Below are 71714 nucleotides of genomic sequence, written 5' to 3' on the forward strand. Positions count from 1 at the left end.
TATTCATTTAAGTAAGAGAATAAATTTTTGTTCTGTTTACATGAATAAAACCTTCTATGGTCATACACCCAATGAAAATGGTTTGTTGGATCTCGATCGTGGTGATACACATTCTCATAATATTGAAGCCAAAAGATGCAAAGTTAATAATGATAGTGCAACTTATTTGTGGCACTGCCGTTTAGGTCATATTGGTGTAAAGCGCATGAAGAAAATCCATGCTGATGGGCTTTTGGTATCACTTGATTATGAATCAGTTGATGCTTGCGAACCGTGCCTCATGGGCAAGATGACTAAGACTCCGTTCTCCGGAACAATGGAGCAAGCAACTGACTTATTGGAAATAATACATACTGATGTATGCAGTCCAATGAATGTTGAGGCTCGCGGCGGGTATCGTTATTTTCTGACCTTCACAGATGATTTGAGCAGATATGGGTATATCTACTTGATGAAACATAAGTCTGAAACATTTGAAAAGTTCAAAAAACTTTAGAGTGATGTGGAAAATCATCGTGACAAGAAAATAAAGTTTCTACAATCTGATCGCAGAGACAAATATTTGAGTTACGAGTTTGGTCTTCAATTAAAACAATGTGGAATAGTTTCACAAAATCGTGCCACCTGGAACACCACAACATAATGGTGTGTCCGAACGTCATAACCGTACTATTATTGGATATAGTGCAATCTATGATGTTTCTTACCGATTAACCACTATAGTTTTGAGGTTATGCATTAGAGACAACTACATTCACGTTAAATAGGGCACATCTAAATCCGTTGAGACGACACCATATGAACTATGGTTTGGCAAGAAACCTAAGCTGTCGTTTTTTAAAGTTTTAGGTTGCAATGCTTATGTGAAAAAGTTTCAACCTGATAAGCTCAAACCCAAATCGGAGAAGTGCGTCTTCATAGGATAGCCAAAAGAAAATGTTGGGTACACCTTCCATCACAGATCTGAAGGCTAGATATTCATTGCTGAGAATGGGTCCTTTCTAGAGAAGGAGTTTCTCTCGAAAGAAGTGAGTGGGAGGAAAGTAGAACTTGATGAGGTAACTGTACCTGCTCCCTAATTGGAAAGTAGTTCATCACAGAAATCTGTTCCTGTGAGCTAATGATGATGATCATGTAACTTCAGATCAAGTTACTACCGAACCTCGTAGGTAAACCAGAGTGAGATCCACACCAGAGTGGTACGGTAATCCTGTTCTGGAGGTCATGTTACTTGACCATGACGAGCCTACGAACTATGAGGAAGCGATGATGAGCCCAGATTCCGCGAAATGGCTTGAGGCCATGAAATCTGAGATGAGATCCATGTATAAGAACAAAGTATGGACTTTGATTGACTTGCCCAAAGATCGGCGAGCCATTGAGATTAAATGGATCTTCAAGAGGAAGACGGACGCTGATAGTAGTGTTACTATCTACAAAGCTAGAATTGTCGCAAAAGGTTTTTGACAAGTTCAAGGTGTTGACTACGATGAGAGTTTCTCACTTGTATTTATGCTTAACTTTGTCCGAATCATGTTAGCAATTGCCACATTTTATGAAATCTCGCAAATGGATAAACAAAACTACATTCCTTAATGGTATTATTAAAGAAGAGTTTTATATGATGCAACAAGAAAGTTTTGTCAATCCTAAAGGTGCTAACAAAATATGCAAGCTCCAGCGATCCATCTATGGACTGGTGCAAGCATCTTGGAGTTGGAATATACGCTTTGATAAGTTGATCAAAGCATATAGTTTTATACAGACTTGCGGTGAAGCCTGTATTTACAAGAAAGTGAGTGGGAGCACTACAGCATTTCTTATAAGTATATGTATGACATATTGTTGATCGGAGATAATGTAGAATTATTCTGCGAAGCATAAAGGAATGTTCGGAAGGAGTTTTTTCAAAGAAAGACCTCGGCGAAGCTGCTTACATATTGAGCATCAAGATCTATAGAGATAGATCAAGACGCTTGATAAGTTTTTCAATGAGTACATACCTTGACAAGATTTTGAAGTAGTTCAAAATGGAACAGTCAAAAAGGAGTTCTTGCCTGTGTTACAAGGTGTGAAGTTGAGTAAGACTCAAAACCCGATCACGACAGAAGATAGAGAGATAATGAAAGTCATTCCCTATGCCTCATCCATAGGCTCTATAAAGTATGCCATGTTGTGTACCAGACCTATTGTATACCCTACCATGTGTTTGGCAAGGGAGTACAATAGTGATCTAGGAGTAGATCACTGGACATTGGTCAAAATTATCCTTAGTGGAATAAGGATATGTTTCTCAATTATGGAGGTGACAAAAGGTTCATCGTAAAGGGTTACGTCGATGCAAGTTTTGACACTGATCCAGATGACTCAAAGTCTCAATCTGGATACATATTGAAAGTGGGAGCAATTAGCTAGAGTAGTTCCGTGCAGAGCATTGTTGACATAGAAATTTGCAAAATACATACGGATCTGAATGTGGCAGACCCGTTGACTAAACTTCCCTCACAAGCAAAACATGATCACACCTTAGTACTCTTTGGGTATTAATCACATAGCGATGTGAACTAGATTATTGACTCTAGTAAACCCTTTGGGTGTTGGTCACATGATGATGTGAACTATGGGTGTTAATCACATGGTGATGTGAACTATTGATGTTAAATCACATGGAGATGTGAACTAGATTATTGACTCTAGTGCAAGTGGGATACTGAAGGAAATATGCCCTAAAGGAAATAATAAAGTTATTATTTATTTCCTTATATCATGATAAATGTTTATTATTCATGCTAGAATTGTATTAACCGGAAACATAATACATGTGTGAATACATAGATAAACAGAGTGTCACTAGTATGCCTCTACTTGACTAGCTCATTGATCAAAGATGGTTATGTTTCCTAACCATAGACATGAGTTGTCATTTGATTAACGGGATCACATCATTAGGAGAATGATGTGATTGACTTGACCCATTCCGTTAGCTTAGCACTTGATCGTTTAGTTTGTTGCTATTGCTTTCTTCATGACTTATACATGTTCCTATGACTATGAGATTATGCAACTCCCATTTACCAGAGGAACACTTTGTGTTCTACCAAACGTCACAACGTAACTGGGTGATTATAAAGGTGCTCTACAGGTGTCTCCAAAGGTACTTGTTGGGTTGGCGTATTTCGAGATTAGGATTTGTCACTCCGATTGTCGGAGAGGTATCTCTGGGCCCTCTCGGTAATGCACATCACTTAAGCCTTGCAAGCATTGCAACTAATGAGTTAGTTGCGGGATGATGTGTTACGGAACGAGTAAAGAAACTTGCTGGTAACGAGATTGAACTAGGTATTGAGATACCGACGATCGAATCTCGGGCAAGTAACATACCGATGACAAAGGGAACAACGTATGTTGTTATGCGGTTTGACCGATAAAGATCTTCGTAGAATATGTAGGAGCCAATATGAGCATCCAGGTTCCGCTATTGGTTATTGACCGGAGACGTGTCTCGGTCATGTCTACATAGTTCTCGAACCTGTAGGGTCCGCACGCTTAAAGTTCGATGACGGTTATATTATGAGTTTATGTGTTTTGATGGACCGAAGGAGTTCGGAGTCCCGGATGAGATCGGGGACATGACGAGGAGTCTCAAAATGGTCGAGACGTAAAGATCGATATATTGGACGACTATATTCGGACATCGGAAAGGTTCCGAGTGATTCGGGTATTTTCGGGAGTACCGGGGAGTTACAAGAGTTCGTATTGGGCCTTAATGGGCCATACGGGAAAGGCGAGAAAGGCCTCAAAGGGTGTTCGCACCCCTCCCCATGGGCTGGTCCGAATTGGACTAGGGAGGGGGCGCCCCCTTCTTTCCTTCTCATTTTCCCTTCCCTTTCCTTCCCTCCTACTCCTACTACATGGAAGGGCTACTAGTTCTACTAGGAAAAGGGGAATCCTACTCCCGGTGGGAGTAGGACTCCCCTAGGGCACGCCATAGAGAGGGACGACCCTTCCTCTCCTCCACTCCTTTATATACGGGGGCAGGGGGCACCCCAAAGACACAACAATTGATCTCTTGATCTCTTAGCCGTGTGCGGTGCCCCTCTCCACCATAATCTACCTCGGTCATATCGTAGCGGTGCTTAGGCGAAGCCCTGCGTCGGTAGAACATCATCATCATCACCACGCTGTCGTGCTGACGGAACTCTCCCTCAAAGCTCGGCTGGATCGGAGTTCGAGGGACGTCATCGAGTTGAACGCGTGCAGAACTCGGAGGTGCCGTGCGTTCGGTACTTGATCGGTCGGATCGTGAAGACGTACGACTGCATCAACCGCATTGTGCTAACGCTTTCGCTTTCAGTCTACGAGGATACGTGGACAACACTCTCCCCTCTCGTTGCTATGCATCACCATGATCTTGCGTGTGCGTAGGAAAATTTTGAAATTACTACGTTCCCCAACAGACATTTCCATAACCATTCCGAGATATATTGCCATGCAACTTTCCATCATTCCGTTCATCATGACACATTCATCATTGTCATATTGCTTAGCATGATCATGTTGTTGACATAGTATTTGTGGCAAAGCCACCGTTCATAATTCTTTCATACATGTCACTCTTGATTCATTGCATATCCCGGTATACCGCTAGAGGCATTCATATAGAGTCATCTTTGTTCTAGTATCGAGTTGTAATCATTGAGTTGTAAATAAATAGAAGTGTGATGATCATCATTATTAGAGCATTGTCCCAAGTGAGGTATAAAAAAAGAAAGGCCATAAAAAAGAGAAGGCCCAAAAAATGAGAGAAAAAGAGAGAAGGGACAATGTTACTATCCTTTTACCACACTTGTGCTTCAAAGTAGCACCATGATCTTCATAGTAGGGAGTCTCTCATATTATCACTTTCATATACTAGTGGGAATTTTTCATTATAGAACTTGGCTTGTATATTCCAACAATGGGCCTCCTCAAGTGCCCTAGGTCTTCGTGAGCAAGCAAGTTGGATGCACACCCACTAGTTTCTTTTGTTGAGCTTTCATACATTTATAGCTCTAGTGCATCCGTTGCATGGCAGTCCCTACTCCTTGCATTAACATCAATCGGTGGGCATCTCCATAGCCCATTGATTAGCCTCGTTGATGTGAGACTTTCTCCTTTTTTGTCTTCTCCACATAACCCCCCTCATTATATTCTATTCCACCCATAGTGTTATGTCCATGGCGCGCGCTCATATATTGCGTGAAAGTTTATAGGTTTGAGATTACTAAATTATGAAACAATTGCTTGGCTTGTCATCGGGTTTGTGCATGATGAGAGCATTCTTGTGTGACGAAAATGAAACATGACTAAACTATATGATTTTGTAGGGATGAACTTTCTTTGGTCATGTTATTTTGAGAAGACATAATTGCTTAGTTAGTATGCTTGAAGTATTATCATTTTTATGTCAATATGAACTTTTGTCTTGAATCTTACGGATCTGAATATTCATACCACAATTAAGAAGAATTACATTAAAATTATGCCAAGTAGCACTCCGCATCAAAAATTCTGTTTTTATCATTTTCCTACTCGAGGACGAGCAGGAATTAAGCTTGGGGATGCTTGATACGTCTCCAATGTATCTATAATTTTTGAGTGCTCCATGCTATATTATCTACTGTTTTAGACATTATTGGGCTTTATTATCCACTTTTATATTATTTTTGGGACTAACCTATTAACCGGAGGCCCAACCCAGAATTGATGTTTTTTGCCTGTTTTAGGGTTTTGAAGAAAAGGAATATCAAACGGAGTCCAAACGGAATAAAACCTTCGAAAATGTGATTTTCTCATCAGATAAGATCCAGGAGACTTGGACCCTCCGTCAAGAAAGCCACGAGGCGGTCACGAGGGTGGAGGGCGCCCCCCCCCCTAGGGCGCGCCCCCTGCCTCATGGGCCCCTCGAAGCTCCACCAACATACTTCTTCCTCCTATATATATCCACGTACCCCCAAACGATCGGGGACAGAGCCAAAAACCTAATTCCACCGCCGCAACTTTCTGTATCCACGAGATCCCATCTTGGGGCCTGTTCCGGAGCTCCGCCGGAGGGGGCATCGATCATGGAGGGCTTCTACATCATCATCCAAGCCCCTCCGATGAAGTGTGAGTAGTTTACTTCAGACCTACAGGTCCATAGCTAGTAGCTAGATGGCTTCTTCTCTCTTTTTGGATCTCAATACAATGTTCTCCCCCTCTCTCGTGGAGATCTATTCGATGTAATCTTCTTTTTGCGGTGTGTTTGTTGAGGCCGATGAATTGTGGGTTTATGATCAAGTATATCTATGAATAATATTTGAATCTTCTCTGAATTCTTTTATGTATGATTGGTTATCTTTGCAAGTCTCTTCGAATTATCAGTTTGGTTTGGCCTACTAGATTGGTTTTTCTTGCCATGGGAGAAGTGCTTAGCTTTGGGTTCGATCTTGCGGTGTCCTTTCCCAGTGACAGAAGGGGCAGCAAGGCACGTATTGTATTGTTGCCATCGAGGATAACAAGATGGGGTTTTTATCATATTGCATGAAACTATCCCTCTACATCATGTCATCTTGCTTAAGGTGTTACTCTGTTTTTAACTTAATACTCTAGATGCATGCTGGATAGCGGTCGATGAGTGGAGTAATAGTAGTAGATGCATAATCGTTTCGGTCTACTTGTCTCGGACGTGATGCCTATATACATGATCATACCTAGATATTCTCATAACTATGCTCAATTCTGTCAATTGCTCAACAGTAATTTGTTCACCCATCGTAGAATACTTATGCTCTTGAGAGAAGCCACTAAGCGCGTTGGTTGCGTTGAGCTATTGTTTTTGTGTAGGTACGAGGGACTCGCGCGTAGCCTCCTACTGGATTGATACCTTGGTTCTCAAAAACTAAGGGAAATACTTACGCTACTTTGCTGCATCATCCCTTCCTCTTCGGGGAAATCCAACGCAATGCTCAAGAGGTAGCACCCGGCCTGTCAATCATTATTCCCAATTCACTACTTAGGCCTTCCGCTTGCGATTTGACGGCTCAAAAGGATCCACTTACAGCACATTGAAGACAATGCAGCAGGGAAGCTTGCACCTTGGAGACGGAGACATGTGGCTATTGCGGGCGAATGGCCTTGGTCAGGGCGGTCCTCACGGCGGTGGCCATCTACCATATCACCCCATTGGACATCCCGGAGGAGGTACTACAGAAATTGGACAGCCTGGAGAGCCTACCTTTGGGCTGGAACCAACACTGCGTCTGGCAGCAAATGCAAAATTAACTAGGAGCACGTTTGCAGGCCCAAGCAATTTGGGGCCTGGGAATCCTCAATCTGAAAAACTTCGCCACCACGCTTCGCCTCAGATGGCTATGGCTGGAGTGGGATGACCCGCCAAGGGCATGGTGTGGTACTGAGCTCCCTTGTAGATAGGAAGATCGAGGCATCTTTGCAGCTGTCACTAAGGTCATAATTGGTGATGGATCCAAGGCCAATTTCTGGGAGTCTTCTTGGTTAGATGGCATCCGTCCCAAAGACATCGCCCCAAAAATCTTCGAGCTTTCTAGGAAGAAGTGTGGCACCGTTGCTTTAGCCCTCAGGGATGATAATTGGGTAAATTGGATTGACACAAGCGCAGGATTGTCCCCAGTCCATCTTGAACAGTTCATTGCTCTGTGGAACATGCTCTTGCCTATCAACCTCCAACCTGGTGTCCCGGACACCATCCTTTGGAAGCTCTTCAGTAATGGGTCTTACTCTGCCAAGACAGCCTACTTGGCCCAATTTGCTGGACTTGTTCAATCCAACTTGCAAACCATTGTCTGGAAGGCTTGTCCCCCCCCCCCCAAAATGTTAATTCTTTGCGTGGTTGGTGACACAAAATCGGGTCTGGATGGCAGACAGGTTGCAGCGTTGTAGGTGGCCAAATTGTGATCGTTGTCCGCTTTGCAATCATGTAGCGATCCGACCTCAAACGGTCAAGTCTCTGTGCTTCAGTGTCATCCCTGGATCGGTAATGCTGACACACACAGTACTCGAAGGATTTATAGCAGAGTAGCAATCACACATTTATTACATCGAATGTCTCAAAAGGGAACTTCTTACAATAAATATGGCTTAAGGCCATCTAATACGATAACATCGGAAGGCTTGGAAGATAAAGTGAGTCCATCAACTCCAACGGCATAGCTGAGCTGCACGGCAACGACCTAACGAACCTTACTCCTCGTCTGAAAAGTCTGCAGCATAATACGTTGCCGCCCGAAAACGGGTCAGCACATGGAATATGCTGGCAATATAACACAATAGAGCAAGAACAGAATAATGCTATCACTACATGCATATTTGGCTGGTGGAAAGCTCTATGGTTATAGTTTTTGCGAAAAGCCAATTTTCCCTACAACAAAGGAATAGATTTTATTTAACTATCATGGTAGTTGAAACATCATTGAGAAGGTTCCACCAACTCAATTCCAATTAAAAGTAATTATCAACCCAACAATATTAATTTAGAGTGATGAGATACATATGATAATCCAAGTACTAGATACTCAAGAATTGTCCATAACCGGGGACACAGCTAACCATGATTAGATTGTACACTCTGCACAGGTTTGTGCACTTTTCCCCACAAGACCTGATCTTCCTCCGTTGGATTTCTTGCACTACAAGGTGTTTGAGAAACGGATGACCGAGACACAGTCTTTCAGAAACATTTACTCTTTACTCCGGGCAGACCATACCAACCTACATCCCTCTACCTGCTGATCCACCTCTTCGAGAGCTCATGTAACTTACTCAGCTATGCTAAAGCCCATAATAGCATGTGGCTGCACACGGAAGTTTCTAGCATGAAATATCTCAGTTCCCTTTGAGCCTGGGTGGCGGACTTTAGGATTATCACACGGGTACTCCGGGATATCCTAGGACAACACTGGATTCTCCAGGTGCCCGACAAACAATCCACCCAGACGTGTATTCAAGTTGCCACCTTAAGTTGAACCATTAATTAACAATCTCATATCTGTCATGGATTTCACTCACCCAAACCACGTCTACGAGCATAGCATAGCAATATAAGCAATACGTAGAAGTAACTCCCAAGGGTTTGATAATAACAGGGCAATAGGTTCTACCTCATTAACAACTTCCCAACCCACATGTTAATCACATCCTAATCATGCAATGTTTGAGGATTGGAGCTAATGCAATAAAAACTGGGTGATAAACGGGTATGATCAAAGTGTTACTTGCCTTGCTGATGATCCACAAAACCTAAAGATTCGAAGTAGCATGCTTCGCACTCCGGGTGTTCTATCGCAAACAAGCAATAGCACACATAAGAAATCAAGCAAAGAAGCATGGATAAAACTCAAATAAGAAGATCTAACCAGAAAGTTCAACTTAAGAACTCCGGTTTGCAAAAAGAATCAAATCAAGCGGGGCCACGAAACTCAAACTGCGAAAGAAACAAGGTCCATTTACTATTCTGGACTAAAGTAAAATTTTACAGTATCAAAACCTTCTTCAAGTTGATTAAACAGAAACAGGGTTTCGAGACGAAGATCTAGGCGCTTGAATCGCCTGATTCTGACAAACGAGCGAAAAGATAAACTAAAACGAAAATCAGATCAGAAATCGCGATCGAAAATAATCGCAGAAAATCCGAGAAAAAGAAAAACTGACGAACAGGCTAACGAACGAACGTTCGCTGTCTGCGGCTAACGAGTGAACACCATTCGTTAAACGAATGTACGGACGAACGTCCGCTAAATAACTAAACCGAGAAAAACCGGCGAACCGTTCTATTCAAAAAAACTTAGGGTTTCCTAAAAAAACTGGATCGGTGCTTTTAAAAAAATGAACGGCGACTTTACCTCCGGCGAGGTCCAGCGAGGCGGGCGGCGACTCCGGCGAGGCGGGGCTGCGGCGGTGGGCGGCGCGGGTGGCAGGGGCGGTGTGGCAGCGGCGCTCGGCGGCGGCGACGCGACAACGGGCGGTGGTGGCGCGGCAAAGGCGGGGCGGTGCGGGGCGGCTCCGGTTGCGGTGGGGTGCGGCGATGGTGGCAGAAATCGGGGGTGGGAGCCGGATACTTATAGGAGGGGGTGCTTTCTTGGGCGAGGGGGCAAGCGGCGCGGGGAGGGAGAGTCCCGGCCGGACTCGGCCTCGCGGGCGGCGGCGCGCTCCCGTTCTCCTGAAAGGAGACGACGCGGGGAGGTGCGCCGGCTGACTTGGCTTCGGCCCAGTCGGTGGAGGGAAACTTTTTTTTAATAATTTCGCCGAAACTAAAAAAATCCTATAAAATAAAATTAAAAACTAAAAAATGCCAAAACAAATTTTCACTGTCTAAATAAAATATTTAGAACGAGATGAACATTTTATTGGCCCTAAAATGCAACTTTGAAAAACGTGCAATTTTTTAATTCAAATAAAATAGCAATAAACTCCGAATAAAATGAAATATTTGATTTTAATATTTTTCCTCCAATATTTCATTTATTTTGGAGAAGTCATATTATCTCCTCTCATATATTTTAATATGAAATATTTTCGGAGAGAAAAATAATTAAAACCAAAAATCCTCGTTTCAATATTTGATAAAACCCAAATATGAAAACAGAGAAATCATCAACTCTCTCCGAGGGTCCTTGAGTTGCTTAGGATTTCGAGGATCGCGAAACGAAATGCAATAAAATATGATATGCATGAATGATCTATGTCTAACATTCCAAATTGAAAATTTGAGATGTTACAAACCTACCCCCCTTAAGATGAATCTTGCCCTCAAGATTCGGGTTGGCTAGAAAATAGGTGTGGGTGGTCTTTGTGAAGATCACCCTCCCGTTCCTAGGTGGCTTCATCCTCGGTATGGTGACTCCACTGAACTTTGCAAAACTTGATAACCTTGATGCGGGTGACTCGGCTGGCAAATTCAAGAATCCTGACTAGCTTCTCCTCGTAGGTCAGATCATTGTCCAACTGAATCGCCTCCAAGGGCACCGTATCTCTTAGTGGTATATCGGCCATCTCAGCATGACACTTCTTCAACTGGGAAACATGAAACACATCATGAACTCCTAATAGTCCTTCAGGTAACTCCAACTTGTAGGCAAATTCTCCCATACGTTCCAAAATTCGGTACGGTCCTACAAATCTCGGGGCTAATTTTCGCTTAACTCCAAAACGTTTCACTCCTCGCAGGGGTGACACTCGTAGATATGCTCTATCTCCAATTTCATAGGTTATTTCCTTGCGTTTCGAGTCTGCATAACTCTTCTGCCTGGACTGAGCTATCTTCAGTCTATCTCTAATCAACTTAACCTTTTCTTCAGACTCCTTGATCAAATCTGGTCCAAACAATGGACGGTCTCCAACTTCATCCCATAACAACGGTGTTCTGCACCTTCGTCCATACAGGGCTTCGAACGGTGCCATCTTCAAACTGGCTTGATAGCTATTGTTGTATGAGAACTCCGCGTAGGGCAAATTGTCATCCCAACTAGATCCATAATCTAGCGCACAGGCTCGCAACATATCCTCCAGAATCTAGTTGACTCTCTTGGTCTGTCCATACGTCTGCGGGTGGAATGCTGTACTGAACTCCAACCTTGTTCCCAAAGCCTGGTGTAGTTGATGCCAAAACTTTGAGGTAAATTGTGTTCCTCTATCTGATACTATGGTCCTTGGAACTCCATGCAGACATACGATCCTGGTCATGTATATCTTGGCCAACTTCGCACTTGTATAGGTGGTTTTCACTGGGATAAAGTGAGCCACTTTGGTCAAGCGATCAACTACTACCCATATAGAATCTTATCCTGATTTGGTCCTGGGTAATCCGGTGATAAAATCCATGCCAAGTTTATCCCACTTCTCGTCATAGGTTGTAACAATCCTGCTGGCTTTTGATGTTCAGCCTTCACTCTCTGACATACATCACATACGGCTACATACTCGGTAATATCTTTCTTCATACCAGTCCACCAGAAACGCTCCTTCAGATCCAAATACATCTTGGTGTTTCCGGGGTGTATCGAGTATGGTGAGTCATGAGCCTCCTGAAGTATTAACTTCCTGATCTCTGTGTTATTGGGCACATAAATACGGTCCTCAAACCATAAGGTGTCGTGCTCGTCCTCACGAAAACCTTTGGCCTTTCCTTTGCCCATTCTCTCCTTTATCTCAGTAATCTCTTTGTCATCCTTCTGAGCTTATCGAATCTTTCCTAACAATGTAGATTGAACCTCCATTGTTGCAACAAAACCTCTAGGAACAATCTCCAATCGAAGTTCCCTGAGATCCTCTGCTAACTCCTTTGGCAATCCCGTACTTATTAGGGTATTAGCATAGCTCTTCCGGCTCAAAGCGTCGGCTACGACATTGGCCTTGCCTGGATGATAATGAAGCTTCATATCATAATCCTTTGTAAGCTCCAACCATCTCCTCTGCCTAAGGTTCAACTCCTTCTGTGTGAAAATGTACTTCAAACTCTTATGATCCGTGTACACATCACAACGATTTCCAATAAGGTAATGTCTCCAAGTCTTGAGCGCATGCACTACAGCTGCTAACTCCAAATCATGTGTGGCGTAATTCAATTCGTGCGGTTTTAGTTGTCGTGAGGCATACGAAACAACTCTTCCGTCCTGCATAAGCACACTCCCAAGTCCTAGGCGAGAGGCATCGCAATACACTTGAAACTCTTTACGTATATCCGGCAGAATCAGTACTGGGGTTGTCGTCAAACGTTTCTTTAACTCCTGAAAACTTGCCTCACATTCTTCCGTCCATTTAAATTTGGTATCCTTCTTTAATAACTCTGTCATTGGCTTCGCAATCTTGGAAAAATTCTCAATGAATCTCCGATAGTATCCTGTGAGTCCAAGAAAACTACGGATCTCGCTAACTGAAGTGGGTGCCAACCATTCAGTAACTGACTGAACCTTGGTAGGCTCTATTGCTACACCTTCTCCTGATATAACATGTCCAAGGAATCCGACCTCCTTCAACCAAAACTCACATTTGCTGAACTTGGCATACAATTGGTGTTCCCTGAGTTTATCGAGAACTAAACGCAAATGCTCCTTGTGCTCCTCCTCATTCTTCGAGTATACCATTATATCATCTATGAACACCACAACAAACTTATCCAAATATTCCATGAACACCTTGTTCATCATGCTCATGAAATAGGCAGGGGCGTTAGTCAGTCCGAAGGACATGACCGTATACTCATACAACCCGTACCGTGTGGTGAAGGCTGTCTTTGGTATATCCTTCTCTCGAATCTTCAGCTGGTGATATCCTGATCGCAAATCGATCTTTCAAAACACCTTTGCTCCTTGCAGCTGGTCAAACAAATCATTGATCATCGGCAGTGGGTATTTGTTCTTGATCGTCACCTCATTCAATGCACGCTAATCAACAACCATCCTTAAAGACTTATCCTTCTTCTCAACCAAAAGCACTGGGGCTCCCCATGATGATGAACTCCGTCGAATGTAACCTTTCCCAGTAACTCCTTGATCTGCTTCTTAATCTCTTCCAGATCATTCGCGGGCATCCGGTATGGTTGCTTCGATATAGGCCCGGTGCCTGGCAACAGTTCTATCAAAAACTCGATGTCTCGATCCGGTGGCATGCCTGGTAATTCCTCTGGAAAAACATCTGGGTAATCCTTCACTATAGGCACTTCCTCCTGAACAATTCCCGTGAGGGTATTTACTTGGCTACTCCTAGGCGCATGCCTAGATACATACTTAATCCTTTTTCCCTCTGGGGTGGTGAGATAAATCGACTTACTAGCACAGTCAATGCTTCCTCCATACTTTGACATCCGTTCCATGCCTAATATCACATCCAATCCTTGTGACTCCAAGATTATTAGGTCAGACGGGAAAACATGGCTACCAATGGTTAAGGGTATCTGGTCGCACCATCAACTAGCCATATACTCTGATCCAGGTGAACTTACTAACAGAGGGGTCCTAAGGGTTTGGGTTGGTAATTTAAACTTATGCACGAATCCCCTTGATATGTATGAATGCAATGCACCAGTATCAAAAAGAACAAGGGCGGTAAAAGACTTAACCAAAAACTTACCAATAACCGCGTCTGGCTGCTCTTCAACCTCCTCCACATTAACGTGGTTCACTTGTCCTTTGTTGAATGGATTGGTCTTCTTCCCAGCGCTCCCATTACCGTTTCCATTCTTCGCTTCAGGGCACTCCGTGGCATAGTGTCCAGTCTTCCCGCACTTGAAACATGTAACGTGGCTTAGGTCTCTCTTGGCGGGTGTGGCTGGATTGGAACGGTTCTGATTGTTGCTTGCTCCATTCCCATTCCCATTCCTTGGGCCGGTATGATTATGGGTACTTCATCCATTGTGGTTGTGGCCTCCATGGTTATGAACAAGTCCTCCCGAGTTCGGGGTTAGGCGAGGCTTCTGCTGAGTTCCTGAATTATACCTTCCTTGTCCATACTTCCTCTTACGGCTCTCAATCTGCTGCTGCTTCCCTTCAATCATAAGAGCCTTATCTACCAACTCCTGGTAGTTGTTGAATGTTGCCACCATCAACTGCATGCTCATCTCATCATTCAGCCCTTCCATAAACTTCTCCTGCTTTGCGGCATCTGTGGCCACATCGTCAGGGGCATAGCCAGATAACTTGCTAAACTCATCCGTGTACTAAGCCACAGTACGGTTCCCCTGGCGTAAGTTGCGAAACTCACGCTTCTTCATACTCATAGCTCCAGCTGAGACATGGGCTGTGCGGAAAGCTTGCTGAAACTGGTCCCATGTAACAGTGGCTATAGGGTAGGTGACGGTGTAATTCTCCCACCATGAGGCTGCTGGTCCATCCAACTGATGTGCGGCAAAACGCACCTTCTCAGCATCGGTACATCCTGCAGTGGTTAACTCCCTTCCAATCCTGTGGAGCCAATCATCTGCTACTATGGGCTCGGTGCTACTGGAAAACACCGGCGGTTGCAACCTCAGAAAACGGGCTAAGTTATCAACTGGTGGTGGTGGTGGGTTGTTGTTGTTGTTGCCTTGGTTCTGAACTAACAACTGCATCAGGGTATTCTGCTGCTGGATCAACTGAGTGAGCTCCGGTGGGAAGGTAAATTCGGGGTCACGTCTCGGAGGCATCTGATGGGTTTTAGAGGGAAGAGATTAGAATAGAATGAGGTATAATGAGAGAAACACTACCCATATGCACATGAGACAAACACAATCATTTCACTCAATCAATCAAGCAAGGGCATACAATCGTTCTAACTATCGTTACAAAAGTGCTCGGACTATACTATATATATGGTGGAATACTACTACTGATGTGGTGGTCTACTAAAAATATTGATCACTTGAAGACTCCATGATGTCTGCTCCAGCTTCGTCTTCATAGTCATCATCGCTATCGTCGGGGTCCGAGTCGGTGTCATCGATGATGTTGTAGTCCTCCGGATGAATCTCCTTGGGTTCTTCATCTTCTCCTCCTGGTGCGGGGTCTCCCATGAATATTCCTAGCTTCCTTTCCAGATCATCATTCTCCTCCACTAGTACGACGATTTCTTCCTCATAATCTTCGCGTGTAGCCTTGAGTTCTTCCTCTAGTTCTGTGATCCTTGTCATCGCCTTCTTCAGATCTATTATGCCTGCGCACATCTGGTTCTCCTAGCGACGAATCTGCTGGTTTAACTCCTGGATAAAAACTGCAATTGATCAATCTTTCCTGGTGCTGGTCATCTCCCATTGCTCATCTCGGCGCCCACAAATCTGGTAGATAGTATCCTTAAGCTCCTTTATGTAAACTTCTCCAATGCGTCCCATGGTGATGTGAGCTGTCATACTCTTTCCTAGACTCTTGGTCGGTGCATCAAAGGAAAACTCTATGGGCTTAGTGACTGGCGTGAATGTCCTTCCTGGAACTTGAACTTGAATCATCCATCGCTCCGCTTCTGGTAAAGTGGCGTTGTAAGTCCCGGTGAAGCTTGGTATTCCTATGTTCAGGTACCTAGTGACTTCCTTCAAGTGTCGTCCAAAAGGTGCGTCTTCATCCGGTTGTGCAAACTTGTTCCTTGCGTCTGCCATCCTAAAGAGTGGAAAATGGAGAGGAGTCAGAAATGAGAAGAGAATAGTGATCTAGGGCTTTTAGCTTAGTGGTCATGTCCTACACTTAGCGTGTGCTCTGATACCATCTTGTAGTGACCCGACCTCAAACGGTCAAGTCTCTGTGCTTCAGTGTCATCCCTGGATCGGTAATGCTGACACACACAGTACTCGAAGGATTTATAACAGAGTAGCAATCACACACTTATTACATCGAATGTCTCAAAAGAGAACTTATTACAATAAATATGGCTTACGGCCATCTAATACGATAACAACGAAAGGCTTGGAAGATAAAGTGAGTCCATCAACTCCAACGGCATAGCGGAGCTGCACGGCAACGACCTAACGAACCTTACTCCTCGTCTGAAAAGTCTGCAACATAATATGTTGCCGCCCGAAAACGGGTCAGCACATGGAATATGTTGGCAATATAACATAGTAGAGCAAGAACAGAATAATGCTATCACTACATGCATATTTGGCTGGTGGAAAGCTCTATGGTTATAGTTTTTGCGAAAAGCCAATTTTTCCCTACAACAAAGGAATAGATTTTATTTAACTATCATGGTAGTTGAAACATCATTGAGAAGGTTCCTCCAACTCAATCCCAATTAAAAGTAATTATCAACCCAACAATATTAATTTAGAGTGATGAGATACATATGATAATCCAAGTACTAGATACTCAAGAATTGTCCATAACCGGGGACATGGCTAACCATGATTAGATTGTACACTCTGCAGAGGTTTGTGCACTTTTCCCCGCAAGACCCGATCTCCTCCGTTGGATTTCTCGCACTACAGGGTGTTTGAGAAACGGGTGACCGAGACATAGTCTTTCAGAAACATTTACTCTTTACTCCGGGCAGACCATACCAACCTACATCCCTCTACCTGCTGATCCACCTCTTCGAGAGCTCATGTAACTTACTCAGCTATGCTAGAGCCCATAATAGCATGTGGCTGCACACGGAAGTTTCTAGCATGAAATATCTCAGTTCCATTTGAGCCTGGGTGGCGGACCTTAGGATTATCACACGGGTACTCCGGGATATCCTAGGACAACACTGGATTCTCCAGGTGCCCGACAAACAATCCACCCAGATGTGTATTCAAGTTGCCACCTTAAGTTGAACCATTAATTAACAATCTCACATCTGTCATGGATTTCACTCACCCAAACCACGTCTACGAGCGTAGCATTGCATAGCAATATAAGCAATACGTAGAAGTAACTCCCAAGGGTTTGATAATAACAGGGCAATAGGTTCTACCTCATTAACAACTTCCCAACCCACATGTTAATCACATCCTAATCATGCAATGTTTGAGGATTGGAGCTAATGCAATAAAAACTGGGTGATAAACGAGTATGATCAAAGTGTTACTTGCCTTGCTGATGATCCACAAAACCTAAAGATTCGAAGTAGCACGCTTCACACTCCGGGTGTTCTATCGCAAACAAGCAATAGCATACATAAGCAATCAAGCAAAGAAGTATGGATAAAACTCAAATAAGAAGATCTAACCAGAAAGTTCAACTTAAGAACTCCGGTTTGCAAAAAGAATCAAATCAAACAGGGCAACGAAACTCAAACCGCGAAAGAAACAAGGTCCATTTACTATTATGGACTAAAGTCAAATTTTACAGTATCAAAACCTTGTTCAAATTGATTAAACAGAAAGAGGGTTTCGAGACGAAGATCTAGGCCCTTGAATCGCCTGATTCTGACAAACAAGCGAAAAGATAAACTAAAACTAAATTGGATCAAAAATCGCGATCGAAAATAATCACAGAAAATCCGAGAAAAAGAAAAACTGACGAACAGGCTAATGAACGAACATTCGTTGTCTGCGGCTAATGAGTGAACACCGTTCGTTAAAACGAACCTACGGACAAACGTCCGCTAAATAACTAAACCGAGAAAAAATGGCGAACCGTTCTATTAAAAAAAACTTAGGGTTTCCTAAAAAACGGACCGATTCTTTAAAAAAACGAACGGCGGCTTTACCTCCTACGAGGTCCGGCGAGGCGGGGCGGCGACTCCGGTGAGGCGGGGCTGCGGCATTGGGCGGCGCGGGTGGCAGCGACGCTCGATGGCGGCGACGCGGCAACAGGCGGCGGCGGCGCGGCAAAGGCGGGGCGGCGCGGGGCGGCTCCGGTTGCGGCGGGGTGCGGCGATGGTGGCGGAAATCGGGGGTGGGGCGGGGTACTTATAGGAGGGGGTGCTTGCTTGGGCGAGGGGGCAAGCGGCGCGCGGAGGGAGAGTCCCGGCCGGACTCGGCCTCGCGGGCGGCGGCGCGCTTCGGTTTTCCTGGAAGAAGACGGCGCGGGGAGGTGGGCCGGCTGACTTGGGCTTCGGCCCAGTCGGCGTAGGGAAACTTTTTTTTAAATAATTTCGCCGAAACTAAAAAATCCTATAAAATAAAATTAAAAACTAAAAAATGCCAAAACAAATATTCACCGTCTAAAATATTTAGAACGAGATGAACATTTTCTTTGCCCTAAAATGCAACTTTGAAAAACGTGCAATTTTTTAATTCAAATAAAATAGCAATAAACTCTGAATAAAATCAAATATTTGATTTTAATATTTTTCCTCCAATATTTCACTGTCTAAATAAAATATTTAGAACAAGATGAACATTTTATTGGCCCTAAAATGCAACTTTGAAAAACGTGCAATTTTTTAATTCAAATAAAATAGCAATAAACTCCGAATAAAATCAAATATTTGATTTTAATATTTTTCCTCCAATATTTCATTTATTTTGGAGAAGTCATATTATCTCCTCTCATATATTTTAATATGAAATATTTTCGGAGAGAAAAATAATTAAAACCAAAAATCCTCATTTCAATATTTGATAAAACCCAAATATGAAAACAGAGAAATCATCAACTCTCTCCGAGGGTCCTTGAGTTGCTTAGAATTTCGAGGATCGTGAAACGAAATGCAATAAAATATGATATGCATGAATGATTTATGTATAACATTCCAAATTGAAAATTTGGGATGTTACAAATCAAGTGTGAGAGTCCGCGGCACATCTCCTGTTCAAGTGCCGCTTCTCCATTCGGGTCTGGAAGGAGGTCCTTGCATGTCTGCACCTTGAAGTAGATACCGCCCATTGGTTGAACTTTGGCACGGTAAGGTTTTGGTGGGATGGAGTCCTCGCCAACACTACGCACCTGAGGAGAGCCTTGGCCTCTGTACTCCACCTTGTAAGATGGGAGCTTTGGAAAGAGTGAAATGCATGTGTGTTCAGAGCCAAGGCGGCGCCTGTGGCGGTGATAGTGCGAACTATTAAGGAGGAACCGCCTATCTAGGCTATGGCGGGCGCTAAACATTTATGTAATTTAATGCCGCGGAAGTAGGCATTTGCCCTTCTTCCGCTTTGGCGGGGATATGATGTACTAAACCATACTCTTCTTCTTATTCAATGAAAATGGCAAATCGTTTGCCTCATTTCAAAAAAAAAGAGCCAGGCCTGCAGTGGCTTTTTTTAGAAAAGGAGGTTAAACCTCCGACCTTTGCATCAAACAATGCATGTAGCCATCTTTATTAATTATTTCACAAAGGTCTGATAAGAATATACATCAATCCATCTGAAGCCACCACTCACACTTACAAACTCGATAATGTGGAGTGCTCTCACTTCCCATATCTAAAACCGGTGTTGTCGCTGATTCATCCATATAACGTATCGGGACCAACAGCCGGTGCAGCCTACCTAAAGCGTACATTACACACACACACGTTTTAGAAGCCGTCATCATCATCGGACCACTGACCCATCTTCAGGAGAGATATCCGCATCGTCCTTGCCAGTCCGGACATCCGTCGACGCCACCACGGCGCCCAACGGCGCCACTGCCCTGCGCTCATCCGCCCAGACACGAAGACTCTGGAAGATCTGTCGTGCGTAACACCTGCCAACCAGGCATGACTCAGCGTAGCACCTGTCAGACAAGTATGACTTGACAGCTCCATCGAAGCTCCGTGCAAGGCGAAGCCGCTCCACCTCTCGCCTCTGTCTTCCAGTGCTGCTCCACAAACGATGCTCCCAAGAGAGAGGCGACACCGTGGTACCGCCATCGTCCGATTTGGAAGACCAGATCCTAGGGTTTCCCCCGAAACAGCACGAGTGGGTCGACAACAGTCACACGACGATGCCTTCATCAAGGTAACAACGCAAAACGCCGCCATCGCCCGCCAACGGCTCGGTTTTCACCGGCAACTATGTCTCCCCTACTCGTAGCCGGGACTAGATGACGAATCTCGAGATCCGGCCACCCAGCCGCAGGCCGATCACCTCTGACGGAAGAGATGATCACCACCACTGACTGCCTCGGCCAGAACAGATCTGACAAGAGGTGCCGATGACGCTACCGTCACCGATCCAAAGGTAGATGGCGCGCTGCCGACCGCGGCGCCGCCGCTGCCCGAACAGGGCTAGCCGCCAGGCCCGCAGCCCGCGCCGCCTCCGACGCCGCCGTGTCACAGCCATCGCCGTTGCCAATCGAATCTGACGCGACTCCACATGATTCGGGGCTCCGCACAACCCCAGATCCACAGGAGAGAGGTGATGTCCTCCGCCACCGCCGTCGGCCCCTGGGCTTAGACCGGCGGCGTCCTCCGGTGGCGACGGAGGGTGGAGAGGAAGGAGTATGCGCCCCCGGCGGCTGGGTAAGGAGCCGCCGGAGTCGCCCTAGCGGGGACGATTCGGGGGCTGCGGCGAGGAGTTCTTATCCCTTCATATGCGCCCCCGGCAGCTCTCAGGCCTGCGGTGGCTTGATGACATAATTATAACTAAACACCAAGGACAGAGGAGCTAGGGAATCATTTGACTTTGAAGTACACCGAGGCATGCTTTCAGCTGTTACAGTGAAAATGGCCTAAACCAGCTTTAGATTGTGATTTTACAGCTGCTCTAAAATAGCTCTTTGTTTCAGCTTCAGTCTTTCCCGGTCCACAGCTGCCTTCCAAAGCTGAAACAAAGGGGGCCGATATATGCTAGCTGGAGTAGCTGCCCGTCACATGCATGGGTCGTGTAGCTAGCCCGTTCCTTTGTACGTACATTCCACAAGCCAGATCCGCCTAATCAACAATCACGAGGTTTGATTAATAGCCGGTCGTTCGTTACACGCTACGCTCGAGAAGCAGCATGCGCCCTGGTCGATGTGCCTATTGCTTGTGCATGCGCCAATGCATGCATGGTAAAGCGTGTCACACAGGTCAATTCGGGGACCCATCTAGGCCATCGCACGTAAACATTTCTCTCAATGCTGTCCCAACACTAATTTTTTTTATCAAATCAGGGTACAGAAGTTAGGAGTACTGCGCACGCGTACATTACACCGACTTGCATTATTGCAGAAAATCCCAAACTCGTGTCCATGCAGCTAATATAACATTTTGTTGTTGTTGCATTTTCATTTATTCGCCTTGAGTAGCAAAATAGACAAGAAATTAAAAAATAAATAGCGTCTTCCTACTATTTTCCCCCTTCTTTCACTAAAATAAAGTTACCCACAAAACGAACAGTTGTGAGGAATTATATAAGCACAAAGTAGCAAAACGTAACGTATAGTGGAGAAGGAAAGATGGAAGTGTCAGGTCAACGATTACAATCACGTACTTGAAAGTACATTTGCATAACTTGGCTGCAAAAAAGCGTTTTGCATGACTTTCTTCCTACAACGGCAAAATTCGGCCATTTGTTTTTGTTTTGCATTGCTGATGTGTGTGGTGTGTTTAGGCCACTCAAGTGTGCGATGATCCACTAGGTTGATAGTGGTCTCCTTTCTGGTTTTTAATGCTCATGTGTATATCTAGAACGATAATTATTCAACCAATATAATACAAGTTGGAATTATATCATTGAAAAATATAGTATTTGAAGTTTCTAATGGTTTTTTTGTGTGATATATAACTCGTGTTACGTTGGTAAAATTGTCGATGTAGAGATAACCATGGGCCTTTTAAACTTGAAAAGAAGACAATATGGACAAGCTGAAATTAGATTGGATGGATTATTGAAACATCTTTATAACAAACCAATGCATGTAAGTATTCAGTAATCACTAGCCCAAATTTGCATGGATAATGATAGCGGAAGTGATCTTTCATGTGCTAAGTCTACCGACTTTTCAGTGTAGCAGCAAAAGTGAGATAAGGTTGTACTGTCCATTTTGTAAATTTCTGTCCACAATATTGAAAAATAGAAGGTTTCGAGCGGGAGACAAAGATTGGAGGCAAATAAGGACCTCAAAATGAACAAACAAACAAAACCATTCGGTAAATCTAATAAATAGAAGAAGTGTATATTTGTTGTTGTTAAATGCTAGTCAAAATATTGCGGGTGCATGTTTCTTAAATTAAAATTCGGGATACACCTATGCTAAAGCCCTGATATTTTGCTCTGGCCAAGATGATAAACCCTACAGTTTCTTAAAAAAAAATCCTCAAAAAAAATTGGAAATCATGTGATGATAGTATATACTGTACTTAGGAAATTACTAGTATCAGATTTGGCTGTTGTGGACACTGGACAGACACGTCACGTACTAATGCAAATGCCACATGCAAATGAGTTGATTAAGTTGACCATGGGAGGCATCTACGTTAAGTACTTTCCCGTTTGTACGCGTCCTAGGTCCTAACTAAGACCAGTTCTATGAATTGGCAGTTTGTAAGCAGTCGTACAAATAATGCGAATGGCATGTACATGCCTACTAGTCTATACAGAAAAAAAAGAATATTCAAGCTAGGTAAAATACACAGAATCGATTGTTAAATCAAATAAACATTCATTGGAAATGTTTCCACTATTCGGTATACATAAAAAGAATCCATATATACATATGTATTGATCGAGCTACGGGTACCCAAAAAATCATATATGTATAACACATTACAACATTATTCACTTTATTAATACCACGTGACCACTTTGTATTTATAGTATGTAGTCCAACAAATAAAACACGTAAATCATGAGACGAACATAGGGACGTATAAATCATCTGTACCCTTTTTTTTGTATACATATGATCGAGGAGATCAACAATCGAAATACCTTAAACAATTTGGACTTCTTAAGATGCACTCACGTAGTATATACGCACTGCCGAATTTATTTCTTGGTCATGCATGATGGGTGCAGAACTGTATATGCGTGGCCGCCGATCACACCGCACGCACGCATGGCGGGCATGGCCGGCGTCGCCGGATCGGCATCACCCCGCGTAGTCGCACATGCCGAACTCGCACTTGACGGAGTTGGCGCACTGGTTGGAGCACTCGCCGCAGTTCTTCTGGTCCTTGAGGAGGTCGACGCACTTGCCGCCGCAGCAGGTGTCCCCGTACTTGCACTTCCTGTTGCAGTTGCCGCAGTGCTCAGCGCTGGACTCCGTGTCGGTGCAGGTGCCCTTGCAGCACGTCTTCCCGGGGCTCAAGGGCTCCAGGCACACCGACGGGGGCTTCCTGACGCAGTCGAAGTAGGACAGTGGCGGCGGGAGCTTGTCCGCAAGGAAGCGGCTCCGCCGGAGCGCGGGAGGCGCGGCGTGGGCGACGGTGATCGTGGCGAGGGCCAGCGCCATGAGAAGCATGGTGGCTCTCCCCATGGTGGTGGGGTGGCGGTGGAGGGGGAAAGCTTAGGGTCGTGGCAGTGCGCTGCTGATGGCTTGTGGCTCGGCAGGTGGCTCTATGAGGAAGGAAATGGGGGTTGTAGGGAGGGAGGGGCAGTGCTTATAGTATGGGCTAGACGGCAATGGCGAAAGTCAAAGGCGTCTCGGCGCATGCATATGCCTGCCCATGGTTGATTTGCACGGCAAAAGCCTGGAGTGCAGGGAGGGAGTGTGCGCAGCAAGGCTGTGGGCTGCAAGCTAGCTCGCTAGCCGGCTCCTGGTTGATTTCTTCTCTGCCTCTCGTCCAACTTTAGCATGATCCATGCTTGCGATGGCGATCTTGTGCGTGCGTACGTACGCGTTGCCGCCTTTGCAGGCAGAGGCGGAATATTCTTGGCAATTGGCTGCCTGGTCATTCACACTCCTGAAGATTTGACACGTCTGCCAGATTTGCGCAGGGGTTGACTATCTGCAGTAATAAAATCGTGGCGCCTGCCTAGCATGCAGCTCCCTCCAGGGGCACTTTGTCGGCGTTGCGAGCACAAGGAAACTCTTTCTAATGTCTGCAGGCATGTTACTTCGGTATGCAGTGCACGGCAAATGGGTCCAGAAGCACGAAATTTGTTTTGAAGCATTGTTGATCCGGTTAGAAAGATACGGTAAGTAATTGTTAGTTTTCCATCTCATCTATGGTTCAGCATGACATTTGTACTGATTGATCATGTAGTCCACATTCGACAGGTTTAGAACTCCCCTGGCTTCGGATTCCCTTCAGGTTTGATCTAAGAAACCCAACTTGACATGTTATTAATTAGAGAAAGGAATTAGCTGAAGCCTTAAACGGCTTGTACTGCAGGTTGACTCACTTTGTCAGCAGGAGAAGTTGATGCTACTGTCCGTGTGATGATTGCGGTATAATCCCTGTAAAAGAAGCATCATTGCCTTTCCGGAGAAAGGGGAGATAACGGGCAGTACAGATTAAAAAAGGCATGTTGCAGAATAAGCTTCAAAATGTTGTTTTCGTACTTCAAAATATACCCAACAGTAGCCTGAGCCTCAGCAGTAGGAAAAACAGAGCATGATGTGCTCCATGACATTATGAACTGAACTGGGAAAATTTCTTCAACGAGCGTGCAATCCAAAGTTACAGTATGTAGCTTGTTTTTTCTTCTTTCGAAAATAAAGCTAAGGTTGAATTTCTTTTTGAAACAGAGGCAAAAACTTTGCCTTTTTCATTATGAAGAAGATAGTTGCCCAGTTAATTGCTGAAAAAAGGGGCAAAAATCAATACAATCAGGGTCAAGCGCACACTATACTCAAGTAGTCAACAAGGACACCGTGGATGGCACCTCACAACAAGCCAACCCACAAAACCTCACACGAACTGCTCCCAAAATAAAAAAACACCAAGAAAGAAATATATATAGTGGCGACTAACATCTTATAGACTTGTCCCTCATGGCGGCACTTATTTAACTTGTTGACATTCTTGATCTTCTTTGCCTTGACAAGGCGATTCAATCCCTGGGTGATCGAAGGCACGACAATGAGGCCTTTGATCAACTCGGTGAAGTCATGCAAAGTGTCACCGTCTCTTGTCGCAAAAAACACATCCCTTGCAACATCCCGTACTTCAGAGGAGGTAGAACTAGCTAGGCCGAACTCTGTGGCCACCATCGGTGCATCTAACTCCAAAGTCGTCAGCCTCTTAGTGTCGCCAAGTCCTCAACACCTTGGTCTCCATGATTTGCCACCAGCATCCCATGCACACTATCAGATGCCTCCGTCCTCTCCAATAAGCTGGTCGCACGAGCTAACCACAACACAAAGAGTCCTCAAGCTTGCGCAAAGGGCAGAGCGCCAACTGTATCATGATTTGAAGTTCAAAACTAGTCGAAACAAGCATAGAGTCGTTAGAATTTGCCACAACCTCATGTTAAGCACAACCTCCACCAGAAGCTTCAACAAACATCACAGGCTCGAGGACTTCAACATGCATTCTAGGAGCAACAACGAAAGTCCAAGAGTGCCCACCAGAGGATGGACATGGTGGAGTTGGAGAGGCACACGCATGGCGATGAGGATCTTTGACGAAGGAGAGGTGAAGATAACAGTCCCTCTCACGGCGCCCACAACGGAGACATGTTAGGAATTGAATCGGGTCAGCAGGAGGAAGCCTTGTGGCCTGGAGCCAAATAGCAGAAGCATCTACCATGAGTTCTTCGTCTGAAGCCGCCGGCTTGCTCCAGCCTCGCAACCTTAAAAGCAAAGGATTGGGGAGTTTGGCTGCAAGTCTCATGGACACGAGGATGACACTTTCGACCCACAAAAAAAATCCAAGGACCTTCCCCAAGCAGAGCATCCACAACCACTGCTAGATCACTAGTAGGCAACCCAGAGCAACATGAAGTGGATAACACACAATCCATAGCAGCAATCATCGTCATCGGCGCCAACTTCCCCATGACTGCAGCGCCAGAAGTGTGGCCTTCGGCGACGGTCAGTGGAGTACTCGACATGAACTCGACATCTTCACCCATCGACAACTACAGAACCAAGATAGCAATGCCATCCCCATAACCGACATTGGAGCAAGGCAGAAGTTGCACGTCATAGGGGACGAGACCAAGAGTGGCTGCCGGCAGCGACAATGGGGTCCACCCCACTTCATCCTCTCCGTCAACGATGGTGCACCAGGAGTTGGGCCTGGCCCCGAGCAACACCTCCATCACATCATCAGGAGCAGGGCACTTGCTAGCCAGAGTCAATGCGAAGATGGGATCCAGATTCAAGTGATCTGGATCGGGTGGGGGGAGTCCAATGGGGCTTGATTATGTACATCACTAAAACCTCACTCTTTGGAAATTAATCGCTAGCCCCCAAATTTTTTTTCAAAGCACGGCAACCGTAATTTCAGGTTGATTATGTCCAGTTGTGTTGCCTCGAACATGAGAATCGTATTGTTCGCATATTGACATGCGAGATCCCACCTCCACCGATCAAGTGCGATACAACCACTCGCAAGCGACCCCTGTGCTTAACCGAGTCAAGGATTGTGGCCAATGCATTGACTACAAGCTTGAAGAAAAACAAAGATAAGGGACCCCCTTGCCTCAATCCCCTTGGCTTAAGAAGGGCTCTATCTCTCCAATGATGTTTCACAACCGTGTGCCCAATCCCTACCAACTGCATAATCCAGGTGATCCAACGATTGTCAAATCCTTTGCGCTACAAAGCTCCCCCAAGCAAGTTCCGGTTAAGCATATCATATGCCTTTTCGAAGTCAATTTTGAAGAAGATCGCCTTTCAAAGTTTAATATTACCTTATGAATGACTTCATGTAGGGCCAGACCGCCATCCATAATTAGTCTACCTTGGATAAAGGCACACTGATTCGGATGGATAACTCTAGCTACTACTCCCTCCGTCCCAAAATTCTTGTCTTAGATTTGTCTAAATACGGATGTATCTAAATGTAACTAGATACATCCGTATTTAGACAAATCTAAGACAAGAATTTTGGGACGAAGGGAGTATAAGTATCATACTAATGGCGTGCGCCTTGGAAAGAATCTGAAAGATCACGTTAATTACTATGACCAGACGGTTGCAGATGTCTGTATCCCCCACCACCTTGGGATTAAAGTTAAGCCGAGAAGCATTGAGTGTTGGGGAAAACGTAGCAATAATTCAAAATTTTCCTACGTGTCACCAAGATCAATCTAGGAGATGCTAGCAACGAGAGAGAAGGAGTGCATCTTCATACCCTTGAAGATCGCTAAGCGGAAGCGTTACAAGAACACGGTTGATGGAGTCGTACTCGCGGCGATTCAATCGCGGAAGATCTGATCTAGCGCCGAACGGACGGCGCCTCCGCGTTCAACACACGTATAGCCCGGGGACGTCTCCTCCTTTTTGATCCAGCAAGGGGAGAGGAGAAGTTGAGGAAGGACTCCAGCAGCACGACGGCGTGGTGGTGGAGCTTGTGGTATTCCAGCAGGGCTTCGCCAAGCTCTACGGAGGAGAAGGAAGAGTTGGAGGAGGGAGGGGCTGCTCCAGGGAAGGGGTGTCACTGCCCTCTATCTCCCTCACTATATATAGGGTGAAGGGGGGTGGAGGAGGCGCCCTAGGGTTCCCTAGGGGAGGGGCGGCGGCCACAGGGAAAACCCTAGATGGGTTTGGGCGCCCCCACCCCTAGGAAACTTGCCCCCAAGCCGGGAGGGGTGGCTGCCCTAGGGGAGGCGCCCCCACCTCTCCAAGTTACATGAGATGGGGAGGGAGGGGCGCACAGCCCCTTAGTGGGCTGGTGTGCCCCTTTCCCCTTGGCCTATAAGGCCCCCCAACGCTTGCTGGGGCCTCCGAAACCACTTTCGAACACGCTGGTCGTCACCCGGTACCCCCGGAACAATTCTGGACTCCAATACCCTTCGTCCAATATATCGATCTTCACCTCCGGACCATTCCGGAATTCCTCGTCGCGTCCGGGATCTCATCCAGGACTCCGAACAACCTTCGGTAACCACATACTATTTCCCATAACAACTCTAGCGTCATCAAACCTTAAGTGTGTAGACCCTACGGGTTCGGGAACCATGCAGACATGACCGAGACATCTCTCCGGCCAATAACCAATAGCGGGATCTGGATACCCATATTGGCTCCCACATGTTCCACGATGATCTCATCGGATGAACCACGATGTCGGGGATTCAATCAATCCCGTATACAATTCCCTTTGTCTATCGGTATGTTACTTGCACGAGATTCGATCGTCGGTATCCCCATACCTCGTTCAATCTCGTTACTGGCAAGTCACTTTACTCGTTCTGTAATGCATGATCCCGTGGCTAACTCATTAGTCACATTGAGCTCATTATGATGATGCATTACCGAGTGGGCCCAGAGATACCTCTCCGTCACACGGAGTGACAAATCCCAGTCTCGATTCGTGCCAACTCAACAGACACTTTTGGAGATACCCGTAGTGTGCCTTTATAGCCACCCAGTTACGTTGTGACGTTTGGCACACCCAAAGCATTCCTATGGTATCCGGGAGTTGCACAATCTCATGGTCTAAGGAAATGATACTTGACATTAGAAAAGCTTTAGCAGACGAACTATACGATCTTGTGCTATGCTTAGGATTGGGTCTTGTCCATCACATCATTCTCCTAATGATGTGATCCCGTTATCAACGACATCCAATGTCCATGGTCAGAAAACCATAACCATCTATTGATCAACGAGCTAGTCAACTAGAGGCTTACTAGGGACATGTTGTGGTCTATGTATTCACACATGTATTATGGTTTCCAGTTAATACAATTATAGCATGAACAATAGACAATTATCATGAATAAGGAAATACAATAATAACCATTTTATTATTGCCTCTAGGGCATATTTCCAACAGTCTCCCACTTGCACTAGAGTCAATAATCTAGTTCACATCACTATGTGATTGTAATGAATCCAACACCCATGGGGTTTGTTCATATCTCACTTGCGAAAGAGGTTTATTAGTCAATGGGTCTGAACCTTTCAGATCCATGTGTGCTTTACAAATCTCTATATCATCTTGTAGATGCGTCTACCATGCGCTACTTGGAGCTATTCCAAATAACTGCTCTACTATACGAATCCGGTTTACTACTCAGAGTCATCCGGATTAGTGTCAAAGTTTGCATCGACGTAACCCTTTACGACGAACTCTTTTACCACCTCCATAATCGAGAAAATTCCTTAGTCCACTAGTTACTAAGGATAAGTTCGACCGCTGTCATGTGATCCATTCCTGGATCACTCTTGTACCCCTTGACTGACTCATGGCAAGGCACACTTCAGGTGCGGTACACAACATAGCATACTGTAGAGCCTACGTCTAAAGCATAGGGGACAACCTACGTCCTTTCTCTCTCTTCTGGCGTGGTTAGGTCTTGAGTCTTACTCAATATTCACACCTTGTAACACAGCCAAGAACTCCTTCTTTGCTAATCTATTTTGAACTCCTTTAAAATCTTGTCACAGTATGTATTCATTTGAAAGTACTATTAAGCGTTTTTTATCTATCCTTATAGATCTTGATGCTCAATGTTCAAGTAGCTTAATCCAGGTTTTCCATTGAAAAACACTTTTCAAATAACCCTGTATGCTTTACAGAAATCCTACATCATTTCTGATCAACAATATGTTAACAACATATACTCATCAAAAATTCTATAGTGCTCCCACTCACTTCTTTGAAAATACAAGTTTCTCTTCGTATAAACCCAAAATCTTTGATCATCTCATCAAAGCGTACATTCCAACTCCGAGATGCTTACTCCAGTCCTTAGAAGGTTTGCTGGAGTTTTGCATACTTGTTAGCATCTTTCAGGATTGACAAAACCTTCTGGCTGTATCACATACAACCTTTCCTCAAGAAAAACGTCGAGGAAACAATGTTTTGATATCCTATCTGCAAGATTTCATAAATAATGCAGTAACTGCTAACATAATTCCAACAGACTCTTAGCATCGCTACGAGTGAGAAAGTCTCACCGCAGTCAACTCCTTGAACTTGTCGGAAAACATCTTAACGACAAGTCGAGCTTTCTTAATGGTGATACTTACCATCATTGTCCGTCTTCCTTTTAAAATCCATCTGTACCCAATAGCCTTACGACCATCAAGTAGTTCTTCCAAATTCTATACTTTGTTTTCACACATGGATCCTCTCGGATTTTATGGCCTCGAGCCATTTGTCGAAATCCAGGCCCACCATCGTTTCTCCATAGCTCGTAGGTTCATTGTTGTCTAGCAACATGACTTCCAAGACAGGATTGCGTACCACTCTTAAGTAGTATGCATCCTTGTCGACCTACGAGGTTTGGTAGTGACTTGATCCGAAGTTTCATGATCACTATCATAAGCTTCCACTTCAATTGGTGTAGGTGAGACAGGAACAACTTCCTGTGCCCTGCTACACATTAGTTGAAGTGGCGGTTCAATAACCTCATCAAGTCTCCACCATCCTCCCACTCAATTCTTTCGAGAGAAACTTTTCCTCGAGAAAGGACCCGTTTCTAGAAACAATCACTTTTGCTTCCGGATCCGAAATAGGAGGTATACCCAACTGTTTTGGGTGTCCTATGAAGATGCATTTATCCGCTTTGGGTTCAAGCTTTATCAGGCTAAAACCTTTTCACATAAGCGTCGCACCCCCAAACTTTTAAGAAATGACAGCTTAGGTTTCTCTAAACCATATTTCATATGGTGTCATCTCAATGGAATTACGTGGTGCCCTATTTAAAGTGAATGTGGTTGTCTCTAATGCCTAACCCATAAACGATAGTGGTAATTCGATAAGAGACATCATGGTTTGCACCACATCCAATAGGGTGCAGCTATGATGTTCGGACACACCATCACACTATGGTGTTCCAGGCAGCATTAGTTGTGAAACAATTTCCACAATGTCTTAGTTGTGTACCAAACACGTAACTCTGATATTCATCTCTATGATCATATCATAGAAATTTTATCCTCTTGTCACGATGATCTTCAACTTCACTCTGAAATTACTTGAACCTTTCAATAATTCAGACTTGTGTTTCATCAAGTAAATATACTCAGCATCTACTCAAATCATCTGTGAAGTAAGAACATAACGATATCCACTGCGTGCCTCAGCACTCATTGGACTGCACACATCAAAATGTATTACTTCCAACAAGTTGCTTTCTTGTTCCATCTTACTGAAAACGAGGCCTTTCAGTCATCTTGCCCATGTGGTATGATTTGCATGTCTCAAGTGATTCAAAATCAAGTGAGTCCAAACGATCCATCTGTATGGAGTTTCTTCATGCATATCTACCAATAGACATGGTTCGCATGTCTCAATCTTTTCAAAAACGAGTGAGTCCAAAGATCCATCAACATGGAGCTTCTTCATGCATTTTATACCAACATGACTCAGATGGCAGTGCCACAAGTATGTGGTACTATCATTACTATCTTATATCTTTTGGCATGAACATGTGTATCACTACGATCAAGATTCAATAAACCATTCATTTTAGGTGCAAGACCATTGAAGGTATTATTCAAATAAACATAGTAAACCATTATTCTCCTTAAATGAATAACTGTATTGCGATAAACATAATCCAATCATGTCTATGCTCAATGCAAACATCAAATAACAATTATTTAGGTTTAACACCAATCCCGATGGTAGAGGGAGTGTGCGATGTTTTATCACATCAACCTTGGAAACACTTCCAACACATATCGTCATCTCAACTTTAGCTAGTCTCCGCAGCCTTTTATTTCGAGTTACTAACACTTAGCAACCAAACCGGTATTTATTACCCTGGTGCTACTAGGAGTACTAGTAAAGTACACAATAATATAACGTATATTCAAAATACTTCTATCGACCTTGCCAACCTTCTCATCTACCAAGTATCTAGGGTAGTTCTGCTTCAGTGACCGTTCCCCTCATTACAGAAGCACTTAGTCTCGGGTTTGGGTTCAACCTTGGGTTTCTTCACTAGAGCAGCAACTGATTTGCCGTTTCATGAAGTATCCCTTCTTTCCCTTGCCCTTCTTGAAACTAGTGGTTTAACCATCAACAATTGATGCTCCTACTTGATTTCTACTTTCGCGGTGTCAAACATCGCGAGTTGCTCAAGGATCATCATGTCTATCCCTGATATGTCATAGTTCATCACGAAGCTCTAATAGCTTGGTGGCAGTGACTATGGAGAACTATCACTATTTCATCTGGAAGATTAACTCCCACTCGATTCAAGTGATTATAGTACTCAGACAATCTGAGCACATGCTCAACGGTTGAGCTTTTCTCCCTTAGTTTGCAGGCTTAAGAAACTTGTCAGAGGTCTCATACCTCTTGACATGGGCACTAGTCTGAAATCCCAATTTCAGTCTTTGGAACATCTCTTATGTTCTGCGACGTTTCAAAAACGTCTTTGGTGCCACAATTCTAAATCGTTAGCATTACGCACTGAACTATCACGTAGTCATCAAAACGTGTATGTCAGATGTTTCCCAACATCTACAGACGACGCTCGAGGTTCAGCACACCGAGCGGTGCATTAAGGACATAAGCCTTCTGCGCAGCAATGAGGATAATCCTCAGTTGACGGACCCAGTCCGCATAATTTCTACTATCAACTTTCAACTAAATTTTCTCTAGGAACATATCTTAAACAGTAGAACTAAAGTGTAAGCTATGACATAATTTGCAAAGAACTTTTGACTATGCTCATGATAATTAATTTCATCTGATTATTTAATGAACTCCCACTTAGATAGACATCCCTCTAGTCATCTAAGTGATACATGATCCGAGTCAACTAGGCCGTGTCCGATCATCACGTGAGACAGACTAGTCATCATCGGTGAACATCTTCATGTTGATTGTATCCACTATACGACTCATGTTCGACCTTTTGGTCTTCCGTGTTCTGAGGCCATGTCTGTACATGCTAGGCTCGTCAAGTCAACCTAAGTGTTTCGCATGTGTAAATCTGGCTTACACCCGTTGTATGCGAACGTTAGAATCTATCACACCCGATCATCACATGGTGCTTCGAAACAACGAACCTTCGCAACGGTGCACAGTTAGGGGGACACTTTCTTGAAATTTTAGTGAGGGATCATCTTATTTATGTTACCGTCGTTCTAAGCAAATAAGATGTAAAAACATGACAAACATCACATGCAAATCATAAAGTGACATGATATGGCCAATATCATCTTGCGCCTTTGATCTCCATCTTCGAGGCGCGGCATGAACACCATCGTCACCGGCATGACACCATGATCTCCATCATCATGATCTCCATCATCGTGTCTTCATGAAGTTGCCTCGCCAACTATTACTTCTACTACTATGGCTAACGGTTAGCAATAAAGTAAAGTAATTATATGGCGTTTTCATTGACACGCAGGTCATAAATAAATTAAGACAACTTCTATGGCTCCTGCCGGTTGTCATACTCATCGACATGCAAGTCGTGATTCCTATCTCATACATCACATATATCATTCATCACATCCTTTTGGCCATATCACATCACATAGCAAACCCTGCAAAAACAAGTTAGACGTCCTCTAATTGTTGTTGCATGTTTTACGTGGCTGCTATGGGTTTCTAGCAAGAACATTTCTTACCTACGCAAAACCACAACGGTGATATGCCAATTGCTATTTACCCTTCATAAGGACCCTTTTCATCGAATCCGATCTGACTAAAGTGGGAGAGACAGACACCCGCCAGCCACCTTATGCATCAAGTGCATGTCAGTCGGTGGAATCAGTCTCACGTAAGCGTACATGTAAGGTCGGTCCGGGCCGCTTCATCCCACAATGTCGCCGGATCAAGATAAGACTAGTAATGGTAAGCAAATTGAACAAATCATCGCCCACAACTACTTTGTGTTCTACTCGTGCATAGAATCTACGCATAGACCTAGCTCTAATACCACTGTTGGGGAACGTAGCAATAATTCAAAATTTTCCTACGTGTCACCAAGATCAATCTAGGAGATGCTAGCAACGAGAGAGAAGGAGTGCATCTTCATACCCTTGAAGATCGCTAAGCGGAAGCGTTACAAGAACACGGTTGATGGAGTCGTACTCGCGGCGATTCAAATCGCGGAAGATCCGATCTAGCGCCGAACGGACGATGCCTCCGCGTTCAACACACGTATAGCCCGGGGACGTCTCCTCCTTCTTGATCCAGCAAGGGGAGAGGAGAAGTTGAGGGAGGACTCCAGCAGCACGACGGCGTGGTGATGGAGCTTGTGGTATTCCTGCAGGGCTTCGCCAAGCTCTACGGAGGAGAAGGAAGAGTTGGAGGAGGGAGGGGCTGCGCTAGGGAAGGGGGTGTCGCTGCCCTCTATCTCCCTCACTATATATAGGGTGAAGGGGGTGGAGGAGGCTCCCTAGGGTTCCCTAGGGGAGGGGCGGCGGCCACAGGGAAAACCCTAGATGGGTTTGGGCGCCCCCACCCCTAGGAAACTTGCCCCCCAAGTCGGGAGGGGTGGCTTCCCTAGGGAAGGCGCCCCCACCTCTCCAAGTTACGTGAGATGGGGAGGGAGGGGCGCACAACCCCTTAGTAGGCTGGTGTGCCCCTTTCCCCTTGGCCCATAAGGCCCCCCAACGCTTGCCGGGGCCTCCGAAACCACTTTCGGACACGCTGGTCGTCACCCGGTACCCCCGAAACAATTTCGGACTCCAATACCCTTCGTCCAATATATTGATCTTCACCTATGGACCATTCTGGAATTCCTCGTCACGTCCGGGATCTCATCCAGGACTCCGAACAACCTTCGGTAACCACATACTATTTCCCATTACAACTCTAGTGTCATCGAACCTTAAGTGTGTAGACCCTACGGGTTCGGGAACCATGCAGACATGACCGAGACATCTCTCCGGCCAATAACCAATAGCGGGATCTGGATACCCATATTGGCTCCCACATGTTCCACGATGATCTCATCGGATGAACCACGATGTCGGGGATTCAATCAATCTCGTATACAATTCCCTTTGTCTATCGGTATGTTACTTGCCCGAGATTCGATCATCGGTATCCCCATACCTCGTTCAATCTCGTTACTGGCAAGTCACTTTACTCGTTCCATAATGCATGATCCCGTGGCTAACACATTAGTCACATTGAGCTCATTATGATGATGCATTACCGAGTGGGCCTAGAGATACCTCTCCGTCACACGGAGTGACAAATCCCAGTCTCGATTCGTGCCAACTCAACAGACACTTTCAGAGATACCCGTGGTGTGCCTTTATAGCCACCCAGTTATGCTATGACGTTTGGCACACCCAAAGCATTCCTATGGTATCCGGGAGTTGCACAATCTCATGGTCTAAGGAAATGATACTTGACATTAGAAAAGCTTTAGCAGACGAACTATACGATCTCGTGCTATGCTTAGGATTGGGTCTTGTCCATCACATCATTCTCCTAATGATGTGATCCCGTTATCAACGACATCCAATGTCCATGGTCAGGAAACCATAACCATCTATTGATCAACGAGCTAGTCAACTAGAGGCTTACTAGGGACATGTTGTGGTCTATGTATTCACACATGTATTATGGTTTCCAGTTAATACAATTATAGCATGAACAATAGACAATTATCATGAATAAGGAAATACAATAATAACCATTTTATTATTTCCTCTAGGGCATATTTACAATATTGAGTACACCTATATAGAACTCTTGGAGTATGTTCATCACCCCCTTTGATGGACCCCTAGAACTTGATACACAACTCGACCGACAGCCCATCAGACCTAGGAGCTGAATCAAGCTTCATGGATTTGATCACAACCTTAACCTCCTCCACACTAAAGTGGACCTTCTCCACCTCTGATATGTGGTTAATAGGATCCCATGTGCCGGGGTTGAGACCAATCCCTCATCTCCCTTTTCCCTTGAAGAGACTTATAGAACCCATCGACATGGGATCTAATTTTCTCCTTCTGTTGAAGGAGCCTAGATCCATACCATAATAGCGGGATAGAAGACTGTCTATGATGACCATTTGCTATGGCCTGAAAATACAATGTATTAGAGTCCCCTATAAGTAGCCAATTTTTACTACCCCCCCCCTTTGATGCTAGTAGATCTCTTCATTTCAAGAAGAGCTATAGTAGGCTATCCTCCAGCCCATGACAATCCATCCATTCCTTGGGATCTAGTCCCATGCAATCAGAGCGGGTATCAAAGGCTTGAATGGCACGCAAAAGCTAGGCCATGTGTTCCCAAAGATCACGACCAAGAGTAGCCCCCCATTCTTGCATGAATTGTCTAGATTGGTGTAGTGATGCTAAGTGTCTAGGATCGACATTGTGCAGTGCGAGGAAGTGAGGGTCGCCTTCCATTTCTCCTTGATAGCCTCGCAAACCCATTAATTCGGTTGTTATGTCCCAAAATGGAATCTGGCCAGAGGTCTCACCTCGTGCTCTCCTGAGGATAGCAAGAGAGGAACGTGATTCGAACCAACCCTCATAACAGCCCGGATGGACGCCAAGGGAATCTCTCCTAAATGGTGGGGACTGAAGCGTGATACAACACACTAAATACCGCGTTCGCCTGCTTGTTTGTTCAGGTAAAGCGGGTCGCGACACACTCAAGTTTGTGTAGGCCCATCTCCGCGATGCATCCGTTAAACCAATTCCTGAAAGGTACATGGATCCAGTTATTATTTTGTCCCAGGCCGTTGTGATTAGGTTGAAATCACCCCTACAACAATCAGCAGAGTTGCATGCTCCACCTCAGTAGACAACTCGGCCAAAAAGGCCCCTGATTTACTGAGGGGGCGGGGGGGGGGGTAGACTATGATAACCTCCCATTTGAAGTTAGATGTTTCTCTACAGGAAGTTCCATGCTGAGAAAGAACTCATATCCATGCTACCGACTTCAAAAGCTCCACCCTTTACCCCTAAAAGGATTTCATCAGAGTGGCCTGCCTCCCCACTAGCCGGCGGCCAATGCTCAGCAAAGAGTTGGATACTCAGCCACTAAAGTTCTTGGAGCGTGAATGCATTGTCTCTTGCAACCCAACAATCTCATTTCGTTCTTGTCATAAGTATTCGCTGATATGACACCTTCGACCATGTTGGCTAACTCGATGAGTCGATTGAGCATAGGAGACGAACAACTTGGAGCGGCGGAGCACAATAGCAATAGATAATTAGTGGCGGAGGCAATCGCGAGAGCGAGACTTGAAGGAGGTTGCACGAGAAAAACGAACGAACGACCTTGATTTTTGTCAGGCACAATTCACCAGTTAAGGGCGTCGACATCTTCAATTAGCGAACGACCAAGATGAAGGATCAGGAGAAGATCCAATGGCTCGCGGAGCTCGCCATTGATTGAACCATTATTTACTGACACTGTATTTTTTTCCGATGAAAGGCACTGTAGCGTTTCACTGGTTTTACTATTTACCTTGTAGCGTTTCACTGGTTTTACTATTTGCCTTCTCCCTTTGCCGTTGGGCTACTTAAGCCATCCCTCCATCTGTAATCGTATGTCATAATCTCCGCTTATGGCTAGTTGAAATTTCTGCTTTATTCTGGACTATGTGGAAGTGCAAAAATGGCATAATCTTTGATAATAAGAAATTTACTGATACTATGACTTTGATCAAACTAATGTGTAGATGGATTTTGGATTGATCAATATTGCAGATAAAGGAGCACCAAAAAGGGGTGTTGGAGCTGGGCACAAGACTGCTAGAACGGGTAGCAAATAAGGTCTACAGAGCTTCGCAAGGGTGGATGTTCAATGTGGTGCGCTTGGAAGGATGAAAAAGTCTCCGCCTGAAGCTTTTGCTAATTTTTCGTTTGCTGCTTCTTTTTCTGGTAATGTCTTTTGGAGTTTGTAGGTGTTTCTGGGTGCCTTGTAGCTGATGCCCTTGGATGATCGTAATAAGGTAGATTTGGCTGTGTGGATATGCGCGCGATGCAGCTCTGCCCCTTGGTGAAGGGATGCTGAGTTGGGAGGTTAGGAATCCTGTTTAGGTGTCGTTTCGTTTGAACTTTGTTATCGAACTGCTATGGTTTTCTTAATAAAAAGGGAAATGTTTCCCCGCGGTGCGTCGGCCGAGCATTTCGGCTGGTCACGTGTGAGTCGGGGCGCGTGGGAATCAGATCGTGCTGGATCCTTTTTACGCAGGGGGTGCCATGACCATAGGCCAGGTGGGCTGGCTGGCCCACGCCCGCGTCCCGCTAGCCTTATCCTCTCACACGAGTGTCTCTGCTTTCTCCGTCTCTCGATCCCATCTCTTCTTTTTTGCTTCATGGCGACGGCGAGCCGCGGCGACCTTGGTGATGTGCGACAGAGGCGAGGCGATGTGCGATGGGGGAGCCACCTACGCATCTGGTTGTAGCCGCAGCTCTGGCGAGCTCCGCCATGGCCGTTGACGCCGTGTGCTGGAACAAACGCCCACCCATGCTGGAACCAGTAAGACCTCGGGTGCTGGAACCGGCATCATTTTTTGCTACAACCTATGAGTTTTTTTGCTGGAACTGGCATCCCGTACAGACTCTTCTCGTCCACTCATTCATCCCTACCTTTAGCGAGCGGCCAAAGCAAGCCGCCAAAGAAATCACCTCCGCTTCCTCCTGAAGAACCCTGCAACTCCGGTGACCCTCGACTGGACGGTGGCGGAGGCATTGCAGAACCTGCTGCACACGCTTATGCTACAACCGCTAACCAAAAAGCTTCAAACGAGGTGAAAAAAGCTTCAACCAAATATATGAAAAGCTGCAAGCAGTCATTGCCATGGCCGAATGCTACAACCGCTGACATAAAATGCTACAACCTTTGATGAAAAAAGCTTCAACCGAACGAGAGAGGTATATTTCACCCAGGCGCTGCTCAAAACGAAAAAAGTTTCAATCGTTTACAGAAAAGCTTCCACCGTAGAGGGGAAAAGCTTCAACCATTGAGATAAAAGCTACAACCGTATCAATTTTTTGCTATTGCCGTCTGTGCCTTTTGCTACATCCATTCATGCGGCCATGGTGCTATTTTACGACTGAGGTGTGACCGGCGACGACGAGGACGACATTTTTGTTGCAACATCCTCGTTTTTTGCTACCATTGGCGATGTGTTTTGCTACATCCGATTAACATTTTTGCTACAATGGCGGCGTCGATGGATTTTTTTTGCTGCAACCGTTGTCTTCATTTACTACGACTGACATGGGAAAATGCTACCACGGGGCATCTCTGTTTTTTGCTGAAACCAATCATCGGTGAGGCGGAGCTGCATCCATGGCACTCCGACGAGCAGCACAAAAAGGTTTCAACCAGCAAGCAGAATTGCTGGAATCAGCATCTATAGAACCTGGAACCTGCGATTTGTTTTGCTACATCAAGGAAGTGGTACAGGGCGAAGTGGAGTCGCTTGTTTTTTTGCTACATCGGGGATTCTAAAAAGCTACAAACGTCGGGCTGTTTTGCTACAACGGCGACATGTGGAATTGGGTTACTCAGGGAAGAAGACGACTGCGGTGCCTGCAGCGTGCACCCTGCGACGAGCTCGACGACAAGGATGGACGGGGTGGGGGTGGCGCATCAGATGCTACAACCATGGGGCGGAGAGCTTCAACCGCTGCCAACGGAGGCTCCATGTCAGCCATGGCCAAGAGCTTGGTGGGTACCCGACCATGACGAAGCTCGTCGGCGACCGACGGCGGGGGTCGGCGACGAGGGACAACCGGCGGTGAGAGGAGATGAGGAGGCGAGGGGGCAGCGTGTGCGGGGGCGGCGCCCTCCTTCGGTCCTTCCTCTCCCTTTCTTCCGTGCGGGAGGTTGAAGATGGGGTGCGGGGGAGGAGGAGGAGAGATCTGACAGCTGCGCGCGTGCAAATCGGACGGATCTGGGCTGACCGGCCGAAAAATTGGGCCGGCGCGCCGGCGCAGAGCGCTGCCCTAATAAAAATGGAAAGGAGAGAGCCCTTCTTTCATAAAAAAGAAGTAACCGTATGCCAATTTTCCCGAGAATTCTCAATCAACACTTACAGCTAATACAAGCATATTCCCTTTGCGTATACTCTTGTGCTCCCAAACTCTAGTTTCTTCACCCAAATCGATCTCGATCTCCCTACGGGGCGTGCCATTTCTCCGGTCGCTAGGGGCGTGTTTGGTTGCCCGGGTGGTTTTAGGATGCATTGCATGAGGGAACCTGGGTGACCACGACCTGGTTGAGCCGATGCAAAGTTGAGCCAAGATTGGTGTTTGGTGAACTTGTACGTCATGGCTGTATGAGGTGCAGTTCTTCTGAATATTGCTGAAATTGATGCGGAAGGCAGAGCATATGCAGCAGCGTGGAGCGATGGGATCCGGGGCTCGGTGGTTCCAGACGGTTGGATCAGGCGAGCACGAGGAGGCAGGATCCGGCGGCAGCAGCAATGCTTGGTGGAGGCGAACGAAGCTGACGGCACTTGACAAGGGCGGCGGCGACGGCGCTTTGTAGAGGACGGCGGCGGCGCTTAGTAGAGGAGAACGGAGGTGGTGGTGCTTGACGAAGAAGGATTCAGCGGCGCTTGGTCGATTGGATCTTGGCGGCGGCGCGTGACGAAGAGGCAGAAGGGAGAGGAAGGAAACGGAGGAATGAGCCTGCACGAGATACGCAGGAATCCTGCGTTCCCCTCAGCCTGGCTGAGAGGCCTCCTTTTGCATCCGCCGGGCCAGGCTGAAGGGCCCATACAGCTTACCAAACGACCCAGATTTTGCATGATGGATGCGGGCCAGATGCAACACAAGGAACCAAACACGCCCTAGATTAATTAGACGGCCGATCACTCAAACGTGACGTGGCCCCAGATGCCCTGTCCCAGTCACCGCACACTGGACCAAGTCCACGGCCTGCGGCCGGACTCCGCCGTGTCGCTTAGTTCGTCATACAACTGCAAACTGCCTCGTTCTCTCCGCGCTCCGGTCTCCCCAGTCCACGCCGCGCAGGCTGGAAGAGCTCGAATTTCCTCACTCCCGCGTCGCCTCGCCTCGCCTCTGCTCGCTCCGGAGAAGGCTAGCTGCCCCGCGAGCCGAGCGCGGCGCCCATGGCGTTCGACAAGATCCAGGTCGCCAACCCCATCGTCGAGATGGACGGTGAGAACCCCGATCCCCCACTCTCCTATCGGAACCCTGCTTGATTTGTCTCGTGCTTTTCTGCAATCCAAGAGGGCATGTTAAGATTATGTACCGCGTGTGTTTGACTGATTGTGTGGCTGAGTTAGTCCGCCCATGGTGGTGGATGAATTAGTCTGCTTTACTTGGATTTGGATCATGTGCAGTTGAGCTGGAAGCGTAGTCCATGTGCTACAGTATCACGGGATCAAATTTCGGCCTTATACCTTGGTGTTCTAGGCAGCCTTGACCCACTTCACTTGTGCAGGGAAATGTGATTATTTGGGTGAAGTTGTTCGGTGATATCGTTCCATGATGCTCTGGTGATTAATGTTCGTCTAATTACTTACTACTCCCTCCGTCCAATAATATAAGAGTGTTTTTTTACACTATACTAGTGTAAAAAACGCTCTTATATCCACCCGCGAAAGAAAAGAAAAAACGCTCTTATATTATGGAACGGAGGGAGTAGTTTACTAGGTGCTTCACTGTGTATACAGCGGCTGGTCTTAATTTTTTTGAATCTAAGGTGTATTGAAGAAGTTCTCTGATTAGAAAATGCACTGACCTTAGCAGGACTTCCCTATTGGGTGACATGAAAGTAGTATGGTTAACCACGTGGAAGATACACTGATGGAAGATGAAAAACGTTCCAAATCGTCTTCCAATGCACTCAGTATGCACTATTTCCAGATACCAAGTTCAGAACTTATCTGCAAAATTTATCTAAAAAAAACTTATTTATTACATGTTTGCTTGATTGCGCCTTGTTGTATTCCAGATGTCAGCCCAATATGTCCTCACTCAGAAGTTAGTAGTGGCTGAAAAAGTGCCATGAATAGACTGATTATCCTTTTGTGTAGCATTTACCAGGAAATATATTTTTAGCCCATAAGTGTCACCCTTTTTTTATAGTTGGGAGACGATGCTTTTGCTGACTGAAATAACTCATAAACTATATGTTCATTTTGCGTAGGTGACGAGATGACACGAATTATATGGAAATGGATCAAAGATAAGGTTAGTTCTTGTCATTTCTGTTTGTTCTTGATATCGATGGAATACTTACCTAAGCATTGTGCTCAGCATCTCTTACGTCTTTACTCCATTTTATTACTTTTTGTGATTTTCGTGTTGCTTATTGCCCCCATCTTCATTAAGAGACATTTTTTAAATATGTTTGTTGATCATGCAGCTTATATTTCCTTTCCTGGACTTGGATATAAAATACTTTGACTTAGGTCTACCTAACCGTGATGCTACTGGGGATAAAGTAACGATAGAAAGTGCAGAAGCTACCCTAAAGTAAGCCTCAGTTTTTCAGATTCCTGATTTTGGACCACTCTCTGTTTTCTTGTTTTTGTTTCACTATTTAGTTGTTCCTTTCTTTAATGGATCTGATATTGTCTACTGCAAATCAATATTATCAGTGCTTCTGAACCTCCTCGTCCTAGTATCGCCTAGCAATTATTGATTGAATGAAGGAATTTGCATGTGTGCTGGACTGCTGGTGCTTCCATTTATGCTGATATATAACATATGCTGATATTATTATTTGTGGTTCCTATATTTGTAGCCTTTTACATTATAGTGGTTCAGTGATTCTATTTTTTTTTTCAGGTATAACGTGGCCATCAAATGCGCAACTGTCACCCCAGGTGATGTTCGGCAGAATTTGGGCTCATTAACTTATGAACCTTAACGCTCTATAGCAACATTGGATGCCCATGTTAATTTTGATTTGGTGCCACACTACTTGTGACCTTACAGATGAAGGACGCGTAAAAGAGTTTAATTTAAAAGCTATGTGGAGGAGTCCAAATGGGACAATAAGGAACATCTTAAATGGTAAACCACTCACTCGTGATTCATTTACTTCACATATGTGCATTGAGATTCTTGAATCTTGTGTTCGTTCTACTCTGAACTTCCATCAATGCACCTTTTGTGGTTCTTTATTACTTACATTGGTGGAACTCATTTTTTTCCACAGGAACTGTTTTCCGAGAACCAATCATCTGCAAGAATGTTCCTTGGCTTGTGCCTGGTATGGTGGCTGTACTGCAGTGCTGCACACACCAATACTTGGAGCTTGTTGATGTTTATGCTACATATCTTACTCTGACAGGATGGACAAAACCCATATGCATTGGCAGACATGCTTTTGGTGATCAATACCGAGCAACAGATACAATCATCAGAGGGCCAGGGAAACTCAAGTTGATATTTGGTATGTAGCCCTACAAAGTTAGTTATCCAGCTAATGTTCTGATAGGTCTTACAAGTCAGAATTTGTAGAAGTTAGGACCGGATAGCTTGCGGCTTGGTCTCACTATTGTGTTTGTTCTACTGATAATAACTCTACATCCTGTTTTTTACGGACATCTTTGCGATTGAAAATGTTGTTGGTTCTCAAAATAGAGACATGATTGTTGGAATAGACATGATGTGTCACCATATTGGCACATTAAGCTTGGCTACCACTATAATCTGGGGTACTACTTCAGGACCTATTAAATGGTTTATATAATAAGGGGTACTACTTCGGGACATATGAATTGGCTTATACTCCCTCCGTCCTAAAATAAGTGTCGCTAATTTAGTACAACTTTGTACTTCCTCCGTAAACTAATATAAGAACGTTTAGATTACTATTTTAGTAATCTAAACGCTCTTATATTAGTTTACTGAGGGAGTACTAAATTTGTACTAAACCAGCAACACTTATTTTGGGACGGAGGGAGTACATGTGTACAATGAATATAACCGGTTTCTCCGAGTAAAACAACTGCATATATGTGAATGTACCTTACTAATATAGTAAAGTACTAATCATATTTTCCCAGTCTCTAAATATAAGTTATCCATTGTGTCAGTGTCATGTTTACTCTCTTATCTTTTTAAAACTACCACAGATGGCATAGAGGAACAAATAGAGTTGGATGTGTTCAACTTTAGTGGTGCTGGTGGAGTAGCATTGTCTATGTATAACACTGATGAGGTTTGTTCCCTGTGTCATGCTAGCTTTGATGCTGTGTGTGTTCAAATGGTTTTTTTTTAATCATAACATGATTTATCTTATTGCATTCCAAACAGTCAATTCGGGCATTTGCTGAAGCTTCGATGAATGTGGCTTACCAGAAAAGATGGCCGCTTTATCTTAGTACCAAGAACACAATCCTGAAAAAATATGACGGAAGGTCAATATACAATTATCATAAGCTATCTACTTACTTTGGAGACAGGCTTGCATCCATGTATGCATTTCATGAAATATAACATTCCTTACTTGCCTGGTTGTCTTGTATATCAGGTTTAAAGACATATTCCAAGAAAACTATGAAACAAATTGGAGAGGCAGGTTTGAGGATGCAGGAATATGGTAGTCTATTTGCTCTGTCTTGTGCAGACAAGTATTAAATGTTTCTTCCTTCTCTTCCAGACTAATTGTTGCTGTGGCAGGTATGAACATAGACTGATCGATGATATGGTGGCCTATGCCCTAAAGAGTGAAGGTGGCTATGTTTGGGCTTGCAAGAATTATGACGGAGATGTGCAGAGCGATCTAGTTGCTCAAGGTATGTGCTCTACATATGGATGTTGTCTGCTGCAACCTTTTATCTTGAGAAGGATGGTAGTTCATTTGTTAAGAGCTGGAATGTTCTACTCCTGTTTCAGGTTTTGGATCGTTAGGTCTCATGACATCGGTTCTGGTACGTGCCCGGACGGATATTTCATGCTACTCTGTGTATTTCAAAGTTCAATTCGTGTCTCATAACCATTTGTTAGGATAATGTTTTAGTGTTTTACTATTGGAAATGCACTTACATTGTGCTCTACTGCTGGAATAACTGGCACCCAGTATGTGCTTCTCTCTGCTCAGCTTAACAAGTATAGTTCGTGTTACTTTAGGTGTGCCCTGACGGTAGAACAGTTGAAGCTGAAGCTGCACACGGTACAGTCACACGACATTACAGAGTCCACCAAAAAGGAGGCGAAACTAGCACAAACAGCATTGCGTCAATCTTTGCGTGGTCTACTGGATTAGCACATAGGTACCAAGGGTGAATTAAACCATAGAAGTTAGATGATAATGTTTTCACTCATTATGTTGAACCTAAATTTATTTTCTTAGACCAGTTGAACCTAAGTTTTTATACACAATTTATCTTAATATTCCTATTCAATTGCCATACACAATCTTTAGTTTTCTTAATATGTGGAGTTGAGAAAATTGTCTTCTAAACTTTGGTGGGAGTTTTCACTTTAGGAAGGTTATTCCAGTTTTTTTTCTTGCTAATTTTGTAAATATTTAGTATGCTGCAGTAACTTTATTTGATGTATTTGTAGCTGAAGCATTACGTCTTAATATTGAATACTTAATACAGGGCAAAGCTCGATGACAACAAAAGACTGTTGGATTTCACACAAAAACTTGAAGCTGCTTGTGTGGGAACAGTGGAATCTGGAAAGATGACAAAGGATCTAGCTCTTCTCATACACGGACCAACGTAATTCTGCCATTTCTTTCCATTTTGTAGCTACAGTACACAGGGCTTAGTTCTAATCGGTTATTTTGAAGTATTATTTTTATTTAATTGCTTCTCTTGGCGTCTTACAGTGTTAGCCGTGATAAGTATCTGAACACCATGGAGTTCATTGATGCGGTTGCTGAGGAGTTGAGGACAAGATTGTCCGCAAAATCAAAGTTATAAAGGTACTACAAGTAAGATAATTTCCCTGTCTATCTGCTTAGCTGCCTTGCAATGCTTCTGAAGCTCATGTTTTCTCATCTAAGCATTTCTGCCATTGTCGACACAGGAGGGACTTGTTAGGATCCTATAATACAAGGTTTGCGTTTGTGCTACGAATAGGGCAACGTGTCTTCCCTACAGTGCTCAAATAGAGCCTCTGGTGACAGTCTGAATGCACCTCCGAACAATGAAGGAAGATGCTGTCTAGCTCGAAAATAAGTAGGCTCTTTTTTATCGGATTCTTGGTGATGATCGAGTCATTTCATGCAGCTCTTCAGATAGCGATGTCCAAATCCAAGTTGGGCTTCTTACACCTACACACCCGAAGTGGTGTTTGTACCAGACATAATAAGCCACTTTATTCAAACATTGTAATGCCACCACATGAAATCAAAAGCCAATTTGAAATCTGAAGCTGGTCATCCAACGATATGAGCGACATGTTTCTTTGGTGCTTCAGTTTCCTCTCATCACAGGACAACCTGAAGCCGATGCAGCAGCAGCAGTAGCAGGCGCGCTCAAGAAGCTTGCGAGGAAGTTGCCGCGCTCGTAGAAGTACTCCGCCTTCTCCACCTTCATCTCCTCATCAACCTGTCATCACATTGTTGCAGCCACCCATGTCAGTGTCTACTCTGTTAGACTGTTACTGTGATTCTGTGAAGTCCCAACTTTGAACAAAACTTGACTGTACTATCAAAGCTGCCAAGCTTACATGGAAGACGCAGACCCCAAAGAACTCGACGCGCTGGCCGTGAGGAGGGTGGCCCTTGAACGGCCCCTCCATGTAACCCCAGTGCCGGAACTTGAAGGCGACCCTCGGCGGGCCGCTGTACACGTCCAGCACCTCGATGGCGAAGCCCCTGGGGAACGCCGTGAGGAACGTCGACATGCCGGAGTCGACCGTCTCCTTGTCCGGGTCGTAGATGCGGTGCTCCGGCGGCAGCTTGGTCGCCAGGAACGCGTTGTAGCCGCCGATGGCAGTCCACTCCTTCCGCGTTAGAGGCTTCATCCCTGCAAATAAGCAAGCGTTGGTGCCGTTGCAAGGCAGACGATCTTATGTGATTATGTCGCAAGATCGGTGGATGGATGGGCAGAAGGGTGCCACTGTGCGGCGGCGTCTCACCGTTGGTGCTCGCGGTGAATCCCTGGGAGTGGACGCTCTTCTGGTCGTCGGGGCGCACCTTGTGGATCATCTCCATCTCCCAGGTCTTGAGCAGGCGCTGCACCTTCTCCTCAAGAGACCCATCCGGCCATTCCTGTTGCAGTGTTAATCACGTGAACAAAGCTTAAAAATACTAGTAGTAATAATCAGTAGAAATTGATGTGATTCAGGGTACATCATGGACCTACTCGTGGATAGGTTTAGCGGTGCGTACCTTGGTCCTCTCTTCCTCGAAGAGCTTGTTCACGATGTCGTAGTTGGGAGGGGCTCCATGCCTCCACACGGTGTTCTTCTCGCCCTCGCCGTGCATGAACGACCGGTACTTGTCACCTCCTGTTTCAGTAGACGCCATGGCTAATTACCTTCGTCCCAGTTCAGGGGACAACTTGGTATTTGGAAGCTGAGAGTCAAGTCAAGGACCGATCTCCTACATGTAGGGGGTAAAAAAAATCAGACGTAGAGAACTGCATCATTGCGAACGTCACTGCATTGGAAAAACATGGCTAGTACTATATGATATCCACCAACCCAATCACTTACCAGTCCCTGTCGCGCTGAGCTGCGTCCACTCGTTTTCCTTATCCCTTTTGTCACGTTGGCAAATGTTCAAACTACTCACCAAATTGTATTGGCGAAGTTTAAAGGAAGGACTTCGAAGATGGATTTTAGTAAATAAAAATACAAGACCAAGTTAAAAAGGTTATATTGGAGGGTGTGGCTAGCATCATATAGCATCAATTCAACACAAATTCAACAATTTGACAAAGCAAAATAAATCATAATTCAACACATGCTAAAATAAACTTCTACAATGCATGCATAAATAGGCGATACATGAATAATTCAATCGAGTCCTTTATTGCGCTCGTTGATCTCCTTCTTCTTCATGTGGAGCCACTTCTTGCTTTCCTCAAAGAGGCTAGCGTCTTGCAACATGATCCTAAAATCTTCGTGTCCTCGCAAGCATTACCCCCCCCCCCCCTTTTCTCTCTGTCTCTCTCTTTCTCTCCCTCACACACACACACAAAATTATGTGCACTGTCGCCGCCTTTTTAAGCTCCCATTTTGTATTTTTCTCTTGCTTCTTCATGTTTATCTTCTCCCTCTCAATGCTCAATTTCTCTTTCACCCTCTATGCTCGAACTCCATCCACTCCCTTTGAACACCCCAAAAGAGCTTGTACCTCTCCTCCTTCTTCTCCTCCTTGGCGGCTTCATGTGGCGGGCATTTTTGCTTGCCACACGGTCACACACGACCCTTTGCTTCTCCCACTTGTTGCCCATCACCTGCCAGTTCCTCTTTGGCACAGTTGCTTGTTAGTCCGCCCCTCCACTTTGCTCCTCTTCCAACTTCATGGTGTTGTTTTGAGCTATTCAAAGAGAGTTTGCCACTTTGGTTTCTCACTAAATTTCGACCAACAATGGGAAAAGGTAATGGCTTGCCTTTGGTTTAGTTGTACAAAGTGGCCTCACACCTCTACTAGGAAAATAAGAATAACTCAAAACTGAAGGAAATATGCCCTAGAGGCAATAATAAAATTATTATTTATTTCCTTATATCATGATAAATGTTTATTATTCATGCTAGAATTGTATTAACCGAAACATGATACATGTGTGAATACATAGACAAACAGAGTGTCACTAGTATGCCTCTACTTGACTAGCTCGTTGATCAAAGATGGTTAGGTTTCCTAGCCATAGACAAAGAATCGTCATTTGATTAACGGGATCACATCATTAGGAGAATGATGTGATTGACTTGACCCATTTCGTTAGCTTAGCAATCGATCGTTTAGTATGTTGCTATTGCTTTCTTCATGACTTATACATGTTCCTATGACTATGAGATTATGCAACTCCCGTTTACCGGAGGAACACTTTGTGTGCTACCAAACGTCACAATGTAACTGGATGATTATAAAGGTGCTCTACAGGTGTCTCCGAACGTACTTGTTGGGTTGGCGTATTTCGAGATTAGAATTTGTCACTCCGATTGTCGGAGAGGTATCTCTGGGCCCACACGGTAATGCACATCACTTAAGCCTTGCAAGCATTGCAACTAATGAGTTAGTTGCGGGATGATGTATTACGGAACGAGTAAAGAGACTTGCCGGTAACGAGATTGAACTAGGTATTGAGATACCGACGATCGAATCTCGGGAAAGTAACATACCGATGACAAAGGGAACAACGTATGTTGTTATGCGGTTTGACCGATAAAGATCTTCGTAGAATATGTAGGAGCCAATATGAGCATCCAGGTTCCGCTATTGGTTATTGACCGGAGACATGTCTCGGTCATGTCTACATAGTTCTCGAACCCGTAGGGTCCGCACGCTTAAAGTTCAATGACAGTTATATTATGAGTTTATGTGTTTTGATGTATCGAAGATAGTTCGGAGTCCCGGATGAGATCGGGGACATGATGAGGAGTCTCGAAATGGTCGAGACGTAAAGATCGATATATTGGACGACTATATTCGGACATCGAAAAGGTTCCGAGTGATTCGGGTATTTATCGGAGTACCGGGGAGTGTATGGGCCTTATTGGGCTTTAGGGGAAATAGAGAGGCAGGCCGCGCGCACCCCAAGGCCTAGTCCGAATTGGACTAGGGGGAAGCGCTGCGCCCCCTCATTCGTTCTCTTCTCTTTTCCCTTTCCTTCTCTCCTACTCCTACTACTTGGAAGGGCTCCTAGTTCTACTAGGAAAGGGGGAATCCTACTCCCGGTGGCCAGGGGCTCGCCGGTGGGAGTAGGACTCCCCTAGGGCGCGCCATAGAGAGGGCCGGCCCCTCCCCTCCTCCACTCCTTTATATACGTGGCCAGGGGCACCCCATAGACACAACAATTGATCCCTTGGATCTCTTAGCTGTGTGCGGTGCCCCCCTCCACCATAATCCACCTCGGTCATATTGTAGCGGTGCTTAGGCGAAGCCCTGCGTCGATAGAACATCATCATCATCACCACGCCGTCGTGCTGACGGAACTCTCCCTCAAAGCTCGGCTGGATCGGAGTTCGAGGGACGTCATCGAGTTGAACGTGTGCAGAACTCGGAGGTGCCGTGCGTTCGGTGCTTGATCGGTCGGATCGTGAAGACGTACGACTATATCAACCGCATTGTGCTAACGCTTTCGCTTTCGGTCTACGAGGGTACGTGGACACACTCTCCCCTCTTGTTGCTATGCATCACCATTATCCTGTGTGTGCGTAGGAATTTTTTTGAAATTACTACGTACCTCAACAGAGGCATTCGAGCTAGGTTTTATGCGTAGATGTCATATGCACGAGTAGAACACAAGTGAGTTGTGGGCGATATAAGTCATACTGCTTACCAGCATGTCATACTTTGGTTCGGCGCTATTTTTGGATGAAGCGGCCTGGACCGACATTACGCGTACGCTTACGCGCGACTGGTTCTACTGACATGCTTTGCACACAGGTGGCCGGCGGGTGTCAGTTTCTCAAACTTTAGTTGAACCGAGTGTAGCTACACCCGGTCCTTGCGAAGGTTAAAACATCACCAACTTGACAAACTATCATTGTGGTTTTGATGCGTAGGTAAGAACGGTTCTTGCTCAGCCCGTAGCAGCCACGTAAAACTTGCAACAAACAAAGTAGAGGGCGTCTAACTTGTTTTTGCAGGACATGTTGTGATGTGATATGGTCAAAGCATGATGCTAAATTTTATTGTATGAGACGATCATGTTTTGTAACCGAGTTATCGGTAACTGGCAGGAGCCATATGGTTGTCGCTTTATTGTATGCAATGCAATCGCCCTGTAATGCTTTACTTTATCACTAAGCGGTAGCGATAGTCGTAGAAGCATAAGATTGGCGAGACGACAACGATGCTACGATGGAGATCAAGGTGTCGCATCGGTGACGATGGTGATCATGACGGTGCTTCGGAGATGGAGATCACAAGCACAAGATGATGATGGCCATATCATATCACTTACATTGATTGCATATGATGTTTATCTTTTATGCATCTTATCTTGCTTTGATTGACGGTAGCATTATAAGATGATCTCTCACTAAATTTCAAGATAAAAGTGTTCTTCCTGAGTATGCGTCGTTGCCAAAGTTTATCGTGCCCAGACACCACGTGATGATCGGGTGTGATAAGCTCTATGTCCATCTACAACGGGTGCAAGCCAGTTTTGCACACGCAGAATACTCAGGTTAAACTTGACGAGCCTAGCATATGCAGATATTGTTGGGAAACGTAGTAATTTCAAAAAATTTCCTACGCACACGCAAGATCATGTGACGCATAACAACGAGGGGGAGAGTATTGTCTACGTACCCAACGCAGACCGACTGCGGAAGCGATGACACGACGTAGAGGAAGTAGTCGTACGTCTTCACGATCCAACCGATCAAGCACCAAAACTACGGCACCTCCGAGTTCGAGCACACGTTCAGCTCGATGACGATCCCCGGACTCCGATCCAGCAAAGTGTCGGGGAAGAGTTCCGTCAGCACGACGGCGTGGTGACGATCTTGATGTACTACTGCAGCAGGGCTTCGCCTAAACTCCGCTACAGTATTATCGAGGTATATGGTGGCAGGGGGCACCGCACACGGCTAAGGAATAGATCACGTGGATCAACTTGTGTGTTCTAGGGTGCCTTTACCTCAGTATATAAAGGAGCCAAGGGGGGAGAGGGGCGCCGGCCAGGGAGAGAGGCGCAGGAGGAGTCCTACTCCTTCCGGGAGTAGGACTCCCCTCCAATCCTATTCCAACTAGGATTCCCCGAGGGGGAAAGAGGGAGAGGGGTGCCCGGTCACCTCTCCTAGTCCTAATAGGACTAGGGGAGGGGGGAGGTGCGCAGCCCCCTTGGGCTGCCCCTTTCTCCTTTCCACTAAGGCCCATGAAGGCCCATATGGCTCCCGGGGGGTTCCGGTAACCTCCCGGTAACCCGGTAAAATCCCGATTTCACCCGGAACACTTCCGATATCCAAACATAGGCTTCCAATATATCAATCTTTACGTCTCAACCATTTCGAGACTCCTCGTCATGTCCGTGATCACATCCGGGACTCCGAACAACCTTCGGTACATCAAAATGCATAAACTCATAATGTAACTGTCATCGTAACCTTAAGCGTGCAGACCCTACGGGTTCGAGAATAATGTAGACATGACCGAGACATGTCTCCTGTCAATAACCAATAGCGGGACCTGAATGCCCATATTGGCTCCTACATATTCTACGAAGATCTTTATCGGTCAGACCGCACAACAACATACGTTGTTCCCTTTGTCATCGGTATGTTACTTGCCCGAGATTCGATCGTCGGTATCCAATACCTAGTTCAATCTCGTTACCGGCAAGTCTCTTTACTCGTTCCATAATACATCATCTCACAACTAACATATTAGTTGTAATGCTTGCAAGGCTTATGTGATGTGTATTACCGAGAGGGCCCAGAGATACCTCTCCGACAATCGGAGTGACAAATCCTAATCTCGAAATACGCCAACCCAACATCTACCTTTGGAGACACCTGTAATGCTCCTTTATAATCACCCAGTTACGTTGTGACGTTTGGTAGCACCCAAAGTGTTCCTCCGGCAAACGGGAGTTGCATAATCTCATAGTCATAGGAACATGTATAAGTCATGAAGAAAAGCAATAGCAACATACTAAACGATCGTGTGCTAAGCTAATGGAATGGGTCATGTCAATCAGATCATTCAACTAATGATGTGACCTCGTTAATCAAATAACAACTCATTGTTCATGGTTAGGAAACATAACCATCTTTGATTAACGAGCTAGTCAAGTAGAGGCATACTAGTGACACTCTGTTTGTCTATGTATTCACACATGTATTATGTTTCCGGTTAATACAATTCTAGCATGAATAATAAGCATTTATCATGAAATAAGGAAATAAATAATAACTTTATTATTGCCTCTAGGGCATATTTCCTTCAGATATGGCCTCAGAACACTACGACCGAAAGGTCGAGCATGAATCATATAATAGATATGATCAACATAGTGATGTTCACCATTGAAAACTACTCCATTTCACGTGATGATCAGTTATAGTTTAGTTGATTTGGATCACGTGATCACTTAGATGATTAGATGGATGTCTATCTAAGTGGGAGTTCTTAAGTAATATGATTAATTGAACTTTAATTTATCATGAACTTAGTCCTGGTAGTATTAGCATATCTATGTTGTAGATCAATAGCTCGCGTTTAGCTCCCCTGTTTTATTTTTGATATGTTCCTAGAGAAAACTAAGTTGAAAGATGTTAGTAGCAATGATGCGGATTGGATCCGTGATCTGAGGTTTATCCTCATTGTTGCACAGAAGAATTATGTCCTTGATGCACCACTAGGTGACAAACCTATTGCAGGAGCAGATGCAGATGTTATGAACGTTTGGCTAGATCAATATGATGACCACTTGATAGTTTAGTGCACCATGCTTAAACGGCTTAGAATCGGGACTTCAAAGACGTTTTGAACGTCATGGACCATATGAGATGTTCCAGGAGTTGAAGTTAATATTTCAAGAAAATACCCAAGTTGAGAGATATGAAGTCTCCAACAAGTTCTATAGCTAAAAGATGGAGGAGAATAGCTCAAGCAGTGAGCATGTGCTCAGATTGTCTGGGTACTACAATCGCTTGAATCAAGTGGGAGTTAATCTTCCAGATAAAATAGTGGTTGACAGAATTCTCTAGTCACCATCACCAAGTTGGTAGAACTTCGTGATGAACTATAGTATGCAAGGGATGACGAAAACGATTCCCAAGCTTTTCATGATGATGAAATCGATGAAGGTAGAAATCAAGAAAGAGCATCAAGTGTTGATGATTAACAAGACCACTAGTTTCAATAAAAAGGGCAAAGGGAAAGAAAGGGAACTTCATGTAGAATGGCAAGCATGTTGTTACTTCCGTGAAGAAGCCCAAAGCTAGACTAAAGCCTGAAACCGAGTGCTTCTACTGCAAAGGGACTGATCACTGGAAGCAGAACTACCCCAAGTAATTGGCGGATAAGAAGGATGGCAAAGTGAACATATGTATATTTGATATACATGTTATTGATGTGTACTTTACTAGTGTTTATAGCAACCCCTCAGTATTTGATACTAGTTCAGTTGCTAAGAATAGTAACTCGAAACGGGAGTTGTAGAATGAACAGAGACTAGTTAAGGGTGAAGTGACGATGTGTATTGGAAATGGTTCAAAGATTGATATAATCATCATCGCACACTCCCTATACTTTCGGGATTAGTGTTAAACCTAAAATAAATGTTATTTAGTATTTGTGTTGAGCATGAATATGATTAAATCATGTTTATTGCAATACGGTATTCATGTAAGTTAGAGAATAATTGTTGTTCTGTTTACATGAATAAAACCTTCTATGGTCACACACCCAATGAAAATGGTTTGTTGGATCTCGATCGTGGTGATACACATTTTCATAATATTGAAGCCAAAAGATGCAAAGTTAATAATGATAGTGCAACTTATTTGTGGCACTGCCGTTTAGGTCATATTGGTGTAAAGCGCATGAAGAAAATCCATGCTGATGGGCTTTTGGAATCATTTGATTATGAATCAGTTGATGCTTGCGAACCATGCCTCATGGGCAAGATGACTAAGACTCCGTTCTCCGGAACAATGGAGCGAGCAACATATTTGTTGGAAATCATACATACTGATGTATGTGGTCCAATAAATATTGAGGCTCGCGGCAGGTATCATTATTTCCGGATCTTCAGAGATGATTTGAGCAGATATGAGTATATCTACTTGATGAAACACAAGTCTGAAACATTTGAAAAGTTCAAAGAATTTCAGAGTAAAGTGGAGAATCATTGTAACAAAAATAAAAGTTTCTACGATATGATCGCAGAAGTAAAATATTTGAGTTACGAGTTTGGCCTTCAGTTAAAACAATGTGAAATAGTTTCACTACTCACGCTACATGGAACACCATAGTGTAATGGTGTGTCCGAATGTCGTAACCGTACTTTATTAGATATGGTGTGATCTATGATGTCTCTTACCGATTTACCACTATCGTTTTGGGGATATGCATTAGAGACAGCTACATTCACGTTAAATAGGGCACCATCTAAATCCGTTGAGACGACACCGTATGAACTATGGTTTGGCAAGAAACCTAAGCTGTCGTTTCTTAAAGTTTGAGGTTGCAATGCTTATGTGAAAAAGTTTCAACCTGATAAGCTCAAACCCAAATCGAAGAAGTGCATCTTCATAGGATACCCAAAAGAAAATGTTGGGTACACCTTCTATCACAGGTCCAAAGGCAAGATATTCACTGCTGAGAATGGATCCTTTCTAGAGAAGGAGTTTCTCTCGAAAGAAGTGAGTGGGAGGAAAGTAGAACTTGATGAGGTAACTGTACCTACTCTCTTATTGGAAAGTAGTTCATCACAGAAATTTGTTCCTATGACTACTACACCAATTAGTGAGGAAGCTAATGATGATGATCATGTAAATTCAGATCAAGTTACTACCGAACCTCGTAGGTAAACCAGAGTGAGATCCGCACCAGAGTGGTACGGTAATCCTGTTCTGGAGGTCATGTTACTTGACCATGACGAACCTACGAACTATGAGGAAGCAATGATGAGCCCAGATTCCGCGAAATGGCTTGAGGCCATGAAATCTGAGATGAGATCCATGTATAAGAACAAAGTATGGACTTTGATTGACTTGCCCAAAGATCGGCGAGCCATTGAGATTAAATGGATCTTCAAGAGGAAGACGGACGTTGATAGTAGTGTTACTATCTACAAAGCTAGAATTGTCGCAAAAGGTTTTCGACAAGTTCAAGGTGTTGACTATGATGAGAGTTTCTCACTCATATCTATGCTTAAGTATGTCCGAATCATGTTAGCAATTGCCACATTTTATGAAATCTGGCAAATGGATAAACAAAACTACGTTCCTTAATGGATTTATTAAAGAAGAGTTATATATGATGCAACAAGAAAGTTTTGTCAATCCTAAAGGTGCTAACAAAATATGAAAGCTCCAGTGATCCATCTATGGACTGGTGGAATCATCTCGGAGTTGGAATATACGCTTTGATAAGTTGATCAAAGCATATAGTTTTATACAGACTTGCGGTTGTAAGGGCATATTTATCCCTAAGTGTTTTGGTGATTGATGACAACGCATTTGCGGACTAATCGTGTGCCTTGAGTATTACAGACACTTCATTGCTAGGCACAAGACGGTTGGGTGCCCCTCGAAGACTGATGAAGACGACGTCTTTTCTATGTTTCTTTTTGGTGGATTTGAGTCATAGGAAAGCCGTACTATTAAGAGGGGGTCCGCGTTGGAAAGGTTTGGGTGGAATCATCACGTACACGTCTCCTTCTTGTCCCCTCCTTTTTCCTTGGAGCTTCCTCCGTTTTCTTGCCTTCCTTGTATGGCTGCTGTGGCTGGTCGCGGTAGTACTGCTCCTAGGAAAGCGGTAGTATCATAGGCATTCGCGGTAGTACCACGCGGTGGCGCGGTAGTACCGCAGGTGCCCACGGTAGTACCGCTCCCCTGGAGCCGCACTACCGCTGCCCACCAGGCTAGTGCCGCCCCTTCGCGGTAGTAGGGGCGGATGTAATTTTTTACATCCGCACCTGTCGCGGTAGTACCGTTTTCGCCACGCGGTAGTACCGCGCTATGCAGTCAGGCAGTAGTACCGCCCCTCGGCGGTACTACTGTGTCGGGTTTTTGCTACTTCCGTTTCTTTGCGGAAGTAGGCACGAAAGTTTCCTTCCCCCTGGCTGGGGTTCTTTTTGCCTTGCGGTAGTACCGCATGGGGGGAGCGGTAGTACCACGCTTGCGGAAGTACCGCCCCCAGTTCCTGCGCGTCTGTTTATCTTTACTGTCGCTGGGGTTGCGGCAGCACCGTGGGTCAGTACGGTAGTACCGCATAGCCGTGCGGTAGTACCGCTTGGTTGCAAGCAGTAGTACCGCGCGGCCTTGCGGTAGTACCGCTAGCGAGGCGCGGTAGTACCGCTGGCCACGGGCTGGTTGGTGGGTAACGGTTGGATCTTTGTCACACACTATATAAGGGGTCCCCTTCTTCCCCGTTGACTTACCTCTTCCACCCCTAAGCTCCATTATTGCTCTAAGCTCCATTTTCGCCCGATCTCACTCCCTAGTCGACCAAACTTGTTGATTTGCTTGTGAGTGGTTGAGAAGGCCTCGATCTACACTTCCACCAAGAGATATTTGATTCCCCCCACTAATCCCTTGCGGATCTTGTTACTCTTGGGTGTTTGAGCATCCTAGACGATTGAGGTCACCGCGAAGCCATAGTCCATTGTGGTGAAGCTTCGTGGTGTCGTTGGGAGCCTCCAATTGAGTTGTGGAGATTGCCCCAACCTAGTTTGTAAAGGTTCGGTCGCCGCCTCCAAGGGCACCAATAGTGGAATCACGGCATCTCGCATTGTGTGAGGGCGTGAGGAGAATACGGTGGCCCTAGTGGCTTCTTGGGGAGCATTGTGCCTCCACACCGCTCCAACGGAGACGTACTTCCTCTCAAAGGGAAGGAACTTCGGCAACACATCCTCGTCTCCACCGTCTCCACTCTTGGTTATCTCGTGCCTTTACTTGTGCAAGCTTATTTGTTTCATATATCTTGCTTGCTTGTGTTCCTATCCTTGTTGCATCATATAGGTTTCTCACCTAGTTGCATATCTAGACAACCTAATTTGATGCAAAATTTAAATTGTTAAAGAAAAGCTAAAAATTGTTAGTTGCCTATTCACCCCCCCTCTAGTCAACCATATCGATCCTTTCAATTGGTATCAGAGCCTCATCTCTTTATTAAGGACTTTACCATCCGAAGAGTATGGTTGATACCGTAGACATTGTGGAGGAACACTCCGGTGCGAATCCGACCTCGTCTACGGGTGATGGGGGAACCTCGGTCTCTCGTGAGGAGTTCAATGTGGCCTTGGAGACATTGAAAACCTCCATGACAACCGAGGTTGAAAGCATGTTTACTAAATTCCTTGAGGGGCTTAAACTATCCACCACACCATTGAAAGTGGGTGATCCCACACCACTGACGGATGCTATCTCCAATAAGGGGGAAGCTAGTAGTGAAAAGGCTCAGTCTTCTAGTGGTAAAAATGGCACCGGCATCTTTGCTCATGTGGAACCACCACTTGTTTATGGTGGACCGGTTCCTTCCACTCATTTGAATCATGCCGGTCCTCCCCCTAAGATTGTGAAAAATGAGGACTTTGATTCTTGGGTTTAATGCTTTAAACGTCATTTAAATCATTTGAACATTAACCTTTGGAGAATCATTGAAGAAGGTTTCTATCCGCATGATCCAAGCAACTTCACTCCTCGAGAAGCCGCGGATAATCAATTCAATGAGAATGATCTCTTCATCATTCAAGATGCAATTCCACCCGAAGACCTACCTCATCTTCGTCCCTTCGCCTTCGCCAAAGATGCATGGCATTGTGTTGTCTCTCTCTACCGGGGAAGCGCAAGAATTCAATGCTCCAACTATGAAGTGGTGCAAGATGAGGCCGATGAGTTTGCAATGAAAGAATATGAAGAACCTCGTGAGCTTTATCGGAGAGTAACCAAACTCGCGGTCTCACTACGAGATCACGAGAGCAAGGACACGGATGACAATTGGATCAAGCGCAAATTCCTCAAGGGAATGATGCCCTACCACAAGGCCATGTCCTCCATCATTCATCAAAGACCGGACTTCCACACTTTGACCTCAAGCGAAGTGTTGGATGAGTTTGTGGCCATGAACATTTTGGACAAGACCGCCGACAATGCGGTGCTTCGTTCTCAAAGGGCAAAGAAGCCTAACCTTGCATTGAAGGCCAAGCTCACCGTTGAAGAAGAAGAAGAGGAAGAAGAGGAGAGCAACCCCGAAGATACGAAGTATGCGTATCATGAACACATGGCACTTGCTTCAAGGCAATTTTGAAGCAAGAAAAACTCGAGGCCAAACTTTAGCAAAAACAACTCAAGTGGCACGAAGAGCAAGCAACGTGTAAGGACTTGCTACAATTGTGGCAACGTGAGTCATTTTGTTGCGGAGTGCCCCTATGAGAAGAGGGAAGACAATGGTGGCAAACTCATCCGAAAGAACAAGGCCAAGTCATTCCCCAACAAGAGCAATTCACCAAGAAGACTCCTCCCAAGGCATTGGTGGTACAAGAAGAGTACAATGAGGATGATGACGATGATGAAGGTGATGAGTCGGTTGCCATGGCCTCCGTTGCCATTGCGACGACTCCACGGGTGTCTCTCTTCGACTCACCCAATGAGAGCATCACCTCCAAGTGCCTCATGGCTAAAGCCACCAACAAGGTAATCCCCAACATCAAAACTACCATCATTAATCATTCTTCTCCGACGGATAGCATTAATGAACTTGAGGGAGCTAATGTGGAGGCAAATGAGTTTGAGGCATTTATGGGCAAACTCAAGGGAAAATCCAAGAAGCACTTTGTTGCTCTCTTGGAACAACTTGGTGAAGCCAATGACATGATCGAGGCTCATGAAGACACCATCACTAAGATGGAAGGGCATAGTCGTGACTATGCCGATGAGATTTCGGATCTTTCCAATGCTCTTGAGGAAGAGTGTGGTCTTCGTTTGGCTCTTGAGGAGTCACACAGCGTTAATCATGCTAAGTTAAAGAAAGATTATGATCATGTCCTCATTGTTTCTCATGGTCTAAACTCCGAGAAGGCCGAACTTGAGGTTGATCTTGCTAAACTCAAAGAGGAGTTTGATCTACTTGACAAGGCTCACAAGGTCTTGAAGGGTGCTCATGCTAGCCTCAAAGAGTCTCATGATCAACTTCAAGTAAAGCTAACCAAGGAAAAAGCCACTTTTCCTCGTATGATGTTAATTGATAATGCAAATGCTACTAACCCATGTTGTGAGCATGTGCATCTCGTTGAGGAGAACGCTAAGCTAAAGGGGCAACTTGAGAGAGGTCTTGCGACTTGCATACAAGGCAAGAAGAACCTCAACAATCTTTTGATCAACCAAAAGGGAGTTGTAGCCAAGGAAGGGGTTGAGTACGTGCCCGACTCCAAGAACAAGAAGAAGAATGACAAGACCAAACGACCTCCTCCTCTCATGCAAACCTTTGTGAAGGAGGGAGAAAGTGCCTCCGAGGAGAAGAAGAAGAACAACGCGAAGGGTGGCGTTGTCAAAAGGGACAATGTCACTCCTCGCATCAAAGCCGGCGACTTTAATCCTTCTTATGTGTTATGCCGTGCTAGTGATGGGCATGTCTATGCCAAATTCGTTGGTTCTCTTCATGAATATATTGAATGGTCTATTTGGGTTCCAAAGACCCTTGTTACTAACATCAAAGGACCCATTACAAAATGGGTACCTAAAACCAAGCATTAATCTCTTGTAGGTGTTTGCTTCTGGTGGGGGATCATGGTTGCTCGATAGCAGAGCTACGAATCATATGACCGGAAGCAAGGACTTGGTGGTGGACGTGCACAAGATTCCATCTATGCCCACCAATGTCGAGTGGGGTGACGCCTCATCCTCCAAGGTATTGGGACTTGGCAAGGTGGTCATCTCTCATGATCTCACGATCGAGAAGGTCATGCTTGTTGAGTCCCTTGCATACAATTTACTTTCCGTTCGTCAACTTGCAATCATGGGCTTTGCCACTTTCTTTGATATCGATACTGTGTCCCTCTTGTGGAGCAAGACTCTTAAAGTAGTCTTTGTTGGGCATGTCGAGAACGGTCTATATGTGATTAACTTTTCGGAGCGACCCACTAAGACCGCGACATGCCTAATGGCTAAAGTTGATGTGGGATGGCTTTGGCATCGCCGTTTAGCCCATGTCAATATGAGATCTTTGCAAAGTCTCCTCAATGGGGACCATGTCCGTGGACTAACAAATGTTAGTTTTGCTAAAGATCGTGCTTGCAGTTCTTGTATCGAAGGAAAGCTACATGAGAAGGCTCACCCTCCCACGACTATCATTTACTCAAAGAGGCCTTTGGAGCTCCTTCACATGGATCTCTTTGGGCCTCCATCCTTCGATAGTCTTGGGGGTAGAAAGTATTGCTTGGTGATTGTGGATGACTACTCAAGATACACTTGGGTGTATTTCTTCAAGAGGAAGAGCGAGACCCAACAAACCGTCATTGACTTTGCAAATGAAGCACAACGTCAACACAATGCAAAGATCTTGACAATAAGAAGTGACAACGGCACCGAGTTCAAGAACTACACCTTGGATGAGTTTCTTAGTGATGAGGGGATCAAGCATGAATACTTCACACCTTACACCCCTCAACAAAACGGTGTCGCGGAGAGGAAGAACCGGACGGTGATGGATGCGGCAAGGACCATGATGGCGGAGTTCAAGTCTCCATACAACTTTTGGGCCGAAGCTATCAACACCGTGTGTCATGCATCCAATCGGCTCTACCTCCGCAAGGGCTTGAACAAGACCCCATATGAGATACTCACTGGTAACAAGCCCAACCTCAAGTACTTCCGGGTGTTCGGGTGTAAGTGTTTCATTCTCAAGAAAGGTGTTCGGTTGTCTAAATTTGAGGCTAGAGCTTATGAGGGCATATTTGTTGGTTATGCTACAAACTCTCATGCTTACCGTGTCCTCAATAAATCCACGGGACTTATTGAGGAGACGTGTAACGTGGAGTTTGATGAGAATAATGGCTCCCAAGTGGAGCAAAGTGGCACTTGTGATGTAGGTGATGAAATTCTTCCCCAAGCCATAAGAAGAATGGGTGTTGGCTTTATCCTACCCATTGAGGAACCCCTTGTGGCCGAAAGAGAAGGACAAAGATCCACTCAAGCGGAGCCATCACCAACCCAAGGCCCACACGCTTTCGAAGAACAACATGAAGGCCCTCATCCTCAAGAACATGACCAAGTGCAAGATCACGCTCAAGACGGTGTTGACACATCAAGTGATGCCCAAGGTCAAGTTCTCTCCTCCGAGCAAGTTCAAGAACAAGAACAAGCTCAAGATGACGCTCAAGATGATCAAGTGACCACTCCTCGTCTCACCCCCGAGGAGGAATTAGAGCGTCGTGCCGCCAAGGTTGCTTCCAAGCTCTCCACCAAGGATGATCTCATGATGAATGTGCTTGGAAGCTTAAGAAAGGGGGTAAGCACTCGTAGACAATTAGCAAATTATTGTGAGCATCACGCGTTTGTCTCTTGTGTGGAACCCCACAAGGTCTATGAGGCGCTAGAAGATCCGGATTGGCCCAATGCCATGCATGAAGAACTCAACAACTTCGAGCGCAACAAAGTGTGGAGATTGGTGCCAAGACCGATGGGGAACCACAATGTCATCGGAACCAAGTGGATATTTAAGAACAAGCAAGATGCCCATGGGATTATCATTCGCAACAAGGCTCGTTTGGTAGCACAAGGCTACTCCCAAGTCGAGGGTATCGACTACGGTGAAACCTTTGCTCCCGTTGCTCGTCTTGAATCTATTCGCATGTTGATTGCTTATGCTTCTCATCATAACTTTAAGTTACAACAAATGGATGTGAGGAGTGCTTTTCTTAATGGTCCCATTAATGAATTGGTTTATGTCAAGCAACCCCCTGGGTTCGAGGATCCCTACTTTCCCGATCATGTGTATCAACTCGATAAGGCACTCTATGGCCTTAAACAAGCCCCACATGCGTGGTATGACCACCTTACCGAGTTGTTACAAGACCGTGGTTTTGAAGTTGGGCTAATCGACCCCACTCTTTTTACTAAGAAGGTCAAAGGGGAGTTGTTTGTGTGCCAATTATATGTTGATGATATTATCTTTGGTTCCCCTAACAAAGCTTTCAATGAGGAATTTGCCGCTCTCATGACCTCAAAGTTCGAGATGTCTTCCATGGGAGAGTTGAAGTTCTTTCTAGGGTCCGAAGTGAAGCAAAGAAGAGAAGGAACCTTCATCAATCAAGCCAAATATACTCAAGACATGCTCAAAAGATTCAAGCTAAATGATGTCAAGCCGGCTTCCACTCCCATGCCCACCAAGTGCCAACTTGACATAGATCCCAATGGTAAAGCGGTGGATCAAAAGGTATATCGCTCCATGATAGGTTCCTTGCTTTACCTTTGTGCATCTAGATCGGATATCATGTTGAGTGTGGGAATTTGTGCATGTTTTCAAGCCGCACCTAAGGAAAGTCACTATGTGGCGGTCAAACGAATCTTTCGATATTTGGCTCATACCCCAAACTTTGGCCTATGGTATCCAAGAGGAGCAAACTTCAAGCTTGTAGGGTATTCGAATTCCGATTGGGTAGGAAACAAAGTGGATAGGAAGTCCACTTCCGGAGGGTGCCAATTCCTTGGTTGCTCTTTGGTAAGTTGGTCTTCCAAAAAGCAAAGTTGTGTGTCTCTCTCGTCCACCGAAGCGGAGTATGTGGCGGCCGGTAGTTGTTGTGCACAACTCTTATGGATGAGGCAAACTTTAAAGGATTATGGTGTCATTTTGTGACAAAGTGCCTCTTTGGTGTGACAATGTAAGTGCCATCAAGATCTCTCTCAACCCGGTGCAACACTTCAAGACGAAGCATATTGAGATCCGGTATCACTTCATCCGGGATCACATTAGGCGAGGAGAGATCGAGCTCAACTATGTCAACACTCATGATAACCTTGCAGATATCTTCACGAAGCCCTTGGATGAAGCAAGATTTCGCGAGTTAAGGCATGAGCTAAATATCATTGATTCGAGCAATGTTGCTTGAACCCTTGCACACCCCACCATACTCAACGTGTTATCCTGTTTAGATGTAGGCATGGACATAGGGGGAGTGATGTTCTCTCAATGAACTCTCCCTCCCCCCATTATGCATAAATTGATCAAGTCTTTCACATTAGCCATGTTTGATGGTACCTGTGCTTCAAAGACGAGTTTTGGTCATGGACCCAAGGATAATTCTTCGCGGTGCCATACCAATTGACTCAAACATAGGTGGCTACGGCCACCGCCCTCTCTTTGGAGAGGTGGTGTCTCGTGGTTGTTTCGTTTGTTGTGTACCTTTCTGGCTTTGTGTGTAGCGTGGTCTTGTGGTGTCGTGTTGGCTCGGAGTGTTTGTGCAAAGACCCTGTTTTTCGTGTGCTCGAAACGTGCATCTTCTTGAGCCCACGGTACTACCGCGGCTGGCCGCGGTACTACCGCTTTGGGAGGCACGGTACTACCGCGCCACAGCACGGTACTACCGCTCAGGTGCGGTACTTCGGAAGTACCGCGCCGGGCGATACTACCGCGTTGGGGCACGGTACTACCGCGCCGTCGAGGGAGCGTGGGGGTTATGACTCGGGCAGGGGAGTTCCAACTCCCCATACCCATTCTTTTGTCCCTCTCCCCACGTCTCTCTCTCTCACTCAAGAACGGCGCCGGAGGCCCTCGCCGGATCTCCGTCTCCGGCCACTCTCCTCGGATTCCACCGGTGGGATCGTTCCCCACCACTTCCTCTTGCCATGGACCAAGGTTTTCCCCCCAAATCACTCTTTTTCTTGGTTGTTCTCTTGCTTCTAGGTTTTTGGGGGAAACTTGTTGTTCTTGAGATTTTAGGCCAAATCTATGCAAGAGTAGGATGTAGGAGAGTCGTGATGCGTAGGAATCATACTTGATTTGCTGTCTTGTGGTAGCTTTGTCCAACCGTAGTACCGCCGCGGTTTCGCGGGCTTTTCTCAGATTTGAACGTGTTCAGATCTGACGCGGTGCGGTACTACCGTGTCTGATGTGCGGTACTACCGCTCTTGCGGTACTACCGCCCGTCAGGTGCGGTACTACCGTGCTAGCTTGTGCGATACTACCGCTCAGCAGACGCGGTACTACCGCGCTAGCTGAGGCGCTAAGGTCGTACTACCGCTCCTAGACCCGATACTATCGTGACCTTGCACGGTACTACCGTGTCTAAGACCTGTACTACTATCTTAGCTTCGCAACACTTGGCAGTACTACCGTAGGGATCAAATCTCTCTCTAGGCATTTATCATCTGTGCTTTTTGCTTGTTTCTCTTGCTTTGTTGTGGTCTTTGCATTAATCCCTCTTGGTGGTTGTGGGTGTTTTGCATTTTTGTGTCTCGGGTGGTGGCTCTCGCCGTTCCAATCCCAGTCGTGACACTGGCTCCAAGCGTCTGCACAACCCCCAAGATGAAGCCCCAGAGGGCTCCAATGCCCCCAAGCGCAATGTCAAGACCACTGCCAGCAAGCAAAAGGAACCTGCTAAGGGCATGGACGAAATTTCTGTCTCAGAGTATGTCGAACGCCGGAGGATCAATCCCTATGTGACTCCTCGGGCTGTGCTCAGAGGCACCGAGATGTTCTGGAACAAGAAACAGGTTCTCATCTATCTGGATGTGATCAAGAGCAAGCAGAATACCTTCGTGGATGTCAAGTGGATAGATATGCATCACATGCGGAAGGACAAGTTTCGTGACTATTTTGGAGAGGCTCTGGACTTGGTGGAGTAGTTTGCTATTGAGCCGGTGATCTCCTTTCACCTTGACTATGACCCTGAGCTCATCTGTCAGTTCTTTGCCTCAGTGTACTTTCATCCCGGAGAGGAGCGGAGGATGACCTGGATGACCAACGGCCGTCAGTTGTCTGCTACATGGAAAGAGTTCATGGATCTGCTGCACATTCCTGATGACGGGCTTCACACCCCCGTTGGTGTTCGCCCCCATGCCAACTCCGAGTCTGCCAACAAGAACCTGCTTCAGCCTTTCCTTGTTGAGAAGGTGCTCCCCAATGGCAAGTCAACTTGGGTGTTGAACTCCTTTCTGGATATCATGCATCGCATCTTCCACAACACTCTATTCCCACGCATTGGCGACAAGGACAAGGTCCATGCATATCTAGTGGACATGTTGCTCCTGTGTGCAGAGGCACGTTCTTCTCAGACTCAGCCACTTGATGTCTCACACATCATGTGGTGTGAGCTTCGGTTTGCGGTGTTCACTCGCAAGGTACCTATCTATGGACCGTACCTGTTTCGGCTGCTCTCCACCACTTGGGAGAAGATGTACCCTGGTGATGAGTTCCTTGCTCCAGACTGGATTCGCCATGAGTCCATCAGCCTCCTCGTCAAGCCCAACTGGGCCAACACCACTACCCGTGCTGTGGCCTCTTCTGCTAGGAGGGCTGCTGGTGAGGAGGAGGCTGCTGCTGAGAATGTTGCTGAGGACCGTGCTGCTAGGTCCACCACTCCTTCCTCTGAGTCGTCATGGGCCAAGAAGCTAAAGGACAAGATGAAGACTCTATTATGCATGCAGGCAAAGGGACAGTACAGGGCTCACGTGGCAGACAAGGAGAGTCGCCGCCGTGACAAGAAGGTTATGAGACTCTTTAGAGAGGATGTGTCTGGCGGGTCTGAGGACGTCATCACACATGAGGCTGCCTGGATGTCAAAGCAGGGATACAAGTGGACCAGTTCAGAGGATGACTTCGAGGAGACTATCCCCACCACTGAGTCTGACGAGGAGCACGAGGAGCAGTGGGACGACTTCTCTGCCTGAGCCACCCCGTGTGTGTAGGTGTCCTCTCTGCCTTTTTGGCGTCTCGATGCCAAAGGGGGAGAGAGTGTAGGGATTTGCGTTGTGTCATGCTTGGTGCGTTTATTTTCTTTGTCTTTTGGACCTCGTTTGTGCTTGTTTGCTCTTGTTTGGTTTGTGCTTTCGAGACCTTTCCTAATATGGTGTAAGACATATGCACTTTATCTATCGTAGTTAACTTATGTTTGTGCTATCTTGTCTAGTGATAGATATGCCTTGTCTCTATAATATAGGGGGAGCTTTGATCCTAGTATTCGTGTGCCGTGCAATCCAAAGCACTCATCCAGGTGGCACACATCTAGGGGGAGCCCGTCTATATTCTAGAGAGGAGGGGGTTTGCATTTACTTAATATTATTTTCCTTGTGCAAATCCCGTATTGTCATCAATCCACCGAAAAGGGGGAGATTGTAAGGGCATATTTATCCCTAAGTATTTTGGTGATTGATGACAACGCATTTGCGGACTAATCGTGTGCCTTGAGTATTCCAGACACTTCATTGCTAGGCACAAGATGGTTGGGTGCCCCTCGAAGACTGATGAAGACGACGTCTTTTCTACGTTTCTTTTTGGTGGATTTGAGTCGTAGGAAAGCCGTACTATTAAGAGAGGGTCCGCGTTGGAAAGGTTTGGGTGGAATCATCACGTACACGTCTCCTTCTTGTCCCCTCCTTTTTCCTTGGAGCTTCCTCCGTTTTCTTGCCTCCCTTGTCTGGCTGTTGTGGCTGGTCGCGGTAGTACCGCTCCCAGGAAAGCGGTAGTACCGTAGGCATTCGCGGTAGTACCGCGCGGTGGCGCGGTAGTACCGCAGGTGCCCATGGTAGTACCGCTCCCCTGGAGCCGCACTAGCGCTGCCCACCAGGCTAGTGCCGCCCCTTCGCGGTAGTAGGGGCGGATGTAATTTTTTACATCCGCACCTGCCGCGGTAGTATCGTTTTCGCCGCGCAGTAGTACCGCGCTATGCAGTCAGGCAGTAGTACCGCCCCTCGGTGGTACTACTGTGTCGGGTTTTTGCTACTTCCGTTTCTTTGCAGAAGTAGGCACGGAAGTTTCCTTCTCCCTGGCTGGGGTTTTTTTTGCCTTGCGGTAGTACCGCATGGGGGGCGCGGTAGTACCGCGCTTGCGGAAGTACCGCCCCCAGTTCCTGCGCGTCTGTTTATCTTTACTGTCGCTAGGGTTACGGCAGTACCATGGGTCGGTACGGTAGTGCCGCACAGCCGTGCGGTAGTACCGCTTGGTTGCAAGCAGTAGTACCGCGCGGCCTTGCGGTAGTACCGCTGGCCAGGCGCGGTAGTACCGCTAGCCGCGGGCTGGTTGGTGGGTAACGGTTGGATCTTTGTCACACACTATATTAGGGGTCCCCTTCTTCCCCGTTGACTTACCTCTTCCACCCCTAAGCTCCATTATTGCTCTAAGCTCCATTTTCGCCCGATCTCACTCCCTAGCCGACCAAACTTGTTGATTTGCTCGGGAGTGGTTGAGAAGGCTTCCACCAAGAGATATTTGATTCCCCCCACTAATCCCTTGCGGATCTTGTTACTCTTGGGTGTTTGAGCATCCTAGACGGTTGAGGTCACCGCGAAGCCATAGTCCATTGTGGTGAAGCTTCATGGTGTCGTTGGGAGCCTCCAATTGAGTTTTGGAGATTGCCCCAACCTAGTTTGTAAAGGTTTAGTCGCCGCCTCCAAGGGCACCAATAGTGGAATCACGGCATCTCGCATTGTGTGAGGGCGTGAGGAGAATACGGTGGCCCTAGTGGCTTCTTGGGGAGCATTGTGCCTCCACACCGCTCCAACGGAGACGCACTTCCTCTCAAAGGGAAGGAACTTCGGCAACACATCCTCGTCTCCACCGTCTCCACTCTTGGTTATCTCGTGCCTTTACTTGTGCAAGCTTATTTTTTTCATATATCTTGCTTGCTTGTGTTCCTATCCTTGTTGCATCATATAGGTTTCTCACCTAGTTGCATATCTAGAAAACCTACTTTGATGCAAAGTTTAAATTGTTAAAGAAAAGCTAAAAAGCGTTAGTTGCCTATTCACCACCCCCTCTAGTCAACCATATCGATCCTTTCAGCGGTGAAGCCTGTATTTACAAGAAAGTGAGTGGGAGCACTACAACATTTCTGATAAGTATATGTGAATGACATATTGTTGATCAGAGATAATGTAGAATTATTCTGCAAAGCATAAAGGAGTGTTTGAAAGGAGTTTTTCAAAGAAAGACCTCGGTGATGCTGCTTACATATTAAGCATCAAGATCTATAGAGATAGATCAAGACGCTTGATAAGTTTTTTCAATGAGTACATACATTGACAAGAATTTGAAGTAGTCCAAAATGGAACAGTCAAAGAAAGAGTTCTTGCCTGTGTTACAAGGTGTGAAATTGAGTAAGACTCAAAGCCCGACCACAGCAGAAGATAGAAAGAGAATGAAAGTCATTCCCTATGCCTCAGCCATAGGTTCTATAAAGTATGCCATGTTGTGTACCAGATCTATTGTATACCCTACACTATTTTTTTTGGCAAGGGAGTACAATAGTGATCTAAGAGTAGATCACTGGACAGCGGTCAAAATTATCCTTAGTGGAATAAGGATATGTTTCTCGATTATGGAGGTGACAAAAGGTTCGTCGTAAAGGGTTACGTCGATGCAAATTTTGACACTAATCCAGATGACTCTAAGTCTTAATCTGGATACATTTTGAAAGTGGGAATATTTAGCTAGAGTAGCTTCATGCAGAGCATTGTTGACATAGAAATTTGCAAAATACATACGAATCTGAATGTGGCAGACCCGTAGACTAAACTTCTCTCACAAGAAAAACATGATCACACCTTAGTACTCTTTGGGTGTTAATCACATAGCGATGTGAACTAGATTGTTGACTCTAGTAAACCCTTTGGGTGTTGGTCACATGACGATGTGAACTATAGCACTATAAGAAATATGTCAACTTGTGACCAGCACTATTGGTCACTGAATGGTCACTGTTTTCAATTTGTGACCTTTTTGTGACCAAAAACATAAGGTCAAAAGCTGGCGGTCATAAACTGACTATAGCGAGCTTTCTTCTGGAATGGTCGTAGACGTTTATGACCAAAATATGTCTACTGTGGCATTTTGGTCACTAGCTACCTCCCCAGGCCACGTAGGCATCCATCGTGGCAATCTGATGTGGCACAAGATTCAGTCCGGTCCAATTCGATTTTCTACATGGGCCTAGCCCAACAATTCGGCCTTTTTACTGTATTTTTTTCTTGTTAATTTTTGCTAGCTACATGGGCTTGGGCCATTAATTCGGCCTTTTTTCTAAGATGCAGCCTTTTACAGTCTATTGATATTTTATTTTCGTCCTTTTTTTGCCACTGGTCCCACCAATCAGATTGGTCCCACTTGTCATGCTTATCACAAAATTGATCCCACACATCAAAAATTTCAAAATCTGTCAACCAACTATTATAACTTGGACCCCCTTGTCAGGTTTCCATTTGACAGGTATTCAATACACAATCATTATTTCAAACAATCCAAATAGCAAATGAAATTCGTCCAAAACAACACAACATTAGTCTATTACAAACATTACAGTATACTACAGCCCAGATAAGCCTACTACTGCCTACATTTACAACACATAATATGCTAGTCTTTGTTGATATGCTTCACAGCTTTGAACTTGGATTTGCACTTCACCTGTGCAAAAAACAAGAATGAACATATAAGAATAAGAATCTTTACAGAACATCAAACAGTAGCCAATGAGGGATCCAATAACTTATAAGCAAGAATTGACAGCAAATGAGATGTACATAAATAGTATGACTAACACTAACCAGTATGTGTTCATGGAGTGACTAACACTAACTAGCATGGAGTGACTAAAATGTTCTTACTAGTTCAAGGCTATTACAAGCATGTACTCCCTCCGATCAAAAATAAGTGTGTTGGCTTTGAATTAAGGAGGGAGTACATAGAAACCAACAACCAGCAGATTAATATAAGTTCTTCCATTATCAGAAAAGACCATGAAACAGACATTCTGAAACCAACGAAAATCTAATATAAGTTCTTCCATTATATTTACCAACCTACCTATCGATTTCTCAACACCAACAAACAGTCCTCAATTGGAAGTAACAACCAACAAAAATTCTATTTAGCATGTGTGCAAACTGGAGTTGTTTCAGTTCATACAGCAGATACACGAAGGAAATATGCAAATGTTTGATCTATAATTCAAATCATAGCACACAAGGGGGCTAAATAACGGCAACCTGATTACCATCAGGCACATAATTAAGGCAAAACACATCCAGCAGACATAATGCCGAACCAGCAGCAGAGAGAAAGTGAATAATACCGAGGTGGAGATGTTCCTCTTGCCATCGGTGGCGCAGACCAGGCACCGGTACTCAACAGGCTCCCCCTTACTCGTCATCTTCTTCAACCTAGCCTGACACTTCATTGACACTGCACACATCGAACAACTCATCACATCAGAGTTGTTGAACCCATCAAATCTACAACCCACACCACACGAACCAGCTGTAAGGGTAGGGGGTCTCTCACATCGCTTCATGGTGACCCACATAGAGCCCTTCTCCGTGCTCCTCTTGCACATGCTGGTCAGCTTGGTCAGGAACATATCTTCCTGCATCAACACCTGCACAGAACATGCAATGCGGGCAAACATGATCAGAAACAGTTCAACAAAGCAGGGCAGAATTTCCTGCTATCTGATGAATTAA

At 45.3% G+C, this 71714-nt stretch overlaps 4 protein-coding genes and 1 pseudogene across 7 annotated transcripts in view; 1 reads left to right on the top strand and 4 right to left on the bottom strand.

Annotated features, from left to right (window-relative positions):
* Window positions 1-23046: 23046 nt before the first annotated feature.
* Window positions 23047-23872, bottom strand: LOC125548203 (uncharacterized). Its single transcript, XM_048711870.2, has one exon. The coding sequence runs from the start codon at window positions 23763-23765 to the stop codon at window positions 23379-23381; it is 387 nt and encodes a 128-aa protein (XP_048567827.1). The 5' UTR covers window positions 23766-23872; the 3' UTR covers window positions 23047-23378.
* A 1154-nt stretch (window positions 23873-25026) lies between these two features.
* Window positions 25027-27126, bottom strand: LOC147979122 (uncharacterized; annotated as a pseudogene).
* A 14004-nt stretch (window positions 27127-41130) lies between these two features.
* On the top strand, window positions 41131-46617 carry LOC125531324 (cytosolic isocitrate dehydrogenase [NADP]). Of its 4 annotated transcripts, none has more exons than XM_048695736.2 (16): window positions 41135-41435; window positions 42430-42473; window positions 42649-42758; window positions 43074-43111; window positions 43224-43301; window positions 43447-43500; window positions 43582-43683; window positions 44369-44454; window positions 44550-44653; window positions 44767-44835; window positions 44916-45031; window positions 45132-45166; window positions 45366-45508; window positions 45842-45964; window positions 46075-46170; window positions 46275-46617. In XM_048695736.2, exons 1-15 carry the CDS (start codon window positions 41387-41389, stop codon window positions 46166-46168), a joined length of 1245 nt encoding a protein of 414 aa, XP_048551693.2. In that variant the 5' UTR covers window positions 41135-41386; the 3' UTR covers window positions 46169-46170; window positions 46275-46617. The 4 variants fall into 4 exon arrangements, with proteins under 4 accessions (XP_087402869.1, XP_087402868.1, XP_048551693.2 ...); XM_048695734.2 differs by lacking the exon at window positions 41135-41435 and adding an exon at window positions 42031-42129; XM_087546743.1 differs by having other exon boundaries at window positions 41131-41435; window positions 43447-43683; window positions 46075-46179.
* On the bottom strand, window positions 46541-47863 carry LOC125531325 (pathogen-related protein-like). The gene is made up of 4 exons (XM_087546744.1): window positions 47584-47863; window positions 47331-47463; window positions 46920-47218; window positions 46541-46798 (listed from the first exon to the last, which is right to left on the bottom strand). Exons 1-4 carry the CDS (start codon window positions 47719-47721, stop codon window positions 46664-46666), a joined length of 705 nt encoding a protein of 234 aa, XP_087402870.1. The 5' UTR covers window positions 47722-47863; the 3' UTR covers window positions 46541-46663.
* A 22840-nt stretch (window positions 47864-70703) lies between these two features.
* LOC125531321 (pathogen-related protein) overlaps window positions 70704-71714 on the bottom strand; it is a 13858-nt gene continuing 12847 nt past the window's right edge. Inside the window, exon 5 of the mRNA XM_087546746.1 lies at window positions 70704-71629. Coding sequence (XP_087402872.1) covers window positions 71150-71629 — 480 coding nt within the window. The 3' untranslated portion in view covers window positions 70704-71149. The remainder of the gene's footprint in view (window positions 71630-71714) is intronic.

This window comes from Triticum urartu, chromosome 3A (assembly GCF_056163025.1).
Source record: "Triticum urartu cultivar PI428250 chromosome 3A, HENAU_Tu73, whole genome shotgun sequence".
Lineage (NCBI taxonomy): Eukaryota > Viridiplantae > Streptophyta > Magnoliopsida > Poales > Poaceae > Triticum > Triticum urartu.

Excerpts from the sequence above, each read along its gene's own strand:
- LOC125548203 (XM_048711870.2), bottom strand. The coding sequence starts at position 23,765 with ATGGGGAGAGCCACCATGCTTCTCATGGCGCTGGCCCTCGCCACGATC.
- LOC125531324 (XM_087546743.1), top strand. The coding sequence starts at position 41,387 with ATGGCGTTCGACAAGATCCAGGTCGCCAACCCCATCGTCGAGATGGAC. Across the intron at positions 41,436-42,429 it reads CCCCATCGTCGAGATGGACG|GTGACGAGATGACACGAATT; the intron begins GTGAGAACCCCG and ends CATTTTGCGTAG. Across the intron at positions 45,032-45,131 it reads GAGCGATCTAGTTGCTCAAG|GTTTTGGATCGTTAGGTCTC; the intron begins GTATGTGCTCTA and ends CTCCTGTTTCAG.
- LOC125531325 (XM_087546744.1), bottom strand. The coding sequence starts at position 47,721 with ATGGCGTCTACTGAAACAGGAGGTGACAAGTACCGGTCGTTCATGCAC. Across the intron at positions 47,219-47,330 it reads ATTCACCGCGAGCACCAACG|GGATGAAGCCTCTAACGCGG; the intron begins GTGAGACGCCGC and ends GCTTATTTGCAG. Across the intron at positions 46,799-46,919 it reads TTGGGGTCTGCGTCTTCCAT|GTTGATGAGGAGATGAAGGT; the intron begins GTAAGCTTGGCA and ends ATGTGATGACAG.